General features: G+C 34.9%; 1 protein-coding gene across 1 annotated transcript; it reads right to left on the bottom strand.

The window, feature by feature from the left end:
* Nucleotides 1-19069: 19069 nt before the first annotated feature.
* On the bottom strand, nucleotides 19070-61744 carry Polr3A (RNA polymerase III subunit A). The gene is made up of 39 exons (XM_089254833.1): nucleotides 61617-61744; nucleotides 57858-57993; nucleotides 57514-57663; nucleotides 54038-54197; nucleotides 52505-52659; nucleotides 50070-50123; nucleotides 49697-49818; nucleotides 49498-49597; nucleotides 47796-47873; nucleotides 45703-45840; nucleotides 45158-45205; nucleotides 44823-44926; nucleotides 44284-44329; nucleotides 43885-43980; nucleotides 43396-43536; nucleotides 43175-43244; nucleotides 42940-43067; nucleotides 42315-42450; nucleotides 41833-41997; nucleotides 39620-39704; nucleotides 37727-37814; nucleotides 37069-37180; nucleotides 36307-36420; nucleotides 36069-36164; nucleotides 33522-33583; nucleotides 31896-32051; nucleotides 31588-31709; nucleotides 30774-30856; nucleotides 28834-28926; nucleotides 28259-28354; nucleotides 26368-26519; nucleotides 26169-26255; nucleotides 25433-25627; nucleotides 23517-23628; nucleotides 22395-22467; nucleotides 21746-21845; nucleotides 20015-20083; nucleotides 19722-19855; nucleotides 19070-19329 (listed from the first exon to the last, which is right to left on the bottom strand). Exons 1-39 carry the CDS (start codon nucleotides 61658-61660, stop codon nucleotides 19248-19250), a joined length of 4182 nt encoding a protein of 1393 aa, XP_089110959.1. The 5' UTR covers nucleotides 61661-61744; the 3' UTR covers nucleotides 19070-19247.
* Between the last annotated feature and the right edge of the window lie 10345 nt (nucleotides 61745-72089).

Below are 72089 nucleotides of genomic sequence, written 5' to 3'. Positions count from 1 at the left end.
TGCAGGTGCTAAGTCACCATGGTGACTAGAGAATCTATATTGGCGCCTAATATTTTCTAAATGTGGTTACTATATTGGGGTCCAAGAGTCAAGGGTAACATAATTTTTCTGATTTCATTACGTTACATCTTTTATTTAACATGGGAAAAGCAAAAGAAAACATAATTTAGGACCGTTTTTCTTGAGCAAAATGCCATAATTGGCTCCTAAGACATTGGACATTGGACATAAGACAGTCTTGCTTAAATACATTTTTCTATTTATCAAGCCCTGGTATAAACCATAAAAGCATTGAAGAAAATACGGTTTCGTTACAGGGCCAGGGAAATAATGCTTTCTCAATTTACATCAGGGGTTCTTAACTTTTTGTGTTCTCTATGGCCCTTTTACATAATAATACAGTAAAACCCCTCTTAACGGACACCCCTCAGATGCAGTCAACTCTCTTTTACGATGCACATCAGCATATCGATTCATTTTCAACGCACTCCAGCTGAACAATTAAAATGGGCATTGAATTATCAAAAGAGTAGAGAAAAACTATTTTTATTTGTTTTTGAAAATTTCTTGTTCAACAAATTTATCGTCTGACTTCTTGTAGAATTTTTTCCAAAGTAAATTTTTCCTCATACAAAAATCATGATTCCCCACCCCCCTCCAGCTTCGATTTATCTAAAAAATTCGGAAAATAAATAAATAGAATTAAATAATAATTTTTTTTTACATTACATTAGATGGAAAACTCAAGGGGGAGTTCGTAAAAGTTCGAATTATCCGAAATTCGAAAGAAAACAGTATTCGTTTTTTTAACAAAAGTCTATCATAACCTGCGTATATCGCTTCAGGACTACTTTACCGCACACCAGCTCCGGTCATATATCTCGACCACTTGCTTATATCTCTTCGTTGAGACAGAGTGGTGGGTCATGTGATTAGGAGGAGATCGTACATATATCACCATACAGCAATTTTAAACCAGTGGAGTTGGATGGGAAATGAAGGCGCTATCTATCGATCAAGGTTAAGAACCCCCGGTTTAGATGTTCGGAAAAATTTTTAATTCCTCAAAATCTGCCTCTTTTAATCCTAATACTGCCTTTCAATGTTGCCATAAAAAAAAATCTTTTAAGCATAAATTAGAAAACTTTCAACATTTTATGAGCATTTTTGGTGTCAAAAAGTTTATTTTCATCACTTAATATAAATAAGAGATAACGTGTCATAATTTGTTTCGATTTTATAAAAATTGAATTCAGTTTTACATGGAATCAAAAAAAAAAAAAAATATTCAGACAGAAAAGAATATTCTGAAAACAAAGTGATAAGGAAAATGTATTGATATTTTTGGAAACGAAAATAACAGAAAAGAAAGAATAAAACAGCACACGTCAAGTTAATCGGTTGCATCGAATATCACATTTCGTGATCATGTTCTCGTAGGTAGGAAAAACAAAAATATACGTATATATATATATATATATATATATATTATGCTGAAATACTACAGCCGCCACCTCATTACCCAACAGCAACTGCAAAAAACCCCGCCCAAAAAAAAACCTGGTATTGTTTTAATAAATAGTAACTGTGATATAAAATATTCGGAGCACCATGGGAGTTCAAACCTTCAACCTCGATCAAATAAAAAAAATCGGCAATTCATTATTATTGCAATCATTATTACCATCATCATCATCATTACCTTGTACATACTATAAATATATACACAGGGTGTTTCAAAAAGAATCACCCGATTTGAAATGCGTATATTACGAAAAATATTGAACATAGACACATAAGATTAATTTTATATTACATAGCTAATCAAAGTTTTTTTACAAACCAAATTAAAGGGGGCTCGATATGTCCACCTTGGGATGCGCGACATATGTCTGTCTATACGGTAGTCAAATTCGTTCCAAACGTTTGCGAGCATGTTTGCGTCCACCGCTACTGTTATGCGTATCTTCGGTTCGGCTAATGTAGCTGGAAGGGGAGGCACATAAACGTAGTCTTTTATAAACCCCGACAAGAAGGAATGTGATTCGGGATCTGTAATTTTTATATACACCAATTTCATTTACGTAATTTTTCCTTTTTCAAATCGAATGTGAAAAAAGGAAAACGAGACTCAAAGTGTAGATGCAAAAATCAACGCTCGAGTACCGCAGCGGTTAGATGATGCTCGTCTTCCACTATGAAGGTTACCGTCAAGGTCCAAGGGTTCGAATCCGGGCATCAGAAACAAGTTCTTTACCTACCGAGCCTAAGGCGACCACCAATAGATGGTGCCTTCATTTCCTACCCTACACCCCAGGTTGGAAATTGCCGTATGTGGCGATTATATGGCCGGAGTTGAGTTGGTGTAAGTAAAGCAGATGCAGAAAATAAGACCAAATTAATCGCAAAGTGAAATTTCTTTTTTTTTTCAAAATGAAATTCCTTTCAAAAAACGTTTTTGATTTTTAACAGCGATGGTGTTGATTTCGCAAAACGAAAATTTTATCGTGTAATTGGTATTGATTTGATTTCGTTTTTGGAATTTGATTTTATAAAGCAGCCGGTACTGTATTTTCGAATAAATTTATTATAGTCTGTCCCCTCATTATTTGCTGTAACTTTGTCTGCAAATAGAGCGCCTGCGACAGAGTTATTTGAAATTAATGCAACTGGGCGGAAGGCTTTCTTCTGATGACTATGTATGTGCCAGCAAAACTGCTATCATAATTCACGGAGGAAAAAATATTATACACGTTATTCAATCGCGAAGAAAAGCAACGTTAATGGATGTCTTTTGTCCGTTTCTGCGCCATTTACAAATTGCATCTTCTTCATTAGCTCAACAGTGACGCTTGTAACATTCAACCTTCGTTATAACGTGAAAGGATAATAACATTAAACATGTGTCAAAAAAGAACTGTTAGTTGAGTTGTTCTCTCTTCGCGGTGTGAAACTGCACCGGCGATTTGACAGCTCTGGTGGGAGTTTTTTGTTTTTTTTTTCTTTAGGATTCGAGTGATGGCTATTTGTTTCCACAATTTCTTTCACGCGTATGCGTGCGTGTGTGTGTGTTCAAGGAAATTCATTGAGGAAATGCTTGAATATACGAAGATGAATTTTTTTTAGAAAGAAACTTACACCGCCTCTGAGGGGAATCCAAACCCCGTCTCACCGCATTCCTCCTCCTCCTAACCAGATCATGGCCCGCCGCTGTGTCAATGAAGGGATTTTAGCAGGTGGTCGAAGAAGACCTGGGACATGCTGGAAGCTGTGCATGAACGTGATGTGCACCTAACGTGAAGTTTGTTTCGGTGTAATGCTTTTTATGTGTAATCTTACCATCTACTTCATCAAACACCAACTCTGGCCACATCGCTATATTGCAATTTACCGCCATTAATGAGATGGTCTGGATTAATCCTGCCGACAATATTTCTAACTAAGAGTGAAGTGCAATGATTGAACAATTGTACCGTTGTAGACCTGCTGCTTTCTGCGGCGAGAGACTTTTCAACTGGAGATCATTAAGCTGGTATATCGCTGCTGCTACCTATCGAATAAAAATATAGCTGTCAGCTGTAATTTTTGAAATAAAATTGGCTGTTGGATTTAAACGGGTCTGCAGCATAAAAATGAACACTATGTGATTAGATATTATAATACAGTGTTGTTTACTTTTATGGTGCGCACCAGTAGTATTTTAAGCTTCAAAACATTGGTTACCATGTTTATACGTTTCACTTTTTACTGTATTTTGGCAAATAAGATTTTTTTCGCAACAATGCACACAGCATGAAAATAAACAATATATGATATTCCGCATATTATTCGTTGTCGTGCTGCACACGGGTTTATAACAACAACCAATTTTAGTTGGAAAATTAATATCACAAGATTTCGGTCCTATTTGTTAGATAGAAAATAGGTTATTAAAAATAGCTAAAAAAAATTCTCTATTTTAAGCAAAACTTATACGTATTTCTATTTTATACAGAAATATGGGAACGTCAAACTGAATATGATTAAATTCATCAATGTGTTAATGATAATATAATTTATTCTTCTGACATACTCATAGATGCATTTTAGAAAAATCTTGGACAAACTTTCATTCGCACTTCATTACTCTGATGAAGTCAAGAATGTCAAATAAGACAAAGGCACCTTTGTCAAAATATGTTGGTGAAAATCTAATGATGATAATCGAGTTAATAACAGCTCATACACACCCTGTATCATCCTTAATTGTCATTAAGGATGATACAGGGTGTATGAGCTGTTATAGTCTATCTACAACACCGTGATAAACGAATCGAATGAGGTTAAAGGTTCCATTTAGCCACCCCATAGTTGGACATCCACTGATTATGTGGCTTCAACACTGTTTCTATAATATAAAGCTCTGCATATTGGTTTATATTAGTGATACGGCTGAACAGTATTTTTTCTCTTTTTCACTTGAATAGAAATTTGAAAAGAATCCCTTACGTCGTGGTAAGGAATTTGACGAATTGTTTCGCGGATCGGAAGGAGTTTCCCACGAAACAGCACCAGTCCGCGAACCGGTACCATCAGTAACATGTACATATCTCTCCTTCACTATGGAATCGCACGTAACACACTCTCCCCCATTCTGGATAATCAATTATTTCCTTTCCGTTTTGGAATCGTATTTATCTCTGCTCCATTTTGGAATCACACATATCCTTACTCCATTATCCAATCACACACATATCTCTCATTAATTATGAAATTATATATATCTCTCCTCCATTATGGATTCACACACACCTCTCCTCCATTCGGGATAATCAAGTATTTCAATTCCGTTTTTGAGAAATCGCATTTATCTCTCCTCCATTATGAAATATTCTTCAAAATTTCATATCTGCAGACTGGTGAAAACAATAAAACTCTGTCTCTAAAAATGTTTAGTGGTAGACAGCTTTTATTTAAATCTGAAAGACCACTGTAATATACTATCTAGATCAGTGGTTCTCAACCTGGGGCCATATGGCCCCCTTGCGGTCCTATGATATTCTAGGGGGGACCACGGGAGAAAATCAGAAGAAAGGGGGATCCACGATGGGGGGGGGGGTGAAAGGAGTCATAGAGAGAGCTGTGAAGAGAAAAATTGCTTCAAAAGTGAAACATGGTTGAAAAATATTACTACTTTCAGAATCCATCAGATCCGTCCATAGAACCAGGGGCATCCTAACCCTTGGGTCTATGTGGGCATGACCGGGATCTTCATGTCTATAATGGAGGGAGGGGGACTGCACTATATGGGATCTGGTACTATTATTTTCATACGTAAGCTGTTACTTCCAGCTATGTATGGAGGGCCGCCAGAGCAACGGTTGATGTGAGGAGGGTCGATTTATCGTACAGGTTCGCTGGATTGTCCCGTATTTTACATAGACCGTTTTTTACTGAGATGATAATCAACCATTTGAATCCGTGCCTACCCAGGATTCCAGAGATTGATCTGATTTATTAAAATTCCACTCATAATAAAAAAATAGAAAGTATCTCACTCTTGGATGAGGGTAGAGGGGGGGCCGCGAGAAAAAAATGTGATCCATAGGGGGTCATGAGCTGAAAAAGGTTAAGAAACACTGATCTAGATCACTATTCTACAGAAGCAACAAACACCGCAGGACGATTATGCATAATTCCCAAATAAATTTGGAAAGTCAGATAAATATGGAAAAATTTGTAAGCTTTCTTCCCTTCATCAATTTATCATTAATTGTTTTTACCCACACATAATTTTATAACAATTAAATTATCTGTGAAGAAGATAAAACGATTCGTGAAAACATTATCAGTCTTGTAATGTTGGCTTTCTTCAAACGTATCAACAAACAAAACCACCATTACCATTCGAATTCGTCATCCCGGACCATAGTTATGTTCAGTTAATTAAGTAATTTATTGACGATTTATTATATTTACCAACTCGAGAGTGAGATTAAACATAATTTTAGTTGAATATGACAAATTTTCGGTTAATGACCACAAATTAATAAATTTTCGTTCGAGTTTGCCTGATTTTACTATCCGTTATCGAGAGTGTCCGCTAACGGGAAGTGAAATGCATTAAAGCCCTATTCCCCGGGACCGAGGATCAGAAAAGTGTCCGTTATGAGAGGTTCCACTGTACTGGTTGTTGACACGACAGATAAATTGCACAGCCATTACGGATGACTAATTTCTTTCATAACTATGCGATCACTTTTTCCGAAAATCTCTGCCATTAAATTAAATGATGAAGTGGATGGAACGTCAGTCAAATTTTCAACTTCCCGTGGAGAATCGAAAGTCAAGTCATGTTGATTCATTGCAGAGAACGAATTAAGATAAGGGGGGGGGGGGAAAGAATGACTTCTAAGTAGACTTATTTGTTGAAACAGAGATTCCTGACATAAATAAAATGCCACTCACACACTCACCCCCTGTCTTTTATTTATCCGTATAAGATTTGTGCTTGCGCGACAGTCCCGCAGTGACACTGAGAAAGTTCCCTGCAAACTTTGGACACTTGCCACTGATGGCAAAAAAAAAAAATATAACAAACAGAAATGCACGTGTTTGAGCGAAAGGCGGAACAATTAGAAGCACTGCGGGAAAAATTAACGCAAAAGAAAAAAATAAATAAATAAAATAAATAGAAAGGATCTCTGAAACAGTTCCAGGGATTCTCAACGCCCGGAAACACAAACTAAATGGAGATTGTGAAGGAAAAATTCTTGGTCGGGTCGTCGGTTATCCGAATTCTATGTGTTCTGCTTACGTAAACGTTTTCTATAACTTATTCTTCACGTCCTCGTATTTGTACAGCTCCAAACACCTCCGATGCATTTGTCACGGTACCTTCTCGAGATTGGATCGCCAGATAGAAGAACAGCAAAAGAAATACTGGCTAATGTTAGAACTGAATCATCACAAGTCTTTTCGCTTCGTCTGGTTATGCAGCTGATTATCACGCTCGAAATAAAAGCCTTGATGAAAGTTACATTGGTTCTGGTCATTGCTGAGTAAATATTTAACCCTTTTGTTCCGTTTATTACTCCGAAGATTCGACGAAAATTTCTGGGGGGCCATCTTAATATGAGGGACTAATGGGGGGGGGGCCGAGTTAAAAAGGGACAAAAAGAAAATTGAAGACGTTATTTTTCTGTAATTATTTCTCTATTAGTCACCAATTTTGATTAACTCTTTATATCCGACATTACGAAAAGTAGAATAAGAAGAAAATTGTAATAAATTAAAATAAAAGTATAAACGTAATGATAATAATAAATATTTATCATGTAAATTATTTGGTAGGTCATTTTAGTTCTCACTAAATGCAAAAAAAAAACAACAATGTTTTTTAAACAGCTAGTTCAAAACTAATTATCCAGCCTGGTACTTTAAAGTATAGTCAAGGTATACAGGGTTAATTGTAAATTTTACCGATTAAATTAGTTAGTTCTGGGATTATAATTTCAATCTGAAATCACTTTTAATGATTCTGTAATTATATATTTCGGAAATTATTTTAATTCTCAAAATATCTTGAAATTATTTCTTTTATTTATTCTAAAAAAATATTTCTTTTAGTTATTCTAAAAAATTATTTCTTTCAATTATTCTCTAAAAAATTATTTATTTCATTTATTCTAGAATTAATCGGTTTATAAATTTTTTCAATCACTTTCTGCAAATGATCGGGGGGCCACGACATAAAGCTCCGAGGGGCACGCGGATCGTTCGTTGAATACCCATCATTACAAATATTTTATAATCATTGATTTATTTCAAGTTTTTTACATATTCAAGTGAAATTGTTACGAATATTTGTATTACTATTGTAGTTTATTTTTGTGAATAGACAATCAATCATCATATTTTGATTTTTGTTTTTTTCTTCAATTTTGTACTTTTCATGCAATCAAATTTAATTGCCATTAGTTTCAGCATCGTTAAGGCACGCTTATATGCGCGTGCTATGCGTCTTTATTGAGCAGTTCGCTGCAATTTCCCCATCCATGTATACGGCTATCACGAAACGTTTCATCACAAGCCAAGCAAGGCGCACTAGACGAATGTCAAACTTGGGAGGAACCCGCCGATGGTGGATTCATCAAAGAAGCTTGTGTTGAGTTTTTTTTTAATTTTGCATAGCGAAGGGTGAAGAAACGAACTCCAGAACTCTGTCGTGGGACTTTCCCGTTGCAGAAATCTCTTCGAGCTCAGCTTCGTTGCAGTCTGGAATAGTATAGCGGAGGCTTTGGTCGGAACCGGGTTTGACTGAGGAGGGTGAAAGAAGAGAAGAGAAAGTAAATAATAAAAGGAAAAAATATGGCTAACAAAAGTCGAAGCGAGTAAGCCTATGTAGGTGGTTCCGAATTGCAAGGCGCTAATGCGGCCGATCTCCTCGTTAAAAGTCTCTCCACAGGGAGCACAACAGATCTACAACGAAACAATTATTCAATCATTACACTCCACTCATAGTTAGAAAAATTGACAGCAGATGGCGGCACCACACATAACAAGCATTACACATAAGCAAACTGCAGTACAGGCTCACAACACTTACACAACCATTCCAACATGTACCCATTATTAAAAGTTCCGCAGATGAATGAGGACGAGGTACTAGTGTGGTTTAGTAGTAGTAGCAGCTCGGTATTTCAAGGAGATGTCTCTAACTTTACCTATAAGAAAGAACGGAATCATTTGTAACACGTGATATATCTCAGTCTACACCTGTTCTTGGAGGGCTATATACATTTCATATTTTTTTAAAAAACTAACATTTTATGGATTCACATAACTTGACCGACTGATTGAGATAGATGCATTATGTCAGGGCGCGCTGCACTTGTTAGCTCCTTATGCTTCCTTGATAGATGCTGCTCCGTAAAAGAAATGATGTGACATTTTGGTGTGTGAGTATGCATATGTGTAAAAGATGTGAGTGTAAGTGAAAGTTTTAATTAAAAATATTAGAAGCAAAGCTGCTCTCAGAGAGTCAGCATAACAAACTTTTAAAAATATTTAAGAAGATATCATTTCGATAAGTTGTGGCTTACTTAGAAAACCCATTTTCCGACTAACTTTGGAAAATCCTTTACAGCCATCACGGAAAGATTTTGAAGAAAAGGTCTCTAAGGATTCTTTGTTTAACAATGTAATTGGCTTAATTTTGATTCCAAAAGCAAGTTATTTGAATCCAGTTAACGTTTGGATTGAAATAGCTTGCTTTCAAAATCGAAGCTAAGCCAATTTCATTGTAAATACAAATTAATCGATTGGAAAGGGACAATTCTAAGTTGTGGTGTCGCAAGGAATTTTTCTCTAATAGGATTGTTAATGGATGGAATAATTTACGCTCGGGGATGGTAAATTCTAATACAATTGACACGTTTAAAAAGAAATAAGATAAACATATTGGGGCAAATCGAGAAGCTATCCATACGTAGAATAAGACAGCCACCTCGTTCGGCATTTTGCCTGTTGTTGCCTTGTATTTATATAAATCATATTATTTTAAATATTGTTGGAAATTCCCGTAAATTCTACTCTTCTTTTTTTAATTCTAACTTAACCTATTAACATAAAATTCAGCTTTCGCACAACACCTCGTGCTTTGCTGAACTCGGTAGCAAGCCGATATCTCATCCAAGGCACTTCTCGCATCCGTAGCGTTGAGTCAACCCGACAACACATGATAGATGGCGATTTGTTGTGTATTTCTGGAGCGGAAATTTAAATTACGTGACACTTTATTTCTTTCGCACTCATTTGGTAGCTAATTATACAACAACGACGATCGGCACTAACAAAAGCTATATTTACACGTGGTTTTTTTTAAAAATCATTTTTCTTTCTTTTAGGAGATGAAGGCGGAATGGAGAAAATGGAGCATTAACAACATTACATTCAACTGTAAAACGTGTAGGGATACACACACATTCCTCCACAAAAAAAAAAACGCCAAATGATAGCCAGCAGCTGGAAGGATTCCATAGTCAACATGCAATAATGTGTGTCTTTGCTTATAAATAACGTTAACGCAAAAACAAAAACCGAAAAATTGCGTTTCGTTCAAGAAAAATACTTTGAAAGTAAGACGGGGAAAAAAATGTTTTCTGTCGCACTCAGCTCTGAATGAGAAATGGAGCCAAAGAAAAGAGTCTGAAGGGAGCAATGCCGAGTCTGTTATCATTAGCGCTGATGATCCAGTTATGAATGAAAGGCTCCAGCGTATCTTTTTCTGTTGCAGAAAACTCCCTCGCACTCGCGGGATTAGCCTTGAAGTCTCCGAAAAAGAAAGAGTCATCAAGTTCAATAACGGGGGAAAAAAAATATAAAGATACAGAAGAGTGAAGGTTAGAGAATATATGGCAACATTAGCATAAAAACTGTTTTTGCTCCTCACAATGCAGCGGAACTTCGGTTAACGAGCGGTTCGGTTAACGTGCAATTCGCATTACGAGCAAAAACTTTGCGCTTTGTTTATTTGTTTTCACGTTATCACTGATGGTACTGTTGAATTGTGGGTAATATTCTCCCCTACAGTCTTCGGTCAGGGTGGCCTAACTCGAAAAATTAACACCCGTACACGAACGTGACTGTTTACAATACGAAACTGGATGTAGCATTGTAACCACGCGCATGTGCGCTTGAAGTTTTATTATTTTTTTTTTATTTCTGCTTTGAGAAAACTGTGTTCTGATTGTAGTGACTTTGTAGATCGAAGTGACTTTGAGGGGCTAGATCAATGATTCCCAACGTGGGCGTCAACGCCCCATTGGGGGCGATGGAAAGTTCCAGGGGGTGGTAGAAGCTACGGGTATAACATAGGATGCTATGGGTTAGATTGCGTTGGGGGGGGGGGGCGATGGGAGAAAAAATTTCTGACGAGGGGGGGGGCGATGGGAAAAAAAGGGTGGGGAAACTATGGGCTAGATTAGTGATTCCCAACGTGGGCGTTAACGCCCCCTGGGGGGCGATCACATATTCCAGGGGGCGGTAGAAGCTACGAGTATAGCATAGGATTCTATGGGTGAGATTACGTTGGGGGGCGATGGGACAAAAAAGGTTGGGAAACTATGGGCTAGATCATGAACAAGGGCCACCATTTCGAAAGAGATTGCGTCCTTGGGGAAGGACCGTGATACTACTAAACCAAGACACACAAGCACCTCATCAAATTTCCTCTGCGGCACTTCTAACGAATTGGTACATGTTGGAATGTGTGTGTGTAGTGAACCTACGAAGTTTGTTTCAGTATAATGTTTGTTATGTACAGTGCTGCCATCTGCCATTTTTCTAATGATGCATGAAGTGTATTGATTGAATAGTATACCGTTGTAGGCCTGTTGCTCTCTGCGGCGAGAGACTTTTTAACATGAAGATCGACTAGAGGTGCATGAACCCGACATTCAAGAACTAGTGGAGGAACATGGTCATACCCACAGGCGAACTGGATGGACCAACATTGCGCATAACAGCAAGAGCTTATGCACGGGATCTCGCCCGATGAAGACAGAGAGAGAAATGAGCAGTCCCTCACTTCGAATAAGATTAAGAGATGAAATGTTAGAACGTGTGGGAAGCTGTGCAAAAGTTCGTAGAAGAGCCCCCCCCAAATAAAGCTGCAACAGCGCGAGCAATAAATCTGTCCAACGATATTGCGAATTCCCCATTTCCGAAAAAGAGGCAAATGCGTCATAGACAGGGTTCCTTTTTAGTCGCGTAAAAAGAGTAAGTTTACAGGCGCCGAGTGCGTAATTCGTCCTCCCTCTGGTCGTTTAGAGCGGTGGCTCTCAACCTGATGCCATATGGCCTCCTTGCGGTCCTAGGATATTCTGGGGGGGGGGGGGCACGGGTGAAAATCAGGTGGAATGAGAGGGAGGGCAAGTGGTGAAGGGGAGAGATGTGAACAAATAATTTTCAAGTCAAACATGTGGGGGGAAAAATGAGTACTTTCTGAATTCAGCAGAGCTGTCCATGGAATCGGGCACCTCAACCCGTGCCCCCTTTATGGGATGGCTTGGGCCTTCCATAGGGACCCTATATGATAAGAGCTGGTACTATGTTTTTGAGTGGATAAGACACTTTCGTAACTCAACTAAAATGCGCCTAGCAACTTATTTGGCGAAATTCAGTTTCACCTGAGCTCTGCCCCTATAGTGACGTCTTGCTATCTTTCTTGCTCGTAGTAACCAATCACTGCGTACTAATGCCTCTTGTGTTACTAAGAATGCAGGGATTGTAATTACGCGTCTGGGAGAGTGCGCTACCACTACGTTATAGAAGCAATGAGAAATTTCCTCTTCCTTGGAATGTATATCCTCAACGGTGCCTATGAACTCTATCTATGACTTACTTTTGCCTCTTTTATTGTTTTTTCGGAAATGGGAAATCGCAATATTGTTGGACGGATTTATTGCTCGCACTGCTACAGATTTATTTGTCGGTGGTTCTCCTCTACAAAGTTTCCCCCGTGCCACATCTCTTAATCTCATTTGAAAAAAGTGAGACACTCTCATTTCTCTAAATCTTTCTCAGACGAGATCTCTTGCATAAGGTCTTGCAGTTACGTGCAATGGAGATCCATCTGCTCGTTTATGGATATGATTATGTTCTGCCACTAGTTCTTGAATGTTGGGCTCATGTACCTCCAGTCCCATGGTCTTCCCCAAGGACGTAATTTCTTCAGAAATGGTGGCCCTTGTTCATGGGTCAGCCCTCAAAGTCACGTTCAATATAATGAAATCAGCCCACATTTTTTTCTCCAAGCAGAATTTACAATAGTGCCCACACGTGTGGTTACAGTGCTACATCTAGTTTCGTGCCGTAAATAGTCACGTTTGACGGGTGCTCATTTTTCCAGTTAGGCCCACTGACCGAAGACTGTAAAGCAGAATATTACCCACAATTTTACAGCACGAGAAAAACGATCAGTTGTGTGATAATGCGAGAACAAATAAGCAAAGCACAAATTTTTTGGTCGTTATGCGAATTGCTCGTTAACCGAGAAGTTTCACACTGTAACTCACTTTTAGTGTAACTTATCGAGCTGCACTACTACGTCTAGGAAAAAATCATCAGAGTCAACTGCCCTACAGTAAACAATGAAATTGAGATGGGGGGGGGGGGGGAGTGCATTGGTGTGCGTATTTGCAAAACGTTTTGGAAATGTTAAAAAAAAAAGTCACCGATTAAATTGTTTTTAAAATTTATTTTAGTTAAACATTTTATACGGATTTTACATTTATTTTTTGCAAATATAATTATTTTTTTCTCAGTACAGAAATAGGATGAAACATATTATAGAAAATGCGTTAGTCCATCCATTGATACAAAAATTTCTTTAGGGATTTAGGCGCCATCTATGGGCAAAATAAATTGTCAAAAAGGTGGGATATGGACGGACAAGAAAATCAGTTACGATTGAAATGATGAAATAGCATGAAATGCCAATTTTTGAACATATCAGACATTTAGCGAAGGGTGCATAATATGTAGGGTGTTCCATAAATTCGTAAATAGTTTAAAAAATTCATAAGAATTGAAGAAATCGGTAAATTTGAATGCGATTTGCGGAAAAGTAATTCCAACGACGGGGAATTTATTTTTTGGTACGGAAAAGAAGTTAGTTCAAAATTTTGTCAATAGGGGACGCTACAAAAAAATAGAATCACTGCAAATATACAAATCCTATAAAATGCGGAGCGTACAATTAACAAGTTATTTGTGAATTTTCCTGGCACTTTCGTGAGGTTTCATCGTGATGTTGACCTTGTTGGACAGATCCACTGTCAGTGAAGTTGTTTTACCTTTGCCGCGAATTGCCGGCTTTAGCTTTATGAACGTTTCGGACACAGACGATGTTCAAGAAAAGTTCGGGTCCAATCACTACCGATTTGCTTTCATACACACAGTACCCCTCTATCAATGAAAGTTTTTTTCCCCCGAATAAAAATATTGCCCTTCGTGTGGAAGGAACTTTTTTGCAAATTGCATTCGAATACAGTGTATAAATTCCTTTGAACTTTTATAAATTTTTTAACTATTTATGAATTTGTCGGTACATTACTTGGCTCCTCTACAGCTTGGCTCATAAAACATGTTTATTTTTCCATCAAAATGTGAGACATTGCATTTTTATTTCAGGATTGTTACTAATCTGTTCTTTTGTTCTTTCAGTTGTCATACTAAAGGCTTTATCACCTACTTTAAGGAAAATCCAGTCATTTTATAGAGTATATACAGTGGAACTTCGGTTAACGAGTGGTTCGGTTAGCGAGCAATTCGAATAACGAGCAAAAATTTAGGGGAAAAAATGATTCGATTAACGAGCGAGGATTCGCATTACGAGCAAAAATTTTGCGCTGTTTATTTATTGTCACGTTTTCACAACTAAGCTGATGAATTTTAACTTTCGTGCACACACGTACAGTGGAATTGTAGGTGATATTCTCCAAATACAAGTGTCCGGTCAGCGTGCCTCACTGGAAAAATTGAGTGTGACTATATTATACAAAACTAGATGTTGCATTGTAATCACGCGTATGTGTGCTTGTATTTTATATAAATTTTGCTTGGCCAGGAGTTGACCATAGACGGACTGATGGACCTCCATTGCACCTCCACATGCAACAGTAAGAGCTTATATTGAAGGTATATTTTTCTGAGGAAGAGAGAAGTCTCTCACTTTCCAAATGTGATTAGAGAGATGAGTAAAAAATGTGAGAATCCATCACCGATTTTCCAGTTGCCATTGAGGGCATTACTGCGCTGTACGCAGACGATTCAATGATAATTTGTACAGATAGAAAACCACAGAAGGCATTAAGTAATTTACAAGAATTAATTGATCAAGTCGAAACATGGTGCGAAAACAGCAGAGTTAAGCTTAATGCAGATAAGACAGTATTTATGTGGATCACAGGAAAATTAAATCTACCCCCAGATGCTGGAATAGAGGTTGAGGGAAAATTCATTGAACCTGTTATAAGTACTAAATACTTGGGAATAATAATTCACAAACGATTGACATTTGTGAAACAACGCAATTATGTAATGCAAAGAGCAGACGTAGCAAAACACACTTTAAAACGCATACTTGCAAGCAGATCAACATTGACAATCAAGAACAAATTAAATGTATACAAAATGGCTATCAGATCCATACTTTTATATGCTGCACCAGTGTGGCTCTACTCGAGCAATCAACACATGGTTAAATTAGAACAATATCAAAACAAAACAATAAGAGCTATGCTGGGAGCCAATTGGTTCATCAGGAATAGAAGTATAAGAAACGATATAGGAATGCCCACCATACACGCCTTTGCTCAAAAGCTGGCTAATAATCTCTTCCAAACTCTTGAAGAGTCAGAATACCAACATCTTAGGGAAATATCCACTTACCCAAAAGATCAGATATCAGCTTTTTCCAGACTGGTTATGAAAAGACCGGAGGTACCGGGATTGTGAAAAATGTATATAAGAAACTATATATAGTGTAAATAATTAGACCAACTGCAAAATATCAAATTTTGCAGATAATATATATTTAATCAAATAATCATAATTAACTGCATTTAATAACATATAATCGCATTTATTAATATGATATATAGTTGACGCTAAACATAAAAATGGGAGTAGGTAATATATGCATTATGATGAATGATTAATGTTAAAAGAATAGCATTAATTATAACTTAATGACGTCCTAACAGGCTGATGAAGTGACATTCTGTCACTGCCCTGTTGAGTGACGTTCTGCTTTTTATTTCCTCTCCAGCCTACTTAAGCTTTCTTTTCCCCCCAGATTAATAACCCAGTATGGGTAATATTAAACTCTAAGTAGTTTAAAAGTAAAACATATACAACCATGGCGAAAATCGCACTACTAGTCCAGGATGGCTAACAAATGACAAAGGGGTATGCACTGTTTGCCAATTTCAGTCGGAACCCACAGGCCACTATGTCATATTTAGGATTTAGGACATCCATCACATCAAAAAGTGATTGAGATGAAAAAGGATGTGAATTAAAATCAAATTGTGTCCTCACAAAGCCAAGCTGAAGGGGGACCATGACAAGTGCTGAAAAGGGCTCTGAGAGAGAGAGGTGATAGATTTCAAGTGAATTATAAAGGGAGAGACTGTTAATACTTTCTGAATCCAGCACAGCATGGGACCATCTAAATCCGCGGACCCATATGGGCAGGGCTCTCATATCCACTGGGGGGGGGGGCGGTGGGGGGGGGGCAATGATTAAATCTGGAACTACAATTTCTGGATGCAATTAATATGTAAGCTATTACTTCTCTCCAGCCAAGTACGGGTGACTCCAGAACATTTTGTCAGTGCCGTCTTAATACGTGGGCCCGGCCTGGGGGCCTCCAAGTTTGAAAGGGGTGTTCATGATAACGGTAATTGGCCAAAATTTTTGAGAGCTTCAATATGTGAATAGCATACAAGACAGGCATTTCTATTCAGGGGCCTTAGAAAAATTACTGTATCCAAGGGGGAAAGCTGATGGAGCTCTTAAGACGACCCTGCACTTTTCCTGAGAACCCATGATGTTGAGACGCCCTCCCCGCAAGAGGGAAGTTCATTGATTTCTAGCCCAGGATAGGCGCGGGCCAAGGTCAATATCTCTGAAAATTCATTGGCTCGTCCAACATATGGATTTTACTGTATTACATATATATTAATATTATTGCATTGTATTACTGATTAAATGTCATTCTTATTAGTCTTTTTTATGCGAATGAATAATTATGGAACAAATTAGCTGAGTTTCCATTATTTCCTACGGGGGAGTTTGATTCGTATAACGAGCACGTTCGCGGAACGAATTAAGCTCGTTTTAACCGAAGTTCCACTGTATTTTTATATATATATATATATATATATATATAAACCTCTTTTTCAAACTTTAGCTAAGGACAAAAAGACATTTTAAGCGCTTCAGAAAACAATCCTAACTTCAAGCCAAGTGTTCTTTATGAAGAACTGGAGTTGATACATTCCAAGAGATATTATCTAATGTAGAAGTTCAGGTGCAATTGATTATTAATTTTACAATATCGAGAACATAAAAGAGAGAGAGGAAAAATCAGGGAATCATATGGGTTTCTCTATAACAGTGGTTCTTAACCGGTGCCCTTTTGGCTCTGCTTGCACTTCCCAGGGCTCTGTGGCCGCTGGAGGAAAATAAAATAAATCGGTAAGTTTGATTTAAAAAAAAGGCATACAGGGTTCTGCCACAGAAATTATACGCTAAAAAGGGATCCATGAGTCAATAAATGCTAAGAACTGCTTTTGCTTTCGTTACTTACATGCTTGAACAGTTTCTTGGTCACTCCTTTGGCCAATGACATGTTGAAGGTGAAGAATATACTCCAATGAAATCAAATACATACAAACAAAAATTAAGTTACTTCACTTTGATTAGAGTGGCCATATTTTATAGAGAAAAATATGAGATATTAGGGTCACATAAAAACAGAGAAATCACTCTTTCTTGCCAAAATTGTTGCCAATTGTCACCAGACTTGCCTATAAATAACATATAGCTCTTTGCTGGAAATAAACGGCAGCAACAAGTCTGCAAATAATCAAAAAGATTTTACATAGGAAAAAATTATTTATGCACATTATCTTCACATTACTGATTTCGGTATTTGAATCAAAGCGAGCTTTGTTGAAAAATGGGACATTTTTATAGGAATTTCTTGGGAAGCAGAGACAAAGTGACGAAAAATGTGTTGTTGTAACTACTGTGTTATTAGTAATATTAGACTTGGGGAAATAGACTTGAAGGTCTGAGGGTTCGTATGTTAAATCGAAGATAGAAAGAATTTTGTCCGTAATGCTTTATACAAATCGTTTTTGGGAAACGCAACCAGTCTCAAGCATTCAAGCTGCATAGCAGATTCAAGAACTACATTCAGAAATTTCTATAACTTGGATTTTAAATATCTCAAAAGTACCATATGAACTTGTGCATAACCCAGCTCTCTACTAGGAACATCATAATCATAACCCAGAGAGAGATCAAGGTTTTTCTTCCAAAAAAATCTGGCCCGTATATAAATTTACCACTTTTCCAGTTTTAGAACAAATTTTTCATCAAAAAAAAAAAAAATTGATTTATACATAGCTTTCAGAATTAGACCACACTAGAATTAAATGCTTTCGTCGGTTCCTAGCCTTTGCAGGCTGTCTTCCGACCTACAAATTGCCTGGGATTGGCATAAAAGGAAAAGACAAGTTTTAGCTTGCGCATCAGTAGTGTAGTGAGTGTATGTTTAGAGAAATAAATGTTAATGTCAATCCAAGTGGGCAATTTACAGATCTTTGAATTCAGAGCACTCATCACAAGAAATATATACTATATTCTGAAGGAACATTTGTCATTGGGGGGGGGGGGGGGGGAGGAAGTCAATATTATATTGAGTTATATTAAATTTGAATTTATAGAACTTCAATTTATAGAAAATATACAGGGTTTGCACAAATGAATGACGATTTTAAACATCCATATTTTCAAGACTTACATATAATATAATCTGTGGTACATTAGAAATAAAAGTATTCAACATTTTTTTCCCAACATTGCTCAGTAGGTGGCAGTACTTCCAATGGCTGACATTAAAAAAAAGGTGATAATGAGAGAAAAAGTTTTTGCGTACTACCATATGCAATTGGCTTGCTTCTGCTACTTCTGTGCAGCGTGCATTTAGAAATTTGTAACTGGAAAAGAAAGGTTCAGTTCAAAGCTGCTTGACTCTTAATGCAGCTTTGGTTCAGTTAGCTTCAGTCATTCTATAGAAGTGCTGCCACCTATTGAGCGATGTTGAAAAAACTTTGAATACTTTATTTTATGTATCACATTATATTATGCGTAATAGTTCTGAAAACATAAATTTTTAAAATTATGTCATTCATTTGTGCAAACCCTGTAAACATGACAGGTTAAAGTACCCTTGTGTATGTACAAAATTAAAATAAGAATTCACTAAAATTATTATATAAATACATTTATTCAATACTTGATATAAATAATTTAATTTACACATTTTTTTCCTTTTGAAAACATGCACAATTTTTTCTATACAAAACGATATCTGGCTTATATAAAGAACAATTTCATTCATTTTGCAATATTTCCCATCAAGTTCTTTTTTTTCAACAAGTTGACAAAATAAATTTGACAATTTTCTTTCACTTCCTTCTGACTGGAATATGAAATTCGGGGACATCAAAAATCAGTGGTATTTGAGACAAGGACTTGTCTCTAGGAGCTGTACACTAAAAATTAAGGCAAACATATGAATATTCTGAAATGATTCAAATCAAGCAGATATATCATCCCCCCCCCCCTCCTGCCACTACATTTGTATTATTCTGCATTATATTGATGATTCCCCCCTTAATTAAAATGAATCATAGGAATTTTGTTGATAGGATTTGGTAGGAAAATTAGGACAAAAACTAGAAAGTAGAACAAAAGCAGGACATTTTACCAAAAATTAAGAAAAGTAGGACGACTGGGAGCCCTGTATATACTGATATAGGATACTTGTTTTAGATATTGAACATGCATATCAATACTTTTTCACACTGAATTCAATAAGAAATCATTTGACAATATAAAAACGAAATTATAAACACAAAAATGATAAAACAAAAGGATATTTTTGAAGTAATTTGAAGAATCCAGTTCCAAGACTCATTGGAATGCCGAGGATGATGCTCTCACTGACACCAGCAATAGCATCTTCTTGACCATAGTATGCAGCATCAAAGAGATGATCCGCTGTTTTTTCAAACTGTTCACATGAAAAACAAAACATTTTTGAAAAATTAAGAATAAATCACAAAATAAATTTACATTCGTTCTGTAAATTAGCAACAATCTGGAAAACGATTCTTATAGTGACAAAATATTGACAAATAGTGTAAAATAATTGATGCTAAAATATACATACGGACGCAAGCATAAGAGCGCTTTCCTTCATTTTGGCGAGGCCGAATCTTGTAATGCCATGCACTTCTCCCTAAACCAGTAGAAAAGAATAACACATTATAACTAAATAAAATTTGTAGGGGCACAGAAAAAAAAGCACTGTTTATTTTCTGTAAGCATACACAATTTGATTCTTTGATGTGTTATTTCATATCAGAATGTTTGAAAAGCAATAAAATATCACATAAATAAATTAATCGAACAGAACTAAATCATGTAAAATGTTTATTTTTAAACAAGTTATATGAGTTACATAATCTACACACATTTTCAATAATAATACTAATAAAACATACAATACATACTTGTATATATAAGCCAAGTTTTCTTGATTAAAACTTTTTACCAAAATTGGGGGTGTCTGAAAAGTCATATATATATATATATATATATATATATATATATATATATATATATATATATATATATATATATATATATATATATATATATATATATATATAATGCAACTTTTATCTCATCAACCATTCATTGTAGATGTATGGTTCCAATTAAAACAATGCTGAAAATATGTTCATAAATCATCCTGTACCAGTTTTGAGAGTGAAAATACACTGTCACAAAATAAAAAAATCTAATTTCCTATATCGCCTTCCTGTCCTCTAATACAAATACAAGGCCACAACAGGCAGAATGACCAATGAGGTGGCTGAGGAAAAAGATGCTCATAACAATTATAGATGCCATTTATTTCAAAATGCAGCAACCTAATTAAAAATGCATAAATATAAAAACTTTCATTAAATCTAACTTTCAATTAGAAAGTTATTGCCCTGTCTCCTCAGCCCAACAACAACACAAATTCCATGTTTCTAAGCACAATATTCGCCGAGATATTTGAATTCAAAAATTAGAGATGAGTTGAGAAAGAACTGCATAAATAGGGGAAAGGAATGTTCGTCGTCAGTTTATCCTGTTCTTTCTCAACATTTACCTGGCTTTTTAATTCAAATATCTCAGTAAATATTGCACATAGAAACATGGGATTTCTTTTTTTGGTTGGCCTCAGGCAAGACAGGGTAACAACTTCCTAATTCAAAGATAGAGGACAAGGAGGACCGTTTAAAAATTAAATTTTTTTTATTTTGTGGTACACTGTATTTTAACACTCAAAACTGGCATAGAGTAATTTTTGAAAGCCTTTTGAGCATTTTTTGATATTGAAACCATGCCTTTAGGGGCCATTCAAGTATTACGTGTGCAGATTTTCAGCCATTTTTGACCCCCCCCCCCCCTTGTCAGCAAAAGAAGTCAGCAAAACACTGACACCCCGCCAGCAGCTTAGAATATTTAATATCTTCAAAAAGGGTGTGGTTGATGACGTAAACAACCTTCAAACCCTCCTCCCCCTCTTGTCATCCAAAAGTCAGCAAATCCAAAATCCCCTCCCCCCCCCCTTGATGCTGACGTAATACTAGAATGACCCCTTATGACAAACGGTTGATGAGGTAAAGGACGGATTATAGGACTTACAGGACACCTTGAATACTGGTCAGATTTATGGAGAACAAACTTGACCCACATTGTGGTTTTGGTGGCCTTCAAGTAAGGGAGACAGGCAGCTTTTATGCATGAGTATTTTCAGTATTTTTTTTTATTTGTTATTTTTACTATATAATCAACCCCTTGCACATATAGATCTTGATCACAGGCGATAACAAAATTATTATACTTTGAATGTCATAAGATCTGCAAGGAGCATGAGATGCCTTTGGTCAACACTGATTCCATGACTTTCCATAGTTATCTGGGTCTCTTTGATAATAACCGATCTGGAATTAAAAGGAAAAAATTAATTTAAATTGCATATCATACCATGATTTGCACATTTTTTGAATTGCAAAATTTCAGTTCTGATTCAGTTCAGAAATTTGGTTCTGATATAAATGAAACCCTCTATGCACGTTCAGGTTTTCCTGCACAGGTAAACCTGAACTGTTTGGTGTATCCACACCGTCCAGGTTTTAATGTATAGATATGTTGAATAAAGAAACCAATCCATTCAGGCAAAAAAAAAAAAACAAAAAAAAAACACAACTGTGATTTGCAGCATTGTAACATGTATAAAGAACCCGATTTTTTGTGGGCTTAGAATTTGGAAAAAAAATAATATAAGGAATCTCTCAAATTTTTGGCAAAAAGGGGTTTCTTATACACGTTATAATACAGTACATAATCTGAATGTGTGTGTACTGGTTACAAAAAGAAAGTGACCATGTGGATTATCTGTGAAGATTTAAAAACATTAAATTCAGTTGAGGTTTGACTAATAAAATTATCAAACTTCATCATAAATGTTTATGAATAAAGGTATTTTGTACCTAGCAGCTTCGATACCAAGATATTTTTCAACTTCTATGGTATTGTTTGAACAAGTGGCAGATCCTTTTACTCCTGAAAAAAATATACATCAATATGATAAATACTTTCAATTATTAACAATATCTAAAGATTATTTAGGATTCTGTTTGGATCGAAATCATCATAAAATTCTTTAAAAACTGTGTTGTATCAGTGATGCGATGGATGGAACTAAAGATGACATCGTCTTTGAAAAAGTGACCATGATAATGACAGTAAAGGTGAAGATGAAAACGAAGATGCCATACCATATGATGACTTGGCTTTCGATGTAGAGCTTGGAGAATCAGAAGAAATGGATTAGAGAGTTTTGGTGTGTGTATAATGATTTTTCTTTGTAACTTCCATTGCATGATATAGAAATTTTTCCCCCTCTAAAATGCATTGATTTTTGGGGGTCAGCTTATATGTGAGTATACACAGTACACAAGTTCTGGTGACCACCAAAATAATTTCATACAAATCAACAGTTTAAAATTTTCTATAAATTAATTATTTACATTATTTACTAATGATACAGTAAAATAAATTATGAGCCTACTATTTTGTATGAGTCAGTACTGAATTTGATATAACCTTCTTCTAGTAAATGACATACATCTAAGCTCATCAAAAAATTTGATATTAGTGAGTAAGCATGAGCCTATACATATATTAAAATTTTATACGCACTGAATAGAAAACCAATAAGTACAGTCGACGCTCGATATAACAACCCCCTTTGTTCCGTCGAAAATGGATGTTATACTGGGAGGGTGGTTATAACGAAAGTAAAACATATATGATAGTTGTTCTATGAAAACATTTTGAACTTATCCTACTAGTCGTTGTGATGGAATGGTCGCAGTAACATGGGGTCATTATAATGAGTATCGGCTGTAGTATATTTGAGATTCCACAATGTTTGATCTCTGCTCACTTTGTCAGCTTCCATATTGGCACACAAGAAATTTTTAATGGTGTAGTATGCTTTACACAACTACTTCCATGGCTATAACAGATATATATATCTCATAATTCTTAAGTTTCATATAGATAGTTTCTGCTGAGAGATGCACACACTCATCTATAATAATTCATACCTTGAGTGGCCATAACTTCTCCCAATCCACTTCCTTCAACAAGGAGCTTATGCCTTGAAACTTCATTCTTCTCTTCAGTGTGAACAACAACTCTTGATACGGTGGGTATACCCTAAGATAAAAATACATTTATGTATTCGCCTCTTACTTTGGAATGATAGTATTTATGAACATTGAATTAAACAAAACTAACACATTCTGGGCAGTATGCTGCAAAATGAATCAGTTCTGGCACATTTTTGTTATACAGTAAGTAGTACCTTGATATACATGAAGATTCAGAGAACTGATGGGCAAAAGTTAAAAGAGTCATAGAACACATCCAAACAAGCAAGACATTATCATCAAAAGTGTTAAAAAAGGACCACAATAAAACTGCCAAGAATGAAATGTCTCCATGGCGCCTAACAGGGCGATATGAAATGTGCTTGTCATGTTTCTATGTGGTTTGTTTTGTTCTGTATACAAATAAGTGTATATTTTTGTGTTTGTTTCTGCAAATTAACAAAAAAATTAAGTCAGTTTAATAACAACACAAAATCAACCTCACAATTTGATCACAGATGCAATAATTGTTTTATAATCATAAAACATCGAAATATTTGTAAACCAAATGCTAATGAACCATCTTTTGGTATGTTAAAAATTGTGTGAGTCTATATACAGACGAACTTGGTTAATTTGAATATTTATATATACATTTATATATATATATTTTTTTAATCTATATATATTCATACATTGAATTTTATTTCTCTATACATGTTTATTTGATTGTTTGTTACGTGGTCGTTGATTTTTTTAAAACCTATTTATTAATGTCCCCTTTTATGCATTTTTCCCTTTGCATATGTTCACATGTGTGAAAATTTTACTGCTTTTTACTGCTATTTCCGACTGTTTCCTTCCAATTTTATTGATTGCTTTAACTGTGCACCTGTGAAGTTAGAGCCTACTGGCCTTGCACAGGCTTGTTTATATTACATAAATTCATATAAGAATATTGATGAATATGATGTGGATATTGATCTTAGCTGCAACATTATTTCAGCTGTTAATGATATCATCAGTTACAAAACTGTTTCCCAAATTTTACCAATCATCTGTATGGTATTAGAGAAATTCATTTTCATTAGAATTTGTTAGAAGAAACTGTTCTGGGAAGATATGTGTTCGGAGAAGTTGAACAACACAATTCATATCAAGTGATACACAATTTCGATGCATTCCAGCTGAACAATGACATTAAATTGAGAGAAAAAAAAATAAAAAATTACAAATTAGCATTTTGAATTTTTTCTATACAGATGGTTGTTTGTGAAATTGCTCACTAGTCACCCAAACAATTTTGATGGATTAATTCAGTCTGGATAATGTTTTTATGAATTTTAATCATGTGATTTTGGCAGTTTCTAAAAAGAAGCCTTTTTTTCCCAAACTGAGTTGCTAATTAATAAATCCAATGCTAAAAGCAAATTAAATTCTGACATACACAGGGTGCCATTTTCAAAGTAAGAAGTGCTTGTTTTTTTATTACAAATTGTCATAACACCTAGGGTTATCTTCAGGATTGGGCCAACAATTTCTTACACGCTACTCAGCAGTCAGAATGTTAGATGGCTGTTCGATGTTCGAGATAGAAGTTAAGGTCAATGAAGCAGCATCCATTGTAGGTCTACATTCAGAAACATCTTTTTTTACTTAATTTAATTTTTAAGTAACCACAATTAAACAAATTGGTCAGCAGCCAATAGCTCTAGATAATGAAAATAGAACAAATTAGTCAAGAGAAGCAGCATCTTAAACAAGAAATTTAAGAAACCTCCAGAGGAGTTTATGAAAGTTCGAATCATCTAAAATTCAAAGTAACCAAGTTCTACTGTATATATACATACATAGAAAAACAAGACATTTACCTTAACCACCACACCTGGAAGTTTCTCTTTTAAAGACTGCATTACATAATACAAAGAACTGCGAGCGGTTTCATAAGGCTCGACATCAATAACTGATTCACTTCGAATATACACGTTCTGGGGCTTCAGACCTCTGATTTCAGGTATAGTTGAAGTATAAATTGAGTAAGCAATACTTTCTGCATTTATTTCCATCTAAAAAAAATATATATATATTTGTGAGAAAAAAGTTCTACATAAAGTTAAGAACTGCAATACTAAAATTTATTTCTATAAACAATGTTCACAATAACTTATGAAAAATACAGCTTTTGCATAAAATGAAACTAAGAAAAGAATTATTTTCATACAAATCATGAATAAAAAAAATTTGCTCAATTTACATATACATGAAATTGATTTTCTGTGTGTGTGTATGTTCTCTATACAAGTCTACAATTTTAGACTTATCATTGCCAAATTTTGCATATATACCAAATGGGGCCCCAACTTGAATGACAGGCTATTTTAAAAGTTTGACAGAGCTGGGACAGAGCTGGTCTGGTCTGACAGTATTATGTATGATAGTTTATGCCTTTATGATAGTTTGTAACTTTTTCAATCCTCCCAGTAATTGAAGAAAACCTGGGCACCACCACAGGTAGTATAGCTAGTAATCATATAAAAACATTGAAATAAGTACAAATGTCAACAGCAAAAAAAATGGCGAAAAATAGCATTTTAATGAATAACATACTTTTAGTAGATTAATGCGTTTCAGCTCCAATTTGATACGAATATAACAACCACGAGGCTTGTATACCTCTTCCAAATATTCAGATATCTATAAATCAGAAGTAGTTAAAAACATGTATGTCAGCTTGACCATTTCACATGAAATATGCTAATAACAAAAGTCCCTGGTGTAATTACAATGATTAAATTTCAATACTTACTTCTCCTAGAAGAGTCTTTTCTAGCCTACCCTTTACAGTACGAGCAGCACTGGCATCATCATCAGTTTCAAGAGCAGCTGTTATAACAGGTGTGCTAATAACTTTGCTGGCATTTATTATTTCTTTGATACGTGGTACACCCTGAGTAATGTCTGTCAATAACGGTTAAGGAATACAAAAATACAAGTGATTGAAGTTTGCCACAATAAAAACAAACTCAAATTTCAAACTTCAATTAAATCGTCAGTTTTAAGAAGGGAATAAAGACCAAAAATAATAAATTTACTTTTTGTAACCTAACGCATCTGTAATTTTTGCTCTACACATGAGTGGTAGGAAAAAAACAAGAACCAGTCCTTAGAAGCAGATATAGGACATTGTAAAAGCATACGGTTTAAGAAGTTGATGTACCGCTCGTACAATTTTTTTGCAATTTCTCAAAAACTCAATTTTTGGACTTATTCCCATCTTAAAGCCAATGATTCAATTATATACAAGGTGTCCAGTCCCTTGGTATATATTTTAATCAATACTTAAAGTTTGAATTAACCGATTTCATTCAAGTCTGATTAAATGGTTTTAAAATGTTGACATAAAATATAAAAATAGTTACAAAAAACAGTCCCTATTTTGAACAAAATGTACTGAGTGAATTAAATCACTCCACATATTTTGTATAAATTTATTTGGTCTGTTTTGTGGAATTCAATGTTTCACAATTTTTTTTTTCAATTTCTCAATAAATATTAATTTCTTTTAATTCAAGACAACATTAATTCTTGCTAGCCTAGACTTGAATAACTTGTATTTTTGCTGGCAATTATAAATATTCATTATAGAATATAATGAACTTCTCACATTTTACATCAGGGGGCTGAAAGTGCCCAAATATGAAGGGTTATAATGAGAAAATCACATATGATTAAAATTACAATATTACAATACATTTAGGTATCCTACTAACATGTATCCTAAAACAAAGGAGGGAGGCATATTATATTTACATAGATACCCTCAAACAAATTGTATCATGACACCAAAAACGGCAATGATGGACAAGGCATCACTTTATTCACAAACACAACATATAATAACAGCAACACAACGTTAAACATAACATTCACATTCACATTAATTAAATAACAGACAAAACACAACCATAACACACACACACTAAACTAGCATGACAAAAAGGTGCTGTAGCCCAGGTCGATAAGATGCTCGCCCAAAGTACCAAAGGACGTTTAGAGGCGTTGCAAGTTCAATACCCAGTTCGTCTTTGTGAGAAAAATTTCCTGAAAGGGGGGGTGGTGTCCAACCCCTCGATAAGTATAAAAACAAGCCTGCCGTTCGGGATCGGCAATAAATTGCGGGTCCCAGTTTAATTAGCCCTTGTGTACAGAAAATGACCGTGGTGCAACAAAAATGATCAAACATGACAAAAAACATGATTTACCATCTCTCAGTTAAAACATTACAAAATCTAAAAGAAATGGGTTTCCCTGTCAAGAATCTCACTGTGTGCACTGAAAACATCCAAGTCTAAGCATCCATATTATTAAATGTATTTGCTATTACGAAGCAGACATAAATTAATGGGGCTTAAGTGTCAGTAATTCTGATGATAATTGTGCAGAATTTTAAAAGCAGCTGTGTTGATTAGCATGTATATCCATATCAACAAAAATGTTTGTAAGCTGAATCAAAATATCTCGAAAAAAAAATTTGTTAGCCAAATAATTCATAAACCAAGGTGTCACAGTACATTAACTGAGCATTCATATTACACAGAGACAATTTATAGTCAATCATGTGCAATAAAAGCATGATAAAACTGATTGAGCATCAAACAATTTAGTGAGATGACTGAATAAAATTATTCAAAGGATACTCATGGAAGCAACACCAGCAAAGTGAAAAGTCTTCAGAGTCATTTGGGTAGCTGGTTCACCTATGCTTTGGGCACATATTGCTCCTACTGCAGTGCCTAAAAGTATAATTCAAAATGCAGTTTGACATTAAAAACAATAATGTTAAAAATACATAAACATATAATTTCTTATAAATAAATTTATTTCACACTGGTGGTAAAAAAAACTAGCACATAGATACTCTGTACAATACAACTTTGAAAAACAAAATGTGATCTTAAATTCTTGGTACAAACATTAAGTGTGGGGGGATGATTAAATACACATTTACAAAAACTTTTTGTCATAAAGTGCTGTTGAATCACAATTGAAAAGACAAAATAGAGGGTTTTATTCACAAGAGACAAAAACAAGTACTACATTTTTTCTAGATGGATTTGCTGCAATATGTGTCATCAATTGTCAGAGAGAGAGAGAGCAATAAAGGGGCATCTTTCCAGCCTTATGGAACAGTTTTCACTGTGGAGTGCTAATCAACAATTTACTTATACTAAATGTGGTTAAAAAAACGAAAGGACTAAAAGGTTATGCTTACCTGGTTCAATCATCGCTCGCAGATACTTTTCAATGCAAAAGTCAAAAAATGCATTCAGTTGCGTCTTGGTAAGTCTTTCGATGTGTTGCAAAGCTGGAAAAAGTTGTGATTTATTCTACTGAAATCACGATAATTTCATTAAATGCGAAATCTCAATCTCAAATGCATTACATGAATAAATATTTCACATGAATATTATCATCACATATTTTACATGAACAAATATAAATCAAAATAATTTTGATTTCAACCTCACAACATGCATCTCTGTATGATTTAACTGACATACTTGTACCTTTTCTTCTTCTAATTTATGTATTATCATTACATGTAACAAAAAAAAGAAAAGATTTTTCCAACCTGCTCTCACATTTATAAATATGTATTTTCTTCCCTGCCCTTTATTATGTCTGAATTGTTTAACATACCAGACACCCTCTCTCCTCCACAGCTACAATGTAACCTCTTTTTCTAAATATTTTTTATTTTCTGTTTTATTCATTTTTTGTCTTGCCACAGAGAACAGGCCTTCAAACATTACAAATATTCAATCATTACACTACACTTCTGAAATATAGATGGCAGCACTGAAAAATTAGACAACACTAGATATGCACTCAAGCTGTTAGATACACACACTTATATTTCTGGCACAACTCACTAGATAGTAAATTGCCCGTGGCAATAGACCTGAGTTGTGCTCGGTATGAAAGTCAATGTTGTGAAACAGAAACCTTAAGCTGACTGACATTTCCTCCCATTTGGCTATAAGCTATTTGTGTTTCATCGGATAAGTTGCTAGAATTTACAGCCAAAGGGGAGGGGATACCTGGTAATAAATAACTATGTAAAAAAATCTCATACTGTGATTTAAATGAAGCAAATGATTTTCCAACATGTTTCTTTGTTTCAATCATACAAAATGAAGGGAACCAAGATTTGTTTTATAAGACAGGGATGTGACAAAAATAAGAAAAGAGAAAGATTAAGAAAACTAATGTACTGAACTGCATGAGATATTTTACTTAATGGAACTAGCTGTAAATGACTACAGATTACAAAAGAGGTTTGAATACAGTTCAACTTGGTTAATTTAAAACTCAAGGGGACAGAAAAAATTGTTTGTATTATTAGAAGTTAAAATTATGCAATTCATTGATGTACAATAAATATTTTTCACTAGAAAAATCAAAAGCACTTAATAACTATAAAAATGTATTGAATGAAAATTGAAATAGACTGAATGCTGTTTTGCCATTGCTACAACTAATGTTTGTATAAAACGTAAATGATCGGGAAAACTATTCCATTTTTAAATTTGTAATTTTCATTACAGTGTTTTGTTTTGGATGCTCTTAAACATTGAACAAAATCTCCAAATTGATTTGGACAATGAAGGAAGCAAATGAAGTCCATTAAAAGTCCAGCTGTGAGTGAAAACCAGGTTTTGCAGGGCTGATAACAAAAGCATTGCTTCTCACACAAAAAAGTTTAGATTTTGACGATGTATTATTATTATTTATTTTTGCCTTCATGCTATATTTTAGAAAATCTTTCATACTGATAATCAATAAAAAAAAAGCAAACACTGGCCAGGAATTAAACCAAAAGAAACATTTTTCTGGTGATGTATCTGAATCAACTTTTGATCAGATACAATCAAGTTAATTCAGATACATCATCAGAAAAATGTTTCTTTTGGTTGAATTCTTAAAGTGAGAGAATTTGAATTACACAAAAAAGAGAGAGTAATTTCAACATTAAATTGAATAAGAAACAAAATATATCATTTTAGGAAATTCCCAAAATTTGAATTAATCAAGTTCAATTTAGCCAAGTTCACCTGTATATTTTAGAAAACCCATGGCTTGTAAATCAGTTTAAAAATTGCAATAATAATATAAAACTTGGATAAAAAAAATAAGGAATGTTGAAATCACCTGGTGGAATAAATGCCATAAAATTCAGTCCATAACTTGTCCATATTTTTTCCACCTTCTCACTGAACTCATTTAGAAAATTCCTATAGGATGAAAAAGTACCAGATAGACTTAGTAGAGAAACTAAAAACTTAATTGCGAATTAGTGATCATAATAGTTATACATCTTGCTATAAATATTATAAAAGCTATTGTGTGTGTATATCACGGGTGCAGAACTTTTTCTGAAGGCTATCAAACCAAAGGATAAACCAGGCCACATCACCATATAAGAATATTGGTCCGAGTCCATGGGGCAGATATGTGGTATTTCTGCTGTTCGCAGGTCAAAAACTGGCATGTATGGGGTGAAAATACGACACATATATTTTACATAAAAAATGTCTCCCTCTTTTTCCTCCATGTTTTCAATATTAAATTTTTACTCATCAGTGAAAACAAGGATTGAGATTATTTTCACAAGTTTTAAATACTGTGATAATTATCATAATTAATTACAGCCATATAAATATATTCATCTCACGTATTTGTTACACATATCTCTTTTTCAGTGAATAATATTTCAATCCATCGCAACCTGCAGCAGACCTCCATTTCCTGCCATTGATGATTTTTCCAGGAAATTTTAATGATAGTTGGCAACGTTACTTACCTAAGAAAAATTTTATGTCTATAATTGGCGGTCTTGTATGGATGAGGATTTCCCGTATCTTATAAAGCATAAATGGTCAGCCTATGTACATGGTCATTTAAATTGCATTATTTTTATGCTTATTTTATTCTTCAATAAACAATAGGGTAGTGAAAATATTACTTGAGTTCTTCTCTAAAGACTTCTCCTCCAGGTTTGATGTCAGCTTCTTCAAGTAATTTAGCTGAAAGAGTTCTGATATTTGGTCCACTAAGAGCACTTTCATCTTTGCAAGGATTGATTGACTGGAAATTAGAGCAGTCATAGTCAAAACCGGAAAATTTAGCAGTTATTCCTTTTTATTAAAAGAATTGGATTCGACCAACAACAAAAGTAGAGTCTATATGAATAGTATTTTTTTTTAATTTTCCAAAAGAAAATAGAAAAAAAAATCTAAAAAAAAAAAACTAACAATGGGTTTAGTATATTACCCGCACATGATCCAGCACACGTTTAAAATCAATCGGCTTATCTTTAGCTTCCATTGCAGCAGGATCTAGTCCATCAGTTCCATATATGAACTGTACCACTTCTCCCACTGAATTGCGTACAGTCATATCATAATGGATGCACAAATCCTCTAATGACTAGAAATTAGAAAATACATTTGAAAAAGTGTTTTACATAGTAAGGCTGTCTTAAGGGCATCATGGGCCCTAGGCTAAGTGATTCTCCTGAGGCCCTACCTGGAAAATTCTCAAAAAATTCAACTACTTCTTGTTTTTCTGAGGCCCCTCTTCTCTTGAGGTGCTCGGGAGGGTGGGTCCATGCATCAAGACAGCATTGTTACATAGTCAATCCAAAAAACATTTTTGAAGACAAAAGATGGGGGAGGAGGGGGTGCATTCTTAATCTGATAGGGATTTGTGAAGAAAAACTTTTGAGAAAAAAAAATTTTTAATTCTAGATAGTTTTTACATGTACACATTTTTTTTAATCTCTGTCTATTAAATGATATTATTGAAGGTAGACTAAAATATATTTTTGAAACAAAGAATAACTGTATCAATGAAGGATAACTGCATAGATACACAACTATAGTGTTAATACGATTGAATAATCGACGTTTGGATGTACCCAAAATTCCAAAACGAACACGGCTATACGGGTTTCGGAACTATGTTAAGTTCCTTCATCAGTAGCAGAAACAAAGAAGAAAGAAAAATATTGAAAAACTCCTTATAGCCGTAGTTACTCCTGCTATAAGGAGGTCTGCATAAGTTACTCCCGCTATAAGGAGTTTTTTCAATATTTTTCTTTCTTCTTTGTTTCTGCTACTGATGAAGGAACTTCATATAGTTCTGAAACGCATATAGCTGTGTTCGTTATGGAATTTTGGGTATACCCAAACGTCGATTATTCAATCGTATTATCAAACCCAAAAGGTTAGCTTACAGGAAAAGCCACGGCTCCAAGCAATGTCTTTCATGGATTTTTACAATAAGAAAACAAACTTTATTTCAATGTAATACATTCAATCTCAATTCATACTACTTTCCTACTCAATTCCTATATCAATACTGCCCCTCTGTTACTGTTCAAATTAGCATTCTTGAAACAGTCACTCGTTACTCAAGCAAAATGTCACAATTTAACACTTCCTTTTCAGCAGCTGCTCAATAGCTTCCTACAATAGCTCCAATATAACTTCGTGGGATAATTACATATAAATCTTTAGAAACAGAATTTTACAGCACAGAACCTTTTACAGTTACACAATGATGTCTTTATAACTTTATAGAACCTTATAATGTACATATAAAACCAGAGATTGGTGTGCTTCTGATAATGAAAAAAAGACATGTGCAAACCGCAATAGAACTATGTTAGGACAACCCATGAAAATGTGAAATTATATTATAAACTGAATAGGTGCCCTTTTTTGGTCTATATATTGTGAGATACAATGATATTCCTATATAATGATACTCAAAGGACAAAAGAAACTCATCTTTATGAAGGATTTATCATTATAGATGGAATATATTATGAAAAATGTAGAAAGGGTGTATCATAATTTTGGACAATTAATATTTATTTAGAACTTGAATACACACCTTTATCAATCTTCTCTGCATGTAACCAGTTTCTGCTGTTTTCACAGCAGTATCAACCAAACCTGAACGAAAACACAAAATAAATCCATAAATTTGATTGAAAATAGTAAAAATAAGTGATCTACTCAACCATGAATGAATGAGCGGCAGAACTTTGCCGCTAGACTTATCCCGTTGGCGAGATCTCTTCCAGCCCAGCTTCGTGGCAGAGTCTGGAACACTTTATTTTGTGTAAAAAGAAAACAAAAAACATACAAAATTTTTACAACATATTTTCCCCGGACAATGGGGTACTGTCGCCATTAACAAATTTTGTGGTGATTACAGACGAGATGGGATTGGGAGTTGGAGAAGTTTCGGGGTTTAGTTAAGATGAATGTACACATATTGGGATTGAGGTATGTTTTAAAAGCAATTGAGCCCCCCCCCCCCATCTCATGTTATCTTACACTTGCCATATTATATACAGAGGATAAAAAAAGAAAAAGAAATGAGAATCTTATTGTGAAATATATACAGGGTGATTATAAAAAAACTATCCCGACATATGGGCCCCCTAACTATCATACCATTCACAGAAACTGAATGAAATTTTGGCATAAGGTATTTTGATGTATGCGCTCAAGAATGATATGGAAAACAACAGTGTCACTCTAACAGTTACGGTTACAGTGAGAAAATTTCGAAAATATCAAATGGCAACACCAAGTTTTTTGTATTGGAATGTGATCTCCATTGTGAAAAACCCTAAATAGCGTTCGAACGGCAACTGTAGCATGAAAATCAGCGGCGGTAGATAGGCTAAAAGTGAGGACAACCAATAAGGACAGCGAAGCAGCATAAAATAAAGCATTTTATTGTGTTTCACAAATTTTCCACATGACCTTGTGGAGGACTAATCAGGCTGGGATCTCAGCTGAAGAAACGGTGTGACGAATGAAACAAACATTAATGCTCTGGTGCACGGCAAAGTCCTTTTTCCTTGCCTAGCTCCGGGGATTTTCGTGCTACAGGTGCCATTCCAATGCTATTTAGTGTTTTTCAGTATGGAGATCACATTCCAATGCAAAACTGTTAGAGTGACACTGTTGTTTTCCATATCATTCTTGAGCACATACCTCAAAATACCTTATGCCAAACTTTCATTCAGTTTCTGTGAATGGTATGATAGTTAGGGGCCCATATGTCGGGATAGTTTTGTTATAATCACCCCATATATATATATATATATGTCCATCGGAGCGAGTCATCTCGCTTAACACCTTATTGGTGAGCAGATGGGTTTGATAACTTGTGGACTAGAAGCCAGCATCAGTTTTATTGGGTTGAGTTCACTCACTCTGGGGGATTTAATGAAAATATACAAAATAAAAGTATTGTGTGGGGGAATATATATAATTAGGGATCACCCGTGCAATGTCGCTTAGCACCTTATTCAGTGAGCAACATGAATACGACAATATGAGTACGCACGTGTGTTGTGGACATGAAATGCATGAACAACTTGAATAGAGGAAAAAGAAATATGCATATATATAACTGCCAGGTCGAGTTGTCTCGCCCTAAGCCTATTTTGGTGAGCAATGTGGGCTTGGTTTAAATGGGGGATTGTCTGGAGAGAGCCTTAGCTAAGGATCAGCTTTGGTCTTGGTGTTTTGGTTGACTTGCTCTGGCTGGTTATATTTATATTTAAAAAAAAAAAAAGAATATATATAAAATATAAACTGCATGTGGTTATTATGAAACCATTCGTGTCGTCCCACCTAGCACCCTAGCTAGAATAGCGGCATAAAGGACACTTGTGAGTATCACATTTACATCATTGTAACGGGAATGTCATATAAATTCTTGTTTGGGTCCCGTTAGTACATGCTATATCTTGTACATGTAATGGTTATGTATTAGTAGTGGCAGTCATGTGGATATGATTTTTGTTGTTGTTTTTATCCATTTCTGTTTTTTTTCTCCCACTTATTTTTGTAATATTTAAAACATTATTTTATAAATCTGGTGGACAGATTTCTTGTTTTTCATTGGCGTGTATATATCTGACAAGGCTTGTAATCCTTGCTGCTATGTTTTTGTATTTGATTATTTGAGTGAACCATAGTTTTCTATTGTTTTCAGAATATTTGTACATGTGTAGATGTTTTGTAATAACAGTCAAGGTGCACTCTGTTGCTTAGTGAACAGGAGTACCCAAAATACTGCAGGCACATTTGTCTGTTCGGTGCCGTTTCCTTTCATGTAGATATATAGGAAATGGGCCGTGTCCTGTTATGAAGATAGTCTCACCTCCCTATTCAGTTTAGTGTGTTGTATGTGACTCGAGGGAGATCTACTGAACCAGAGATTAAGCAGTTCCTCAAATCTGGAAAAGTGGTACTGTCACGGCTCCAATTATGAATAACTTGGCAAATTAAAAAAAAAAAAAATAGGAAAAAGAATAAACTGATCATTTAGACAGAACATTTAATTAATTAATTTAATTTGATTGAAAATAAAAAAAAAGAGAAATGAGTGATTTGTTGCAATCAAAATTTTTACCTTCTCTACCACCCATGGTATGAAAGATGAATTCAGTAGGTGTCAATCCAGAATAAAAGCTGTTTTCAACAAATCCTTTCGCATCTGGTGCTTTACCTGAAAAATATTTTCATTTGATTATATGTATAAAACTCAAAAAAAATTCTAAAGAAATTTAGCACCATGATTTATTAAATAATCTTATATTTCTTAAAAAGAGTAAAAACAAGGAGGTATAGCATAAGTAAAAACTACTTACAATTCTTTGGGAAGTGAGGAAGCGAGCGCTGCTCAAATCCATCAGGCACTCGATGCCCACTAAGAGCTTGCTGTCCAACACAGGCTATCATTTGACTGATGTTTATAAATGAACCTATAATAGTAGATGGATATGAAGCAGAAGAAATAAGGCAGGTTGATGCACAGAATACAAAAATAGAATATAATGATAGAATTATATACTAATAGAATTGCGGTTCCAGATCAGGGTTTCACAGAATTTTGAAGCACCACAGAAGTGCTTCGAGACCCTGCACAGCTGCTACCATATATTTCATATCCTAACTTAATGTTTTAATTCCATCCCCAAGGGTGCTGCAAACTTAAAATTTTGGGAATCCCTGTCATAGCATATTAACTTTTTCATTGATGTCACTTTTTCATCAGAAACATCACAACAAATTTTAAAATATCGAAATTGAATAACATATGTAATTTGTTTGGAAGACGGAAAAATAGGGTTAATACCTTCAAAAGAAGATAAAAATTATCACTTGAAAAAATTTTCACATGTGTAGAAGTTAAAAAAAGCTCCAAGAAGAGGCATGAAGTGCATTAAGGTGATTAAAAAGTGAATTTTTCAGCTGTTAGGTCCCAAAATTTCATCATTCATCTGACGATGGCCACAGAAACCTAATGAGTTGAATTATGATTATTTTGTAAACAGATATGCATGAAAAATACTCTGAAAATTTAAAGAAACTTTTATTTATTTCCAATGCAAACCTTGCAAATTACTCACCTTTGGATCCACATAAAGCCATAATAAGAGGGCTGTTGCTTTTGGGCAGTTCTTGCAAGCAGGCTTTACCAGCATGATCTCTTATTACAGATAGCTCTTTTAAACTCACTGCCTGAAACAATAAAGGTTGAATATTCAAAATTTCATAAAACACCAGTCTACCAATTGATCTTTTCGTATAAGTAGTTGAAACTTTAGTCAATTTTCCATCATTATTCCTATTCATCTTATTAAAATTATCACTTAAAAAAAACAGTAAAATATACATGTAATTTATACTGATTTATGGTTAATAGTGATTATAAGTAGTTGCAACCCAAGTTTCAAACTAAAAATTCATTCTTTGCAAAATTTACTCTTTTGACATTACACACTTTAGTAAATGTTTTTATTTATTTTATACTGATAAGGGCATACGTAGCTAAAGTTTCAAAATTTATGCAGAAAAGACTACAGTTTTTGTGACTAACTGTTTTTGAATGAAATAATTACATTTTATTTTTTAATCACCTTATTGAATATTTTACTGGCATATTCGTATTTCTTAGGCAGAAATAAACTTTTTAATACTTTATAGTTGAATTTATACTTGAATTCCTGATTCAATTCAAAATTGGATTTATAGAAGATAAGATAAAATGATAAAACTGTTGAATACCTCTAGCGTTTCTTCCTCTGTACAACCCGGCTGGACTTTGAGGAGACCTTCTTTCATTTGCTTGATGTATTCCTCGCATTTTCCATACCTTTGAAAACAGTTAATTTTCAATTAGATTTTGAACATTCAGTTCTAAAAATGATGTATCACACACGCAGTACAAATACTGGTTTACAACATAATTACATGACTATAACAACTATCATTTTATAACAGCTCTATTTCTCTGAAGATTGATATTCAATGTAAAGTTTTGAAAAAACAAATTTTCAACTTGCATCTTCATTCATCAATAGGATTGCAAAAAAATTAAAAAAATATATATCTAAATCTTTCACAGGGGTCTTTTCCAGACTATTTTTATAGGGTCCTGTTTTTGTGAAAATGGTTTGTAATTTCGTAAAAAGTAACTTTTCGGGGAGCAAAACAAGCTAGTTAGAAATTAAAATGTTTAAATTAATAGTTTTGTTAATTTTTATTTTGTGAAGGGGTCAACTTTTCAGATTTAGAGTTTTGTGAAGAGTCCAGAAAATAATCAGAATTTTGGCTGGACAGACCCTGCTTTTTTTATTTTAGTCATTTAATAATACAGTAAAACGTGTCTTCAACCGAATTGCAAGGGACCAATTTTTTTTTCTGTTGAACACAAGTTTCCACTCAATAAAGGTTTACAGACATAATGTGTAAAATTATATATATGCATCAATATTGTATGTCGTTGAAATAAAATAAAAATAAATTAATTGAAAATAAAGTAAATGATTCAAATATTGAATACAGTAAAGGGACATGTATACATTAGCATGCAGATCATGAAATGAAAGCATTTGCAATTGGTTGTTCAGTAATTTGTATGGTGTTGTGAATGATTCTTCAGCTGTTTTAACTGGACCCACCTGAAATTCATTTTTTCAATGAGCACAAAGGAAGTTTGTGAACTGACGAGCAGATTAGAACTGCTGCAGGGGGTTGTAGGCTACAAGATTGGTGCGCTAATATATACATGCCTTAATGTACATTATTTACTCAATAATTGCTAAATAGGCCTATTTCAATTTTCACAGCATCTCTGTATAAAAAACTTCACCCCCGCACTATTCATTTTAATTGACATTTATGTTTATTTGACTTTCTCTAAAATTTTCAATGAGTGCGTTAATATCTGTCATGTCAGGTTCAGTTTGTACTGTCGTCTATGCTTATGCGATCTTGAGCACTGATATAGGATTTTTATCGGGAAGGGGGAGAGGCAACATGATTCTACTGCCCCTGACCACTGTAAATATTTCTATATTTACACCACCATATACAAACCAGGAGGAGAGCATAACTATCATGTGTTTCTAGCTTTCTCTATACATTCTCTCTCTCTCTCTGCCAGTCCGCTCTTAGCGACCCTTGTGTTATTGGCGACCGCCATAGACAGGTTTCATTTAATCCACGTGTTTTACGAGTATTTTGGCATTGAAATCGCAGGACCAAGATTTTTTCCATTGAAGACAGGTTTCTGCTTAATACAGGTTTTACTATACTACTACTACTTACATGTGCATGCGCCTCATAAAGATTCTTTTGAGATATTCCTAACAAATTGATACATGCAAGAACCCGAAAAATAAGATTTAATACTGCTAAAAAAAGAGTGATAAAACTCTTCTCTCACAGACCTGCGCACATGAAACATTTTTTAAACTAATTTATGTATGAAGTGTATTAGCAAAAAAAAAAAAAGAAACCTCATTAGTATTAACGAAACAAATATTTCCCTGATCGGGACAAATAAAAAGACTTCTATAAAATGAATTTCAAGGATACAATAAAATAGAGAACTACAGAAAGGAAAAGAATTAAATGGAAAATTAAGAATAACCAAAAAATGTAGCTTATATTCACCCAGTATTCAATAATTTTTTCTTTGCTTTTAGCAGCCCTGCACCAGGTGTTACATCCATCACGCCAATGGAAAAGCCTCTGTTTGCTGGAATATTTGTAAAATTTAAAACTAATACAGTATTCTCTCAATACATGGCACCACATTTTAACTCATTGTAATTATATATATACTATTTTTGTTATTTTCAATCATGTCACGAGTTGATCCTACTGTTCAGACTCCCATGATATATATGACGTCTTCTATATTTTGTTTGAATGTAGATTCTTCGCTGAGCAAAAAAATGAATTTCCAAAACACTTTGTGGAGCAGACAGACATTGGCGCACCCAAAGGTGGGAAGATTATAGTGTTATTTTGCAGGAAAAAACATAAAACCCCCCCTCTCAGAAGGGGAAAATATCTGAAACCCTCCCCCCCTCGAGAAAATTCTGAAAACGCTTATGCAGACAGAGATAGCTTGTTTCTCATTCTCAACTGCCCCATGTCTACAGTCTGTAATAATCTTTCCAAATATATAAATCCCATAGCAAAAATTATACATTTTATTGACCTAATCGACTGAATAGGCTGTTGGTCTGTACTGTGGCAGAGAAAACCATTGCATTGATAAGAAACACCAAACTAACATATTTACAGTTCATGTTTTCTCACACACAACACACACATATTTTTAGAGCCCATTCATATGCTGTACGTGTTTTCTATCTCATTTATTACTGTACATGTATTATATTCCACTTATATATTTTGTACATATTTTATTCATTCATATAGTGTACTTTAATTTTTTTTCTCATCAAATTAATTTCCCAAGTATAATTATTTTTTCCCAAAAATATTTTACACCACTGTTATATCAGTCTGTGTTTTACATGTGCAATGATATATTGAATATAAACAATGAGAGGTTGAAATATCCATACATGTATTATTTGGTAAATTTTTATTGTTCATCACTTGCTTTAGCAGGTTTTCAGCTGCTGCATACACGAACAGCAGATTTCAGAATATTTTACATTATATCAAAAAATTCATATTGGTGGATAAATTTCGCAGTGTAGAAAGCCTTTGATAACAGTTATCTTGCCAAACAAATAGGATAGGCCTATACTTTTAAAAAATTGAACATTAAATAGTAATCCATACGAAATTAATTTTATAAACACTGATAAACGAAATTTTCACAGAAACTTTTAGGCGCAATAACACTGGTTCAATGTCTGAACCTTCAATAAAACTCGCTGGTTTTTAAAAAAAGCTACATTTGAAAACTGAGTTTTTTTGCTAAACCTTTATGATCAATCATTAACCATGATTTTCATATTTCCAGACCTGCCAATCTTGAGAAGGTAAAAAGCTTGTAACTTCCAATCCTGCATTTACTTAAAAATGTGGCAAACATACTTTTGCATATCAATTTTTTATGGCCTTAATAGAAACAGATGAAAGAAGTGATACATAAGGTGACCATATCACTCATATTTTGCAAGACATTCCTATATTTTTTGTCATGTGCTGTCCTACTATCCTAAAGGAATGCCCATTTTTTTCAACAATGCTTCCTTTTTTTTTTTGTGAAATCATTCCAATAACAGATTTATGGAATCCTTCAAGTTCCTTAATCAACAATAAAGAAGTTTCCCCACAACTAGCGATTTCAGTATTTTCTGGTGCATATATACTGATTTTTCATAATTTTTACAATGAAATATGGCCAGCATAGTAGTACCTATTGAATTATGTACCAGCTGTCTATGATCAAACACACATTGAAAAAACACTTTCAATGTGAATGGGCCTCCATGTTTGTTTACGTTCATAGATTTGACCACCATTCATATAGTATCAATTCAAGTGATGCGATGTCACAAGAACATTTTCATGCAAATGGGGATGGGGGTTGCTATCTAGAGAAGAAGAAAAAAACAGTGGCAGCGGGAAAACAGCAAACTCGATGTTTCTTTTTTCCCCCAGTACTTATTTTTTTACATGTTAATGACAATAACTGAAACCCAACAATATGATTTCATAATCTGGAAGCCCATAAATGTCACAAAATCACACAATCCCATGCTCAATACAGAAAGTTGGCAAGTCTGTATTTCCAAACCAAATGTGGTCATATATTCTATGTTCTCGCCAAATACTACCATATAGTATATAACAATTCTTCTAAACAATAGAGACATAGGAAAAAATTGATATTCTACCAAGATAATATGAAGCCAAACGGCCAAGTCTCCACATAGCTTCAGCAGCATGATCCTTTCCATAATCCCTGTATAGTATGTAGAATATATTAGTTTTTGATCCAGAACCAAGGGTTGATTTGTCCATGGAACCAGCTAACAATTCACTATTTCTTATCAATACAACTGTAAAATAAAAGGGGGAAAAATAACATGAAAGAAAATTTTAGTGAATAAAAATTCAAAAAGAAAACTTTTATCATAATCAGAAATTTAAAAGTTTTTAAGAGAAAAAAAATTAATCATATGAATTTTCTTTTCATTCTAACTGGAGAAGCAATTCAATAAAATTTAGGATATTTGAAGAAAAAAAGACGTACATTATGATTTGAATTACTTTTTTAAACAGGAAAATGTGTAAAAATCGGTGAGAATATTAGAGAATATTATAATCATTGAATTATAAAACTAAAAGTATTTGGAGAAAATAGTCATATGCTCACAGGAGTCATTCACGCAAAGCTCCTCTTCTTTGGTATAGGCTTTGCCCTTGGTACGTAAATTTGCCAAAGTTTTAGAGTTCTTGTTGGGCTTCAGGATCAAACTGAAAATCTGTTTACCAGTCCAAAGAACATTGGGCTGCTCAAAGAAAAATAAATAAATTGAAAAATCTGCTTATGTTATAATGAAGTTGAAGAAAGCTGCAAATGTATTCATTACATTTAAATATGATCATATCAATACTCTGGGATGCAGTTAGATAAAATTAAATACATTTTGCATCCATGATAACTAATTTTTATTCATGTTAATTTTCCTTACAAATATAAACTGAAACAGAATACTATAAAAAATAAAGTAATGAAAATTTTATTTGAAGCCTTACATAATTAATAATTCAAGATTCCTCAAAAGACTGATTATATTATACCGAAAGAAATATGAGATAAAATGTTAAATCATTGCCCAGAGTAACAATTTGTGAAATATTTTCAAAACATTGAAGGTAGAAGAGATATCTCTAAGTATTAACATAAGAGTAAACATTAGCATAGAATAAACCAACAGAAAAGAGGGGGGGGGATTGCATGTCAAAAACAGTAATAAATCAATAAGAATTAGACATACTCGTTGCAACGCTGGTGGGGGCAAGTGTATTACAGTTTTCAAATCTTTATCAGCCAGAATGCTAGATATCAACTGTGATGCCTCTTCTTTTGTAAAAAACACATCTTTCTGAGTCAGAAGGTAAGCACCTGAGAGAAAATTCACAGAAAAATTGATTGAACCACCAATTATGGTATTTATCATTCATACATTTATCATCCAACTTAGGAGGTAGAATACATCAGAAAAATATTACCAGTAATGAAATCTTGAATTGCCGCAATCAACGGTTCTCCATTACGAGGTGTCACTAAGTTAGATTTTATCTGAAACAAATTATATATTTTACTGAGAAAATAAATTTCCATAGCTGTATATCAATATATACTATTAATCATGCAAATAAACAGATATTTTTTTTAGGAAACAGTTGGGAAAAAAATTACAGTTTAGAAAATATGCAAGCATGTTACTTACACCCATGAGAGTGAGAGCTTCTGCCCTGGCTTCTTCTGTTTGAGGAAGATGGACATTCATCTCATCCCCATCAAAATCAGCATTGTACGGGGTGCACACACACTCATTGAAACGGAATGTCCTGTTAGGCAAAACTTTAACCTTCAAGCAATAAAAAAATGCTAAAATTATATAAATTCATAAAGTGGTGAAGGATATAACTGAAACAAAGATGGCTAAACTCCAGAGAGAATGTGGGCATGTATGACTTTTCATTCTGAGGATGTTAGAACTTATCACAGTTAATCATAAGTAGTAAAAGTGACAAACACTATTAAAAAAAAAGTTGTGCATACAACTTTACAATCATATATTAATAGCTTTAGAATAAGATTGCTGAAAAATAAAAAAAAAATATTATTCATGAATAAATTTTTCATATGAAATTCTTATTAGAGCATACTTGATGATTATGTGATTAGGGCAAGTGAAAAAATTACAAGAACTAACTGTATGTGCCATGATGCTAAGCTTATGAAGGGAGGGCTGTCTGTTAAATAGCACAACATCACCATCCAGCATATGTCTCTCAACAATGTCTCCATACTATTGGAAAAAATAATGAAAAATATATGAATTGACTATGGTGTGAAATTTAACTGTTTACATAAACAATTTTAATGTAAAACACAGAAAAGATCCATGGTGCAGTCGACACTCATCTTTGAGAACTCCGACTTGAATAATTAGTTCATAAAATCGAGTCCATGAAAATGAGCATAGACTGCACTTGAAAAATCCGAATCATGCTTTGCACTTTATCAAAAAATGTAAAGCTCACAATTTACTTCTTTAAATATCAATAAATCCTGTGTCACAAGTGAAAAATGAATAGAAAAAATTACATACCCTCAGATTTTCAGCAATAGCAGATCTTTGTCCAAATTTTAAAAATCTGAAAATCATATATTATGTTTTTCAGAAAAACATGAAATAAACATGATTCACAGCAAGTGAAAAATGATTGATACACATGCAAAGTTTAGGCACATGTATACAAATTATTCATAGTAATGAGAGCACATATTATTAAATGAGCAACTTAAATCAATATGAATATAGAGATATTCAAAATGCTATATAAGGCTACATGAATAGTCAGCAATAACTTTTCTTGTGAATCTTTATTACAGATAAAATTCTCAAAAGGGCATATTAGTGGTTTATACTTGCATAAGAGTTAACATGAATATAAAAAAAGTGGCCATGTGTCAAAAAACTGTGGTATTCATTATGAGATCTTAAACAAAAATGGAGATCAAGCAAAACTGGTTCTGTTACAAGGGATCAAGTGCAATGAGAAATTATATTTTTATCGAGTAATTTGATTATTACTTCCAAAAGAACTGATTTGGCAATATTTCTGTTAAATAAAAATGGTACATTACGATTTATGGTTATTGTCCTTTCTGATATGAGAATTTGCACCAGGATGAACTTCGGCACCATTCAAAATAAGTTTCTTCAAGAATTCTTTATTATGTCTTGTGACCTTTCAAAAAGTTATACGTACCTTGTAAATTTTATATCAAAATAATACATAGTGAAACATACAACAATTAACATACAAGGTAAAAATAAATGTCCCACACATTTTTGCACAAGCTATATGTCTTAGAGCAACCAAGGTAGTAGGTAGTGATATAGTTTTTGATAGTGTTACAATATGATATCAATGACATTATTCAAAATTGGGACTAATATAAAAATCTTGATTACTCACCACTTCAGGATATGTCAAGATCTTGGCACAATGTACAGGTATTCCTACCTTTAAATTCATTAAAAGAAAAAAAGAGCAATCAATATAAGTTTTATGCACGTGGAGAGTCAATACATAATCTCTTGACAAAAATTCACGCTCAGTCAGAAATGCCTTTAGTTTGCAGAGTATTCCAAGAGTACAATATACCAGAGTTGCCATAAAGGAATTATTTTTTATGAAAACAGATATTTTTTATTGGAGGTTTAAATAAAACACCATAGAGAAATTTCCTTTTCTTTTAAATAACTAAATCAGTAGGAAAAAATCATAGGTGCATGAGGATCGTGAATAAATCTAGCTTCAGCTACTTTATAGTTAAGAAGGCAAAACTTTCATTTATCTCCATCAATTTTTCCGTTTGCCTGGAAGGCTGGCATGAAATATAACACTAATAGGTAGTAACACACTAATAACACACTTATAAATAGGCAATACTTTGCAAAAAGTAGTGGAATTTTTTACACATTTAAAAAAAATGATTTAGTGATAAAATGACCAAGTACCTGATCTATATGTAGGTTGGGATCAGGAGATATCACAGTTCTTCCGGCAAAATCAACACGTTTTCCTGAGAGATTGCCTCGAAATCGGCCTTGTTTTCCTTTCAATCGTTGGACGATGCCTCTTGTAGGTTTTTTTGGCTATTGAAAAAATAAAAAATTGTCCATTATTGGGTGTCACCTTTCATATATTTCAGAAGCGGAAGTTTAAGACAATCAAAATTGTAATGAAGCAGAACTCTGTTCCCTCAAATTTCTCCTCTGCTTAATTAATTAACACGGATGGGTCCAAAACAACGGAAGGAGTGGGAGCATCTTACAGCATATTCAGTGACAACGAAGAGATAGATTACTGGATCTCAAAACTTCACGATCGGAATACAGTATTCCAAGCTGAAATGCTGGCCATCAAGAAAGCTGTAGAAGTGGCAACAACATTTCCGGATAATACCATAATAAAAACAGACAGCCTGTCCTCTTTGGAATCTCTCAAAGACCCACTCACAACAAATCCAATGGCCCGTGAAGTCCGTAAGCTACTTATTCAAAACAACAAAATACATTTGTGCTGGATTAAAGCTCATAACAAAGATCCAGGAAATGAGAGAGCTGACTTCCTTGCAAAGCTGGCCACCAAGGAAGGAACCCCCTATACCCTACCAATCTCTCAATCAGTATACAAAATAAAGTGGTTGCAAGAATCATTACGTCACTGGCAAGAAAGATGGGACACTGAATGTACAGGGCATAAGATTCATGAAATTCTACCAAAAGTCAGTGTACACCACTTGCCATGGCCCAGAAACATCACCATCTTTTTCACTGAACACGGACCGTTTCCGGCCTATCTGGCAAGATTCAAGATTCAAAATAGTAGCCTCTGCCTCTGCGAAAAAGAGGGAAACAATTTTCATTTCATCTCAGAGTGTCCCAAGACCAAAGAGTTCCATTTTAAATTACCAGACCAGGACAAGTGACACTCTGGAAACGACGCATCATCAGAAGTCCGATGAATGCAAATCGCATAATAAAACTTGTGAAACATCTTGAAACATACAAAACTGAATTCAGACGTCCAATTAACCGGACTGACGATTCCGACGACTCCGAATGTACTGTTTCAGAACCAAGACGAAAAATTCCTAACCAGCATCCCATGATCACAAGACTCAGGAGTAAAGAAACATCAATCCAGGCAGTCCTTCCTCCCTCGGAGATGCCCTCTACATCCCAATTACAGCATTCAGATGTGAATGTGCATGATCGATCAGTGTAAATTAGCGTGTGCTTAATCTTTTTTCTTTGGTATGTTTTATTATTATTATTTTCATTTTTCTCTTTTGTTAATCCTGATTGTATCGTGCTCAATGTTCTCTGATTTATTGTTTCCATAGAATGTATATGGTAGTTCATGGCAAATCTGTGTAAATAAGCTTTTTGTCTTTATTCTTTGGTACATAATTTTATTTCATTTTTCTTTTATGTTAATCTTGATTGAATCGTGCTCAATGTGTATGTGTGTGTGTGTGTGTGTTTTTTTTTGGATTGTTTCCACAGAATGTATATAATAGTGCATAACTAATTAGTGCAAATTAGAGTGTATTTAATCTTTTTCGATGGTTTTTATATTTTATTTTATTTTTCTCTTAGTTAATCTTGATTGTATGTATCCTCATTGTCTTCTGATGGATTGTTTCCATAGAATGTATATAATTTTTTCATTTGTTGAATAAATAGAAGATGCTCTCCGACACGACCCAGCCTCCTAGGAGGTAAAGAGAGGAAGTTGTCTTGCACAACAGCTCTGGGCGTGAGCTGTCATCAATCAATCAATCTGCTTAATTAATGCATGTAGAATATTTAAAAAAAAAGTCATTAGTTTCATTCATTGAGTTCAATTTCAAATGAGCAGTATCAATATAGAAGAAATTTATTTGAATAAATACAAAATTAAGATGCATTATGGTTCAAAACTCAAATGCTCATGAACTTTTTGATTAAAAAAACTTGATTGTGCATCATTATTCTGAAAATAGAATTTTTAGTTACTCATATTATATTAAAATTTAAAAAAAAAAAAAAGATGCATTTCTCACCTGCAGATTTAAAGGAATTCCAGACATTTCACTATTCATGTATAAACCTGATTGTAACTGTAGATAATCCCAATCTTCCTATATGAAGGGAAAGAAAAAAAACCCATATATATATATATATATATATATATGAATTCTAATTTAATTACATTAATCATAGGCCTAAGACTAATTTAGATCTTGAGCTCTCTCGCCCTCTCTATGGTATACAGATAATAATTCCACCCACACAGGTAAAAGGCTTATATCCCGGGAGGGACAGAGCCTGGGTCGTGCCTGGTCTGTCGGTATACAGATAATAGCAGGGTGATATCAAATGACACTTCCATCATAATGGTACAGCAAGTTACGAGTATAATTTTTTCCTTGAAAATTACACATATAGCTAAAAAGTTCTATCTTGAAGCAAACTTTCTGCATAAAACAATGACCATTTTAATTTGTTTCTGATTGACACAACAATACTCAAAAATAAATTAGCAGGGCATAGTATAGTGATAGGCACAGTAAGAAAGATAAAAGGATCATTGCTTAAAAGCACAGTATAAAGTTACAACTACAAACACAGACAACTTTGACTAGTAAAAAACTAAAGCTTTTGTTTGGAGAATGAGCTTTTTTGTACTTTCCAAGCCTTTAAACTGGAAATTTGCCTGCAAGTCCAAGCATATCCAGCAAATTATTTTTGTTCATAACCTGGATTACTCACGAATTGAGACACTCATGACTTAAGGTACCACATATGCCAAGTTATACAGGCTGCAGCAGAGACCACAACAAAGCTTCGCAAACAAAACTATGAGTTGATAATATATTGTGTTCATGTGATATAATAACTGAAAACAAGGGTTCTATAACATTTTACTGGGCTGTACCCCTATTAACCCTTTGTGACTGGCAAATTTCTCTGATAGGAGTATCAGCTAGTCAGAGCAAATTTAGCATTTCTGAGTTATTTCTCCCAAAAAATGTGCTGCCTTTTGGCCAATTTTCCCCACGAATATAGGAAATTTCCTACGAGTTACCATCACTGCTAGTCTCATTTGCCATGCCACTTGCCAGGAAATCATGAATGACATCATGCCGCCAGGCTGGCAGCACCGACTTTAAAGATGACTTGCGAATGCCGCTACTGTGATGCCATCGACCGCTAAGGGTTAACCTATGATTTCAATTTTCTCACTCCTTTGAATCATCAATATATCATAGAACATTTTCTAACTCCTAACCAAAGTAAGAACTAACTAAGTAACTAACCCAGAAAAAACAAAAATAAAGGTTTAGGCCGATGTCAGACAAGCGAGATTATTGCCACACTGAAGTTGATGGAAAACAACCATTTGCCAGACAAGCACTGTTTTTCATGGAGGAACTTGTTTCGTTATAGACAACAACTGCCTGTTTGCAAAGTACTGCATGATTTTTATCGTCCATGATTGACAAGCACAACTCTACTTTGTTTTTATTTCCCAAAGCGTACAGCAAAAATGATACAAGTGTGCAGTTAACACTCCTCATTTCCCCACTAAAATCGAGAGAAATGTCCAATAATTCCAAAGAGCGGGAGGAAAGGTGGAAAAATCTGTCTCTGGCCTAAATTGGAGATGACACGCTTGGAGGCACATTTTTTTCAGGAATTTCAAATTTGCAATAAAATGATCATACAGAAATGAAAATGAGAAATGCATTCTCACTAAATCACCATGATCATCTCTACTTTAGCACCGCTTGCCATGTGTTTCCGCATGACTGCATTCAACAATGAGATTTCTGAAAGTTTAACAGTCATGTCATCTTCATTTCTGAAAAAAAGACAAAATAGTTGTTAAATAATAAATACGAGGGAAAAGATTCAAAGCAACAATACAAAAAATCGAGAGAGCATGAATATTCTAACATACGTTCCCTGCTTCAGCTCAGATATAACAGAAGGCCTTATGCATAGAGGAGGAGCAGGTAGGCGTGTCAAAACTAAATATTCTGGACGACCTCTTTTTGCATCCATCAACAGAAATGGAATGTCCTACATCAAAAGATGTCTGATTTTAAAAAATGCATGAAATCAATGGGAAAAAATTTAGATGATAAATAGTAATTGTATGTGACCTTGTCCACCATATAGAACTAAGTGGTGAGCTATATCTAATACAGATTTAATGTTTTAATTTTAGACTACAGTATGATAGTAAAATATATAACTTGACTCAAAAACGATAAATTTCAAATTTTAAGCAAACACATAAAAAACAATGTAAATCAGTATCACAAGCTTACCTCATCAACTATCTTGAGAAAAAGCTTGTGTACCATTGCTGGGTTGAGGATTGTCTATATAAGATTGCAATAAAATAATATTAGAAGCACAGTTTGGTTCTCATAGTACTTTGATAACATGATTCATACAATCATTAGCTATTATCCAAGCTAATTAGGACCAAGTTGGTTCTTTTGAATTGGACCACTTTTTTTCTTGTCTGAAATTTTTCACCAACACATTAATGATGGAATCATCAGTTTTAAGAAGGGAATAAGTCCAAAAATCAAGTTGTTGAGAAATATAGAAAAAACCCGGTAAGTGTGAGTGGTATATTAACTTTTTAAACCTTACGCTTTTTCAAAATCCTATATATCTGCCTCTAAGGACTGATTTTTGTTTTTTTTCTTACCACTCACGTGTAAAGCAAACTTAACAGATTTTTAGTTTTGAGCAGTGTTTTTCAAAGTAGGCAATATCGCCCCCTGGTGGGCAGTGGAAGGGTCCGGAGGGGGGAATGGAAGCTATGGATTTAACATAGTATCCTACCGGTTCACTTGAATTGGGGGCGAGGAAAGAAAAAAAATTTCTGAAGAAAGACTGAAATCAAGTCCTAAAATAAAAAGTTTGGGCAACTATGGTTTATACAAAGGTTTTTGACAACTGGCTGTAGCGAACATGAATTTTTAGAAAGAGAGAAAATTCAACTGCTTTTTGTGGGGAATCGAACCCACATCCTTTCACTTTCCAGGTGAACGCTCTAGACCACTAGACTACAAAGGCAACAAATCTCTCAATCTTTCCTTGGAGCTCGTGTGCACTCAAAGGAACCATCCATGGACTGCAGAATCTGACTCAGGCCAAGCTCACAAAACTATCTATGGTTTAGAGTACAAAAGTAATTTTGCCATTTTTGGTCTGTATTCCTTTCTTAAAACTGACAATCCAATTCAACTTCATCATATATTTTCTCTCTCTCCATCTCACCTCAATTGCAGGGCTGGTATTCTGAGGAATGAAAGGTAGCCCTCACAGGTAAGTTTTACACTACAGGGTGTATGGGGATCAAATGTTATTGTAAATTAGTTCCTACACTTTACAAGATATTGGAAAGGATAAGAAAAGTATATGTGTTACTGCTAAAGCTCGAAAGTCATTAATGTGAACATTACCTAGCTAATTTGTAGATTAACTGATTTGATACCTATATAATCTGTAGGATAACTGATTTCTGCACTTTAGCGGTTAACATATAAACTGAAAGCAGCACTTGAAATGTTTTTGTAAAAAAATTCAGTGCAGTTCCACATGTGCTCCTTTTGTTGCCCAAATGAAAAATGGTCCATTGACTATATCACGTAAAAGTGTACACAGCACATTGATTTTGAAATTGTTAAAATCAATGGGAATTTTCTGAACTCTAATTTCGACACAATTGTTCTTACTAACCCGGTTGGACACATGGAATGTGGCCTCATCTGAAAAAAATGATCCTGGAGTGGAAATGCCATGATGCAAATTCCTACTTTGAAATATTTAATACAAGTTAATTAACAGTAAAATACTATGCAATTATATAGTCACTTCTAATAGTGGTTCCCAACTTTGAGGCGCAAAGTTGGGAACCACTTTGTTTTGCTTTGTTGGGAACTTTTGGTTCGAGCTGATCTCGCCGTAAAAAAGTCTTGCTACAGACACAGCAACAGCCTTAGAACGGCAAAATCTTCAATCATTACACTTCACTCATAGTTTGAAAAATAGACAGCAGATGGCAGTACTATAAAAAAAGCATAACACAGAAACAAGCTTCACATTAGGTTCACAACATGGACACGCACATTCTAACATGTACCAATTTGTTAGAAATTCCACAGAGGAATATGGACGAGGTGTATGTGTGATCTAGTAGTAGTAGTCACTTCTAATACATTGCAGACACAGTCAAGTACCAATCGTTGCTTACATGACATAAAATCGCCATGCCATAACATGCCTTGTTTTTTCTGATATCTCTTTTTCTGATATCTGTGTTCCGAAGGTACAATAGAAATCGGGTTAACTGCTGATGAGAGCTGACATGTATACAGAACAATCTGCACGTTCTCCTATGATGATATTTTTCTCTTTGCTTGTAACAATGGCACTTTCAGGAAATTTTTCATCAAATTCCTAGAGTTGGGTAACCAAATTTTTTGAATAACGTCACCCTATTTTAATAACCCTAACATAATTTTTAACGATTGTTTGAAATTAGTGACATTCGATCCGGACACCCTGTGTATTTAAAATATAGATTAGCATCGAAAACTACAGTTGTAGAAAACTGCTTGTAACATATATTAGATGACATGCACATTATGCAAGTAAACACATGATCAGTACATATATATTGATTTTTAGGGGTTGGTTTTCACAACATAAGGTCAAAAAATTAAACTCTGAGGGTTTTTGTTACCTGTGAAGTTTTTTTCAAATGGTTTTCTATTTCCTTATTGTGACGAACTGCATCATCAAACTCAGTCATGTGTTGTAGAAAGCCGACACCACCCTTCTTTTCTTTCTTATACTTGTCATGAACAATTTTCAACATTGCACATTTTTTCACCTGACCTGAAATGAAATAGTTTTCAAGATTTTTCCTGTTTTCTTTTTGTAACAGAATTGAAATAAAGAATCGAAACACTCTAATTTCAAAATTTCTTTCTCTTTTCAGATTTGAGATATTTAAGGGTAAAACAGCTCTGATAAGTGCAGACTAAATGATAACAGCAGCACATACCATAGCTTCCAACTTTAGAGAATGAGAATTCAGGAAATTTTGCACAAAAACAAATATAGAAGGGATTTTTGAAAAAGATGAAGAATTTTTATTCCTTTAGTGAAAGTAAAATTGTAGGGAGTTTTTATAAGTGAGAGTAAAATCTTTGATGTTTTTCCTCAGTGGAAAAACGTGACAATGTACAAGACATCACTAATTATTACATAGCAGCACCAAGTCTGCCAGATTTCGTCTTTATCTCCCAAAATCAAAAAATTCTAGTATCGCCTGATTTTAACGAAAGTATGAAATAGACTTTACTTTTAGGAAAAAACTCTTTCCAAAGAATACCCAAAAAAATACTGTTACATTTGTTTTCTTTTTTCCAAAATTATATCATAAGCATAACAGATTGTCACCGTCAAGTCAAATAAAAAAAAGTAAAATTATCTGTCATTACACTCAAATCAAATCATGCGAACAAGAGGAATGTATGGTCATTACAGCAAACTGATGCTGGAAGTTTGGCAAATTTTGATTCTTTTCCTCATAAAAATGACAAATTGTTTTGCGGATTTGACTCAATGGTGTTTATATATTAGGGTGCATAGCTAACAGCACAAACCCCAAATTACAGGACAACCGTGAGTCCTAGAGGCATACAGTACTTCCAATTAGAAAAATTATCCAAATAATGTGTGGATATATTAGATTAATATATTTTAAATTAATTTTTTTCAGCCACCTTTTTGGGCGATTTCCCAATTGTGTACACAAAACATAAAATATAATTTACATTTTTCAAGTTAATTAAAAAATTGAAATAAATGAATCAGTTTAAAAGTAATTAATTTAATTTGAAAAATAACATCAAGTAAAAACTGAAAATTAATTTAATTTTGATTTTTTAAATAGAAAAATTTCAAGTTCTTTCTACTAATGCATAACTTTAAATTTGCGTTTATAGCAGGAACAAAAAGCGCCTTTCCAAATTTTGCTCCTCCACTGGACAAAACCTGGCTATGCCACTGCTACAAAGCCAATAAATTATTTTTCCTTAGAGCTCGTGTGCACTGAATGAGGCCGTACATGGACAGTCAGACCTAACTGAGGTGAGGCCAAAGCTGAGAATTTCTAACACTGCCACCATGTGGGGACTTATCCGAAGATGATGCCGGAGAGTGGCATCATCTTCAGATAAAAAGTACTAATAGCTAAAAATGAAATTACCATTCAGTTCCAAGCAGAAACAACAGACAGACTTCTTGGTACAGAGGTTAGTTATTTGCTTGCGAAGTGCTTTCTTTTGCAAGTATCCCAAATTAGGGTTCTTTAGGGAATCACCAAACTTTTTACGTTCTTCTGGTGTAAGCAAAACTCTGCTGCAAGACTAGAAAGAAAAAAAATCCATGTTGAATAATGTGTGTTGTTTGAAATTCAGACCAATAAAAGATAAGTGTAATTAATTATAAACAGTGAACACTGAATATCCATCTGTCTGGTGAACATTTCCATCAGTAGACAATTATTTTTTTCTTTTCTATGGGCCATTAATGTAAAAAACATTGGTTAATGTTTCAATCCAACATCAAGGACCAAAGTTGAGAAAAAATTTTTATTCAAAAAAAAAAAAAAAACTCACAAGAAAACACTGGGTTTCTTGCAGTGAACAATGGCTCATCCTCTTCAGTGGTGGATTTCATTGAATTTTATAGGAACATCATGGAAGATTTGTGCGTACACTACTGAAGGGGTTAATTAACACACAGCGCAGTATATTTCTTTACAACAATAAACCCAAATTTTCACAAAATTTGTGACCGAAACAAAAATAGTCATTGCTTATGTATAATTTGATATGCTGAACATGAATTTAAACCATAAAACCTGAATCAGTAATGGCTTTCTCCAAAATTGCACAATTAAATACACGTATAATAACACAATATCTTAAATTGAAACACAGGACGAGTATAAAGGAAAAACAAATACAGCAGACTCTCGCTAATCCGGCACATATTAAACCAGGGTGTGCTGGATTATTGAAATCACTGAATTACTAGAACTTAATTGAAAAAACACATTTAAATAACAAACTTCTGTGCACAAACATGCAGTGACTTTTTTTTTAAATTTTCTATATATGCGCGCAAAGAAAATCCACCTAAAAACACAGGATTACCAAACGGACCAGACCAGTGCACGACCAGATTATTGTCTACAGTATACAGAAAAAACACACATAAAAAGAAGCACACCATTAATATGTATAAAAACACAATACAAATACATAGAAATACAAATGTATTGTAGCATAATATGTCTGCGTCTGACACATAGGCCTACTTCATTTTGCATTGTGCTTGCATCAGACATAAGGAGGATGTCTAACAATTGTCTAACAGTAGTCATTCAAGCATCCATGTTGACTATTTTCCCTGGAAACATTGTTCTATGGACCTTACCAAAATACCACTCATAAAACACTTTTTAAACATTTAACATGGAGATATCTCCACAACAAGAGCCAATAAAACATTTTCATGGTGATATTTATGTTCAGCAGGTCACACACAAAATGATTCAGAATTGCATTTTCATGTTGGATACAATTTCACTGTAGTCAAGTGTAATCAGTGGTAAATCAGGTTCTACCTTTAGAAGGATAACACAACTGCATGGAGGCAAGGAATTACTGAACGTGTGTAATGTGAAGGTGGGCGGGGGATAATAGTCCACTTTTTCCTCCTCGTATCCATCTATGTCTGTCTTGTAGATGGATTTTAGGATTTCAGCAACAATACAAATGGTGTATAAATGGTTACAAATTTAAGCAAAGAATACACCAATGACCCATGATGTTTTTATACTGAGTCACAGTCCTTCACTGCAGTGTTCAGTATTTTTCTAAATGGGCAATATCATCCCTTGGGGGCAATGGAATAAGGTAAGTGCACCAGTAGTAAGCCACTGGGTTTAAAAATTGAAAAAAAAAAGATTTCAAGAGATCAAAGATTAATATTAAAAAGAAAAAGTCTGAATACTTTGAGCTCTTTTCCACCATATACAACTTACATTGTTTTAATTTGCAGTTTGTGTTGAAGCTGAATGAACTTCTTGAAAAGCGGGTGAAAAGGGAGTATTGTTTCAGCTGATTCTTAGCACTTTTCTTAAGACGTATGTTTGTGTTAAATATCCCCCTCCTCAGACAGTACATTTTATTTTGTTTTTAAAGTTCATTATTTCAGGTCAGTACATTCTGAATATTTTATCCATTCTGGTTTAAAGAGAAAATATCAATGGCGCATAAAATTAAAGGGGTGGCCCACTTTAGGGTCAATGTGAGATTTTCTAATTGTACCAACAGTGGGACGCATGACCATATTGCAGTTAATAAACCATGCTAGAGATATAATGCCCTTTATACACAAACTAAGTGCTATTGCTGGGCATATAACATACATTACTGGGCATTAAACATCCCTTTTTTCTTTCAAAAATGCTCTTTTCTGGACAGATATGCAGGTATTTGCACGACAAAAGAACAAAAACAAAACGAAAAAGTCGAGCCACAATTTCTACAGTGCTACCTTTCAAATATATCAGTATTTTAGAAAAAGAGCACAAGACACACTAAAGCTTTAGAGGTAGACGAAATCAAGAGTGAAAACAAAGAAAACAAGTCAGAAGAAAACTTGAATCTTCAGTGATTTTGTGTCACTTTTAGGTCAAAAAAGTGTTCAAAAGCACATTTAAGTATGGTTCAGAAAACAAAAGGGAAAAATGATATGTATATTTGTTCAAGGTTTGAGATCAAGAAATAATAAAAGTTTTATTTGAGTATTAAATGTGTGTGTGTTCCATATAACATTTCCAGATATTATTGCATCATAACCACAGCTACAATAAAAAGTTCACCACCGTGTTTATTTTTTTTATGAAAAAATTACTGGTACAAGAGAGTGAACTAAATAGTTATTCAATGAAATTTAGCGTTATTAGCAGCATCCCTATTAAACTTATTATATTATTTTTCTTAATTAATGTTATTTCTTATAGTTATGTTAATAATTAAATCGAAGTATAAATTTTGTTTTTTTAATTAGAGTTTTTTGTGCCACTCTTCTTTCTTTCTTTCAAACCCAGAACAACTTAAGTCTACTGCCACGGGCAATTTACTACCATACGAGTTGTGCCAGAATTGTATGTACCTAACAGTCTGTGTGTGCATATAACTTTGTGTCTGAATTATCAGAACTGCCATCTATATTTCAGAATTGAAGTGAGTAAGTGTAATCTTTCTTCCAAACTGAGCACCACTAGATTGTAAATTTTCCATGACAATTACAATTACCTCACAGGAGAGTGGGTATGAAAAAACATTTCCTGTACCAGGGAATGATGAGACAAGTTTAGAAGATTGTTCTACAACATAAAAGTATGTGTTTCTATAGGCGCAGACTTTAGATGGTGTGGACAAGAGTACCGATTGTGAAGTCTGTGGTGAATAGTGTGTAATGTATGTACCAAGAAATTTTGCTAGAATGAATATTTACTTGGACCCTAATCATATTTCTCAATACTCAATAATTAAATAGGGATATGCTCAAATCAAAAATGGAAAGAAATGTCACAAATTTTTGTTAGGACATGACAGCACAAAAATATAATCAAAACACCAAATGCGAAAAATATATCAAATATACCTTGCATATAGTTTGCAGTATTGTTATGACTGATCGAAAATAACCAATATGGAATACTGGAAGCGCATAATCAATATATCCAAAGTGTCCGATGCAGTCAGGCTGATCCTTGCCACACGTTTCACACTTCTGATTCTTCTGACTGGTACCCTGAAGGATTGATATAAAGGACACAATCTTAGTTGTGGTTTGCATTACAAAAGAAATCGGCACAAATTAATAGAAGAAATTGGCACATGCTTTTGCTTAACACATCACTCAGGTGAAAGAGAGTGAAATATTAAAGTCACTTTTTTCTTCTTATATAATGGGTAGTCTATATATATATATATGAATATGGTTACCATTTTATGATCTAGCACGCCAAATGCTGCTGGTTTACGAATAGGCGAAGGCTCGTACAAGTTATGAGTGACAACAGCGACGTGGGACTGTTGCTTCATTTCAGATGGACTTTGTATGCTAAATGTCATGTGGCTTCTAAAATAATACATCAAAAACAAAATTAGTAAGTTCGTCTAAACAACGAAATGTACAGTATTCATATAGTTGAAGCAAAATATAGGCCTATAAGCCTCACACACACACATAATACGATACTACTTCATCAAACACAAACTCTGGCCATATTACTATATTGCAATTTAGGCTACTGCCATTAATTAGATGGGTTGGAAACGAAGACGCTATTCATCGGTGGTCACCTAAAGCTCATTAGGGGAAATATCTTATTTATATCCTCCCTCGGGTTTGAACCTGGGACCGTGACAGCAACCTCCACGGCGGTAGACAAGCATCTTACCACCATGAGGAGAACATACAATAATAGTGTCTGCAATGATAAATCTGTCTATAGCAATATTTTCTACGATTCCAGCGGAATTCCTATTTAATAGGAAATAGCACAAATTCTCAAACCGTCTGCAATGATAACCTGTGTCTTTAAAAATATTTTTCTAGGCCCCTGCAGTATCATTATAAACAGATTTAACTGTTATCAGAAATGTTACTCAAGGGTTGTCCTTTTCTAACTATGGTAAAAACACACAGAATACATAAAAAAATGTATAGGCCAGCGCTTGACAAATCACAAAAAAATCTGGGAGCCAGAAAAATTTTTTAGGAGTCAATAATCTTTTTTCAAAGAAAAACAGGTTCCAAATAACGTTCCTTTAAACTTTTCCAGGGCGTAGCGGCCGAACACATTTGGGGCACCAAAATGTGTGCTTGCTGCAGCTTACTAATTATCTACGGCAGTGGTTCTCAACCGGTGCTCCGCGTGCACCTCCCAGGGGCTCTGCGGCGATTCGCGGAAAATAAAATGAATCGGTAAATTTGATAGATAAGTAAATAAGGGAGGCCTACAAGGTTCTGCCATAAAAATTATGCACAAAAAGGGGCTCCTCGAGTAAAACAGGGCTCCACAATAGAAATTGTATACTGACAAGGACTCCTCGAGTAAAACAGGGCTCTGCCATAGAAATTACATACTGAAAAGGGCTTCGCGAGTCAAAATGGTTGAGAACCGCTGATCTACGGGATTGGCAGTTTTTGATGGTTTATATAAATAAATAAACCACACATGCACCTCGCCCATAAACTGACAGTTTAAACTGTCACTTCAACTGCATTGTGACTGGTTTGATGGGTTACTATAGCTAACGTGGACATAATTATCACGGAAAAATATGTCAACTTGGCAATGACTTTGAATCATATCTTTTCTTATCAGACTTTGGCTAATGATCTCTGACCACTTCACAAACTGGCTGGTCAAAAAGCCCAACATTCGGACATTGGCCGAGTCAATATTCAACAAAATTGGTCAATTTGCAAACTGATCAATTTCGGGTGTTAGTAGTAACATGAGTAGTGGAGTATGAAAAAAAAATAAAACATGTGAGCGGGACCCCCACTACATGTTGGTGGAAGCAGAAATCTTGGCGCCAATAAGGGTACTCAGGACCATAACCAGAAACCAAAATTTATTGCCGTTTTGGGGGGGGGGGTCTGTATGCATTTTGGCACCAGCTCAACGTTTTTTTTAAAGGAAAAAGAGTAAACTCAACATCTGTCCTATTCCAGCGCCCCGGAAACATATACCTCCCCTCTTTCCTGTCCTTCTTTAGTTGCAGCTCTTGTCAACCGTTCTATAAAAATTTTCAACTATACAATCAAGTGCTCTTAAAATTTTAGAATATTCTACCGCAGTGTTTCCCAACCTAGGGGGTCCGCTTGATCATTTCCATATACTTTACTACCATTACGTAAACAACACATTTCATACTGTGAAATTATAATTTACTCAATTTTCTATACTATGCAAATTATATAAAAAAAACAATACATTTTGGGTTTTCTGCAGGGCAGGCATGTTCCTGCCCTGCAGAAGGTTGAGACTGACGAGGTGCCATCCCGGGGCGATTCTTATAATTTTTTCTCCCACACAATAAATCAACTGCAGAAGGGCTGTGCCACGGGATCCTCCAGAGGGACCTTGCTGAGGAATGTGAAGGGGCATGCATGGTTTCTCCAATGGTGGGGCTGATATGACTCACAGTCCGGGATGGTTCTCATAACTTTTTTTTATTTTTCACAATATAAATTCACTATACACAGGGGTGAGACATAAAAGATCCAGGCCTATGGACCCCGCTGCAGGATGTGAGGGCCATGCCCATGGGATTGCTCCAAATTAACCTTCGCCACAAGGGGTTAGCGATATCAAAAAAGTTGGGAAACATGGTTCTAGTTGATGATGGGAAAACAAATTGTACACTGTAATGGCAATGTGTTGGCAAAGATGTACAGCAATACTTTTATTCACGAAACACGTTAGGATTAAGTTTGTATCGAGAGACAAAGAATATGATGGTCAGTGTGGTGTATACGGAGTGGCGAACATGGGAAATTCCTTTATTCTACATTAATACAGAACAACTCTACGTTAACATGTGAAGCTGACAACCCTTCATTATGAAGGTTAAAATCGAACTCCCAGAGAATGTCTTTGTGTCTCTCGATAAAATTTATAAAACCATTACTGTACATCCTTGTCAATAGATTGCCTGTTACAACACTTAAAAACAATGTAATATTTGGTCATTTTTAGTGGTGCCCCTCAGCACAAGCTTATTTTGCTTAATGGTTAATCACGCCCCGCCTATACTTAAATAAATAGCAATCAAACATATCGAATTGATGTTTATATAGGGGTCATTCAAATATTATTTACCCATGCTTAGTTGACCCCTGGCTAAGGGGCCGTTCAAGTATTATGTCATCATCGATGGAGAAGAGGGTTTCCAATTTGAGTGACTTTTGATCACAAGGTGGGGGGGCGTTTGGATGATGCTTACGCCATCAACCACCCTTTATGAAAATATGAGTTGAATTCAGAGGGGCAGAGCTGATGACGAAATTTTGCTGACAAGGGTGGGGGGTCAAAAATGGCTAAAAATTTGCTTACGTAATACTTGAACGGCCCCTAAAGCCAGGTTCTCCTAGGAGCAGGTTTCCTGTGCCGCGCGCAACGTGATTCGCCCAGCGCGACACGCCGTCCACTCACCAGTAAGAAAAGCAGCATGACTCTTTTCCTACAGAGCGCAATACGCCTCACGACAGCGCTTTACGTCGGGCGTGATTGGCCGACTGCTTCTGGAGTAGTCAAATGCGTCGTGCGCCGCGGTTTTGCCGATATTCTCTTCACTCTTGTGTGTTTTCTTTTCCTTCCCTTCAAACCGGAGCATGCAGACGACAGAGTAGCTGATGCCAAAACCATATACTTTATATAGCCGCCCTGATCTGATGCGCCTCGCTAGGAATACACAAACGCGTAGCGTGATTGTGTAACTTAAGTCACGAAACGTCGCGATGGGAAATGATCAGATTTTTAGACATTTCGGACCTCCCTCGTCAGCAGCTTAGAATATTTCATATCTTCAAAAATGGTAGTTGATGACATACGCAACCTTTAAACCCCACCTCCCCCTTGTCATCAAAAGTCAGCAAATCCGGAACCCCCTTTCCCCCCTCGATACTGACGTAATATTTGAATGACCCCGTACGAAATAAATAAGAATGTCGAAAGCTTTTTAATTTACATTTTCATCGCGACGTTCGTCTCGCGAAACTGTTCCTTCACCATGTTGGAGCTCTTTCTTTTTTCTCCTCCCGTTGATAAATAACTAACAACGTTTTCTTCTCTTCACGGCTCCCGCATCCGCATTGTTTGGAAAATAAACACAGACGGCCTGGACCAGACAAGAACTTCCACCTTTTAAAAAAAATAACCGAAGCAGAAAATGCAAGCCAGTCAAGTCAAGACAACGAAAGGGAGGGAAAAAAAAAAAAAAAAAAGAGTAGTCAACTTGTGCAATACCTTCTAAAGAAGAAGGTATTCTGCTCTAGAAGGTATTGACTTGTGCTGCTATCTAGTAATCATAATTTCCATTGAAGATTGCGACTATTGATGGTTTTGAAATAAGAAACTTTCCTGGCACAGAGGGATACAACAGAAAAACGGCGACATGACTACAGAAAAACATTACTACCGCAGGGGGTCCCGCGCTGAGGGGTTAGCTCACCATCCCCTCTGTCAATAAAAAAAAAGGCTGCCGTTCGGATTCGGAAATTTGCATTTTCGATTTTTTTTTCTCGAAAGGTTTCGGTCAATTCGCCCTCGTGTGCAGAAAATGACCGTGGTTGGTGCGATAAAAATGTTCAAATGAAATTGCTACGTCACAATTTGGCTGGCATATATTTCTTGGGAAAAATTTGGGTCATCGGGATCTCAAGTACGGGAAAATACGGGCATTCGCCAATCATTGCCAAAAATTATGCTAAAGTAAAGTTGCCAATTACTACTGAAATCCTCCTAAAAGCCTTCAGCTTATATTACTATAGGTGGGGAGGGGAAAAGGGAGGAAGGATCCGCCACGATGACATTAAACATCGAACGCAAGGATATTACGTTATTATGTGGCGTGCATGGGCGAAATACGGGGTGGGGGCATTGCTCCCCTTTCCCCCCCCCCCCATCCCCAGCGCCAAAGGTGGAGTCGACTGATTTAATGCATATACGTATATATGAATTTACATCATCATCATCATCGTGCCCCCCCCCCCCAATACTTCCAAGTCTATCTCCACCTATGGTGGCGTGTTTAATGCACAGTTCGTGTCAGGCAATTTCCTCATTGAAATGTACTGTTCAATCTCTAAATATTGTCTTCTAAAGATTAGAAAACGATAGAGGAAAGACAAAAAAAAAAAAGATTAAATTATTCCTTTTTCACCTTAATGCTGAAATAACTTCTTTCATTAATTCTAAAATTATTTCTTTCATTAATTCTAAAATTATTTCTTTCATTAATTCTAAAATTATTTCTTTCATTAATTCTAAAATTATTTCTTTCATTAATTCTAAAATTATTTCTTTCATTAATTCTAAAATTATTTCTTTCATTAATTCTAAAATTATTTCTTTCATTAATTCTAAAATTATTTCTTTCATTAATTCTAAAATTATTTCTTTCATTAATTCTAAAATTATCTCTTTCATTAATTCTAAAATTATTTCTTTCATTATATTTCAAAATGGAAGTTATTCCAGATCTAGGATAACTCCTTTCATCAATCAATTCTGGATTTATTTCTTTCATGAAGGCTGAAATTATTTATTTTATTAATGCTGGAATCATTTCTTTCATTAATTTTGGAATAACTTTTTTCATCAATTCTTGAATTATCTCTTTCATTCATCCTAGAATTTTTTCTTCCATCAATTATCATTTCAATTATTTATGGAGACTTATTTCTTCCAATACTTCTGGTTTTGTTTTTTTTTATTAATTCTGGCACATTATGCCATTCATTAATTCTGAAATGATTATTTCCTTAATTCTTGCATTATCTCTTATATTAATTCTGGAATTATCTCTTATATTAATTCTGGAATTATCTCTTACATTAATTCTGCAATAATCTTTCATTAATCCTGAATTATTTTTTCATTAATTCTGGAATAATAATTGCAAATTTTCGAAAAGAATAAACAATCCCTTCCTTCCACATTTCTCTTGGAACTCTTATGGATGTCATGTATAAGAAAATAACGGTTATTGCGCTGACATTAAACACGTCACGTGATCTTCTGAGGAATAATGTTTGTAAGAATGACCGTTTCTAAGAACTGCCTAGTAGCTAACGTCATTCTCTTTCCAGTAATAAAGCTCGATGCTTAAAAGTCATCAATGGTGTAAAATAAAGCACTGCTACCAATCATGCCTATAACTAGGTTGGAGCAACCGGGGCGATATCCTGGGGTGTTCAGCCAAAAGGAGGGAATGCACAAAAAAAGAACACTTATTTTGCATTTTCCTTAGAAGTTTTGAAAGTTACTCGTATGAAATGATCTGAAAAATGAGAGGAAAGGAGGGTGGTTTTGTAACCCCCCCCCCCCCCACTCCGCTTGGCCACCGCTCTAGGGAGGGCACAAAATCCGAGTTGAAAAAGCGAAAAAAAGTGTGACATCAAGGTGTCAAAAAGAGATCCCACGGGTAGAGATTTTCTGTGAGCCGCCCCTGAGGAGGGCAGGGGAGAAGCATCCTCCTTTTAATGAGCAGAATCCTTTGAAGGGGTCCCCAAGCAAAAATCTTCAAGAAGTCGAGGAGTTGGCTTCGAGAAGGCTGGCAGGGCTTCAACTCAAGGACCCGGGACAATTCCTCTTTTTTGCACTATAAATTCACTATAAAAGGGATCGGGCAAAATCTATTGACCCAACCAAAGATCCTAGAGACCCTGCTGCTGCAGGATGTGGTGGCCATGCTCAGGACCCATCTTTCGAGGGCCTGTTACACCATGCACCCTACGTACGTCTCAGGGGGGTTGCTTAACCTTTTGTGTTCTAATTGTGACAATAAGATGAAGACCACTGATCCCATATGCATGAGCTGAGATGGAATTGAACTTCTGGAGAAGGGGGCCCCACGGCCAACGATGATAATGGTTAAATGATGATGTCGGGTGTTTCTCCCATCCCATGACTCACCCTATTTTCGCTCATGCCAGACCGTGTCCCGGTGAGGTTTATTTCAAAACGGTGAAAATTCATCACTTTATTTCTTAAGTAGGTCAGTTTCTTTATCAGTAAGTATAAAAAAAATTGTGTCAGAAGTGTTTATATAAAACAGTGTTTCTCAGCCACTGTTTTGACATCAGCCAAACCGGGAAGTGAATGATTCACCGTTTCATTTTTCTCATTTACTTCCCGTTTAGTTGTGACTCCCTAAGGTTGAGAAGCACTGAACTAAACTAGTCTTCAAGTATGAATTCAACTTTTTTTTTTCAGCCAAAATTTGTTTTTTTGGAAAATATGAATTATACTGTTCATAGGTTTACCAGATTCGAAAACCGAAAAATGAGGACGCTTGCGTGCGCACCCTTCATGATTCGATGACAGATCGAATCACTATACTAACAAGAAATTGGCCGCCACAATAATTTTTTCCAACTAAAAGAACGAATAACGATCCGTCTCGCTCTCAATGAATTGTTCACACAGTCTGGTTAGTTTTATTACTTTGCCCGTAGCAAGGCGAGAGGTTTTCTTTCTCTACCCTCAGGAGATTTTTTTTTCTTTCCAGAGCATCGATTTTTTGCCTAAGGCGATGAGTGTTGTTTGCATCCTATTTTCTTCTCATTACTAATGAAAAAAAAAACACTCTTCCCCTCCCTCCCAACTTCAGTATAAGGCATTAGCTGTTTGTGAGGATATTGTGGTATTCTCAAATTGGGTATCGCGGTTTTGTTCTTCCAGAGCTGTTTTTTTTTTCGGACTGCCTTTTTCATATTATCTTGAAGCAAGCTCAGCCATCAAACAAACAACAGCAACGAGATATGCTGTATTTTTCGGAGTAAAAAAAAATTCCTCAGGGAAAAAGGGAAAATAATTCCGGAAGCCTGAAAAGGAGGACAGAAGGATGAATTTTCTAAAACGGTAGAGGACGCTTGAAATAACATCAAAAAGAAGGACGTCTTCCTAGAGGAGGACGTCTGATACCCTAACTGCATAGTATTGTGTTATACAGAACTAGGCAGTACACGTAGTACAATTCCGTATAACCTTGAAACAGCCTTGATCTGCAACCTCTGCTGCCACCCATCAAATAAAAAGAACAACAAAAAACTGTACTTCAATTAAAATTAGTGGCCGTGTTCCGACCGCGTATAAAAAAAGGACGATATGGTATGATATTAATTGAATATGTTATCGACAATAAATATAAGTTTGAATGGGTGATTATTGCGCATCGCAAAACGAAAAAGCTGAATCAGAAGAAAATTATTAATTCACATAAATGGAGACAATAAGAAACAAATAAAATAAGATACATTTGAAATCCCCCTCCGACGAAAATGTCCCTGATCCTTAGATACGGCTCTAGCATATTTAAAGAAGGCCACAAGTCAAAATAACGTTAAAGGAGGATGGGGGAGGGGGAGCTGCTCTAAACAAAGGTGTGCAGGGGGAAAAATGCAAGTGGGGGGCAGGAATGGAAAGAAATTAAGAAACACTACGATGGAAAACATGAAATGCCGATTTTATTCCTGAACTCCCGAGAGAGAAAGGTATAGGGACAGGGCTTTACCCGGAGAAAGATCAACTATATCAGAGAATGAATGAAAGAAATAATTTCAGAATTATTGATGTGTGATAATAGCTGTTGAATGTAACCAGCACCTCCTAGATATAGAAGGCCTCCACAGTTTGCTTGTGACGTCAGTAAATAGTCCATTTTCCCTTAGAATATTCAGGGAAAAAAATTTCCTGCTCACGCCAGTATCATCATTGTGAGGAAAAGAAATGATCGGACTCAGAATTGACGATTTCTATGCCCCACATCCAATCACTATGCGGTATTTGTGAACCAATCAGGGAGATTTTACGCAAAAATAAAAAGAAACGAAATAGGATGCTGTGTTTCAAAATGTGGCGAACTTGCTAGGTATGTCTGACTGACGTTTGTGGCAAACAGTGCAGAAGCCTTCTATGTCTAATGCAACACGCCGCGCACGTGGGGCCGAGAAACTGAGCAGACGCGGGTCGGGCAAAGTCGTAGCTACATATTGCCTGTTTCAGCTTCACGGGATGATGAGACTCCGAACTTTAGTGGAATTAGAAACTTTTGATAAACTATTCTTTAATTTAAAATTTGAGAATTATAAAAAAAATTAAATGTTACTTTTTTAAATCATTGTTTCCATCAGCTCTTTTTCTCCGCAATTTTTGCTTCCCTGCCTCAATATATATATATTTTTTCAACAAATGTGTGTGTTTGTTGGCGTTCACGCTATGTGGCGAAGTTTTGGTCTGGGATGACATTACAATAAAGTAGAAATTGTTTAAGTGAATCATTGTATAAAGAGGAGGCAATATCTGCAACAACTTGGAATTATATCAGAAGTGATGTTCAAAGAAGCATCACTTTTAAGAGATAATTCCATCCTAGCAGCGTGAGATTTTACGACACCCCAGAGGGAAGCAGTAATCATTTTCAGGAATCATGTTGAAGACAGGACTTTCCTCATTCTCCTCTTAGTAACTACACAATGAAAATACTAGTTTCTAGGCTGTATCCAGCACAACTGTGGGATGGCGCAGGTAACGAAAAGGGGGGGTGTATTGCAGCTGTCAGTTATAGTTTTAAATTACTGCGCTTAGGAGTGATGGAGTAAATTTCGGGGAATGGGGCACGTCAGCCGCCGCGCCACTGTAAACGACCACCACAATTCATCAAAAGTGACCTTAACAGGCAAGTTTTCATCCCCCCCCCCCCATCACTTGGAAGAGGCTTTATCTTCTACAAGTAATCCGGGAAGGTGAATAAAACAGTTTTAAAGAACGTAAAGCTTCAAATTTAAACTTCCATTTACAACCCTTTGGACTATTAAAAGCGTTCGAGTCCAATGAATAACCTGTACGAAAAGTAAAAGTGTAGCCGTAACTCATGGGAAACGTCGGTAACAAATGGGGTTGAATCGACACTGTTTTAATCGGTTGGATTGATGGGTTTTTGAAATTGATGACTCAAAAAAAAAAAAAAAAAGCTCGTGGAAACGGCATCATTTGTACAGAATTGCTTTCTATAACCCCGGACAAATACTATTTTTAGAGTGGATTTTTCAATGCTTGCAATTTTTGCGGTGCCACTTCTTTAGCGATCGTGGAGTGCATCTGTTTCATAGAAAATCGGCGTCACAGAAATTGAAACGCTTCCATCACTCTATCTACAACGTAAGTCTCTCATACCGAACGTTTAAAGAACATGAAAGGTGTAGTGCAGGGCCTGATTTCTGCATGGGTAATACGGGATTCACCCAGGGCCCCCCCCCCAAATTTATAAAAGCATAAATTTTACTCACATTTTTATAAGTTTTATCTGTTAAAAATTGGAAAATCAAATAATTTTCTCTAAATCATATCATACTATTTCCAGAGAGTCCATTATTAACAAACCCCTATTTACATATCAGATTTAATATAATACTAATCAATAATAGACGTTACACAGCATGTATTGCAATATAAAATCCACGACAAAAATATGTTTCAATGTGCCACAGTCTTTTGTTTGATTCCTCAATTTCCTCATCATTTTCACTGTAAAATGATTTATGAAACGATGGCAAGAAAGTTTGCATGTTTAATCAACATAAAATCCTCAAATCTTCATGCAGATTTTTGTATATTTACAATGGAAAACTTTAATGATCTCGGAATCGCTTTTTCAGACGAACCACAACAATTTTCATCATTGGTTCAGGTTGGTGACACAATCCCACAAATTTTAACTAACACTAGAAGTTTAGAAGAGACGTTTCCAAATGTTGAGACAGCATTGAATCATCATTGACAACATCACCAATATGAAACTATTCTAGAGAAAGGTAATTTTTCTTCTTATTAAAAAGGATAAAATCATCAGTTTGCTCAAGTATTTTACAAGAAAAACTGTCATGTCTTTAACCTTATTGTGCATTGAAGTTGAGATAACTCAGCAGTTAGATTTTAATGGCATTATCGATGATTTTGTTCATATGAGAGTGCGGAAAAAGTATTTACTGTAAGGTATTTCATGGAAAATTTTAAAAATTACATTTTTCATTTAAAATAGCGCATATCTTTTTTTTATGTGTTTACAAGCAACATGTACTGTGTCAGCTGACGTACACCAAACCTCTTCGACCACAGTGGAGGCCTCCGCCCAAATAATTCTTTTGGTCAAGGCCTTCATCAAGTCAGAGTCGAGTCCTGGTGTAGTGGTATAGTCTTCATCTTTCATCGTTAGTATGTCGATGACAGTGGGTTCGAACTCATGCCATAGATTCCGCAAATTTTCCTTCCATCTCATGAGATATCGATTTTGCTTGATCTGATCCCTTGGAAAAGATAATTGCTCAAACTGAAAACGAAACGCCGCGTTCCAGATTCTAATTTTGGACCCATAAAATGTCAAAATATTATAGTAATGTTTTTGATTGTTTGTATATAGCGTTCTTTCTTCTGTTGTAAGCATAGGTATTCTGAATTGGAAGTACATGACTATATACAGATTAAAAAATATAAAAATATATACATTTTTTCAAATATTTTAAATAATATTCATTATATTTTCAAATATTTTAAATAATATTCATTATATTTTCAAATATTTTAAATAATATTCATTATATTTTCAAATATTTTAAATAATATTCATTATATTTTCAAATATTTTAAATAATATTCATTATATTTTCTATGAATTTCTTTAATTACTATATTTTTATTAAATAAAATAGTGTAAACCTATGCGAAATTTGTGAACGATTTCTTAATTACCTACTCATGCTTCATGTTTGGAAGAGCATTTTTCTATCCTTGATTGATAAACCAGTCGAATAACAAAAAAAAAGGATTAGTAAACATCAACATACGTAAACATGCACAACGTTCAGCTTACATACATCTGAAGTAAAAAAAAAATCTGTAAGATAAAGTAAATAAGGAGCCAAATGAATGCCATCGAATAATGTTCACAGTTGCATTATCAATAAACAGCTTTAACGAACGATTTAAATTCAATTACAAAATAAGCATATTTTAATGAGATACGTGTATAAGCTTTGAACATATTAGAAATATTAGAACTATTTAAACCCACCTGAGATGTTGATAAAATGATAAGCCCGAAAATGTTAAGCTTTTGTGCAACTCTCAAACATCTCGGGAACCGTTCGACGAATCGAGACCAAATCGAGCATTTATATCTAATAAGATGCGACTTGAAGGACAGGATAATTCAAAAGATTGTCAGTTATAATTAATCGAGATTAACCGTGATTCCTACACAATATCAGATAGGTTAATATGAGAGGCCTGTAGTTAGTAGGGCTGGATATAAATATTACGTATTCCTAAATTTTTTACGCAAAAAAAAAATTACGGGAGCGAGATTTTTTAAGCGATAAAATTTATATTAGCGAGATATTTGGTGAAATTCAGGTTCGACAAAAGCTTCCCCCCCCTCCCCCCGTGACGTCTTGTTGTCTTTCTTGCTCGTATTAAGGCGACTGGAATAGGGATAGCTATATCCAGTGGCTATAGCTATTAATAACCAATCACTTATATAACCAACACCATATTACATTTTACTAAAAATTTAAGGACTGTAATTACGCATCAGGAAACCGTATGAAAGTTAATTTCTCCATCAAATTTATAACGTATCGCGCAGGGGCGTAGCCAGAAATTTCGTTCGGGGGGGGGACCACTTTCATTTCGGGGGGGGAACCAAAGTGACAGAACAATGGATTTTGGTCATCTTTTTCCCTTTTTTCGGTAATTTTCTCACATTTCGGGGGGGGGGGGACCAGACCCCCAAGTCCCCCCCCCCCGGCTACGCCCTTGGTATCGCGTATTCCCGCTTAGCCGTCACAAGATATACGGCATAGTCAGGTATATTATGTAGAGGCTTACTGGGTATTAAGTTGTTAGGTGTATTCCGTATTGCGATATAACGCGTAGTATACTGTATTGTGCATTGCGTATTTTAGTGCGGTGCACACTGACATCGAGAATTATTAAAAACTTTATTACGAACCCTCTTTTATTTTCACGGTCACCCCCTTTGATTCGGACGGGTTTTTTCATTCCATCGTTGGCTGAAGAAGAGGGGGTTACTGTATATTGTACGAGTACAAGTATAAGTTTGTACGAGTATGAGTGCATTTCACACATTTATTCATACTCGCTCACAAAATTCATAAGATAGCAGAACGATTAATTATATTCGATTACCGTAGTTCTCGCACTCGCCACGTTTAAAGTGAGGCATTGCCAATTCCACGCTGTTTTTTGAAAGCGGAAGAAAGTAAACAATATGTTACATGTTAATCGCAGTTGGGATCGAATGGAGTTGTAGTAAATAAATAAAAAAAATTTAAAAATGGGGTTAATGCACGCAATATATATTTCCAATAAGCACATTTTCAAATTTTTCAATTTTCAAAAAATATGAAATTTTCTGCGTCTAACTGTGATCAAGTTTATGTCCTACCTGTGCTAAAAATATTTTTAAAATATTTTCATATAAACAATCCAGACATTATACATGCTAATGTTTTCCACTAAAATGCTCTTTTCTCAAAACTACGTTTTTTGTTTTCTGTATAAGGAACGTATTCTCGAACACCACTCATTTAAATGTCTTGCAACGTTGTGTGTCTCTCACCACTATGGCGCTACATATTTTAACGCGAATATTTTTAAAATTAAAATTACTTAAAAACATCTTATGGCACAAAATATGGGTAGATTTTGGTGATTTGTGAAAAAGTTGCATGTTGTTTAAGTTAAAATTCAAGGAAGAAGTAGCCAATTATTAAAATCCCAAATGCTCATCCTAAATTGTATAAAAATATCCGTAGTAATTGCGGAAAAAAAGTTGAGTTGAGGAAATTTAAAAAGAATAGAATTTTTTTTAAGTTTCCTTCAAGAAAAAATATTTTTCCCTAAAGAAAGCATGGGAAGCAAAAATCGTGCACCAACCCCCTTAACTATTCGAATATTTATTTTAATGAATAATGAGTTCCCTGAAAGGAAATTTTCCTCTAGTTAAATGAAAGAAAATAGATTTTGTGAGTGTTTGAAATTAAAACGAATTACGCATACAGGAATATAGGAAAAACTGTTGATATATACACTGCTGGCCACCGTAAATGCAACACCCTGAAGGAAGCATGCAAATAATATGAAATTTACAGCATGCATTAGCGGAGGTGAGATATGCAAATGATTAGAATTTCAGCGCAGACGCACATCACGCGCGCCTGTGGCGCCACTTCAAAGCGCTATTTAAGGCTTGGAGATTTCGACGATTTGAAGTACGGCAATTGTGTTTTTCTTGTGGTTTTTTTCAAAAAAACGATCAATTATGCCTCGTAGAAAACAGCGATCATCTTTTGATCAAGTATCCGAGTTCGACAGAGGAAGGATAATGGCCTACCGAGATTGTGGATTATCTTTCAGGGAA

This window comes from Pholcus phalangioides, unplaced genomic scaffold (genome assembly GCF_987345545.1).
Source record: "Pholcus phalangioides strain wild (caught in Gottingen) unplaced genomic scaffold, Ppha-v1.0 ptg000042l_1, whole genome shotgun sequence".
Classification (NCBI taxonomy): Eukaryota; Metazoa; Arthropoda; class Arachnida; order Araneae; family Pholcidae; genus Pholcus; species Pholcus phalangioides.
This window is presented reverse-complemented; position numbering and strand designations above follow the sequence as displayed.

Coding starts and splice junctions, on each gene's coding strand:
- Polr3A (XM_089254833.1), bottom strand. CDS start 61,660: ATGGTGAAGGAACAGTTTCGCGAGACGAACGTCGCGATGAAAAT. Junction 54,198..57,513: donor TACTGCAAACTATATGCAAG/GTATATTTGATA, acceptor TTTTCTTTCTAG/TCTTGCAGCAGAGTTTTGCT. Junction 43,537..43,884: donor TTAGCATCATGGCACATACA/GTTAGTTCTTGT, acceptor TATTGCTTGAAG/GTTAAAGTTTTGCCTAACAG.